We start from the raw sequence: 71808 nt of genomic DNA, 5'->3' as shown, positions 1-71808 counted from the left end.
ACAGGATGGCCATACTTGGCATGTGGTGCTCGATGTTAACGATGTTTTGAGTTCCCAAGGTCAGGGAGAGCAGGAACAAGATCAGTTACAGATTCCCAGGGAGATGGGGAGGGCCGAGGAAAACAACAAAAGGAAATGAAAAAGGGTGGAGAAGGTCAGCGGGCAATACAATACATACAATTAGAATCCAAAACAGAGCCAGGGAGGGATGATCTGGTACAGAGTAAAGAAAACATGGGCTTCTCATTAGAAAGAAGAAAACAATTGTCACTAAGAACAGAAATTATACTTGTACGTTGCAGCTTTAACCTCAGATGAGGGGAGTGACACATTCCTATCGGAATGATCATGTTTGGGACGATGTTTGAGCAGGTATTAGAGTCATGGTGACGAGTGAATTTGCCTCAAGGAGTGTCAAGGCTGGAAGGATATTCAGTGATCAAGAATGACTTTGGTCGGCAGCACAAGATAATACGAACTAAGTCAGGAAGCAGAGGGGACTAAAATTTGTATTATACAGGAGCAGATAGGCTGGCATGGATGGGAATGACACTGGGTATACTTGAAGGAACAGGGGTGCTATTTTCATACAACAGGGTTCTCGAGGTGACATTGGCTCTAATCCCAGAAGAAAAAATTCAACATCATTTTATCGGACCATTTATTAAGCAACCATTGGTTAACGGCAATTGAGGTAAAATTATGATTCACCTCTGAATATCGACTGGGGAAATGACAAAGGTATATCGGCTGGAGTGGTTACTCAAAGCAATTCAAATAAATTGGTTGGATCACTATCAATTGTAACGGGCAGAATGGATACAGGAGCGAGATAGATGATAAAGGGCATTGAGAGATGAGGACAAGGCCCTTCATCATTTTCATGACCTGTAGGAAGCCGATGACCCCATGTCTCTCAGAGATTAAAAACACACCAGAACCGAGATGCAGTGAGTGTCAGTACAGGAAGGAAGGTGTGGGTCTGGTACACGAGGAGGCGGGAGAATCTGTCACTTTGGTACCAGTTTATCGGCATGTGCAGGTGGTCATTAATTTGACTGAAATGACAGCTCCACAACAGTGCCCATCCGCTACAAAACAACTATGTGCCCACCTCCTTGATGAACGATCGAGCGGGAGTGAGCTTATGATCAACTAGAATAGAAAGAAAAGAGGACTGTTGGAGTTGGCCAGGGGGCAGGATATGCATCAGGAGTGGCAACTGTCAACACCTTGGACACAGCAGAATTAGAAAGTCAGACACAATCCCTTCAGAAGAAAATGCAGCTCATTACTGGGGAAGGTAACTTAGACCAGCCAGAGAGGTCATGATGGGTCACAAGTGACGCTGGTCTCGGTTGAATTTCTAAATCTTTTACAGGAATTATTGAGCCTATGGCCAATACTTCTGAGGAGGCCCACAAAGTCGAGGGGTGTGCCATATACACCCACTGGATGTTGACCAAGCTTGGGACTGATGTGCTACAACTGCATGATCACCATGTCCCAGACAGTGTCAGATAAACAATTAATAAAGTGGGTCGGACAAAATGAACCTCTGTCACCTCAGAAGTTTGAGCTTAACCAATTAGGCTTTGTGTACTCATGGCAGAGATAAAGGAAAGTATTATATTGGGGCAGTGTTTCATATTCCGCGACATGGAAATTAACTGAAATGTCTTTGCAAAGGGTCCATCCTGTGGGAAAGCATCAAGAAAGACCTTGGACATCTTAAAACGACCATTTCATGCCAAGGTCATGGGTGGTGTGAGAAAGGGGAAGACTTGTCAAAATTCCATTTCAAAAGAGTCTATTACAAATGGAGAAAATTCAATTCCCATGCTGTATGACTTTACCGTGAAGTTTCCACGTTCTCATCCTGGCCTCTTACCTGAAGCATGGTGACCTCCACGTTAAGTTCCCCACCAATCACCTCTATCTAATGAGACAGCAGCCAAGTGGTCCTTCGGGACAATGATAATGTTACCTTCGATTGGAGAACTTTCATGAATACATTACATGGTCAAACAGCATCAGCCTTGCTGCATGAAGGGGGCATTGTTCCTGCTCAAATTTATCATATTTTGAGAAGAGGACACAGACAGATTGGATAGAATGAAATCAGTAGATATAGAATATTTGGATTTTTAAAATGTTCTTGACAGGCTACAGGTCAGGCACCTTAATAAGAGTCCATACTGTTGGGGATAGCATATCAGCATGGATAGAGGATTGGAGAACTGATAGAAGACAAGGGGTGAACTAAAGGTGAAACTTTGAGGATGGCAATCTGTTTCTCATGTCATGTCACATGGGCCAGTGAAGGACTCAATTATTTGAATTGTTTTATTGACTTTGTTTAGGGAAGTGAGAGAGCATCAGTTGCAAACCTGGCTAGAAGTGAGAGGGCAATCAGTAGGGATAACACTTGGAGTTTGTAGAGCAATATAGATAGTTTTGGTGATTGGTCAAAAATCTGGTGTTACACTTTGGCAGAACGAATAGATAATCTGAACATTATTTAAGTGGAGAAAGACTGCAGAAAGCAACAGCACAGAGGGATTGGGGAGTCCACCTGCATGAATCTCAAAAAGCTTATCGACAAATTCATCAACTAACAGGAAAGGCAAAGGGAAGGTGATTCTTGATTTGAGAAGAAATAAAAATGTGCAACTCTTGCTAAATGATTACGAGGCCACATGTAGAATACTGTGAACAGTTTTGGTCACCTTATCTGAGATAATATATTGGCATCGGAAGCTGTCCACAGAAGGTTCATCAGGCTGATAAAGATGGAAGTATTTTCTCATGAGGACTTGAATTCAACAGGCTTCTACTCATTAGAATTTCAAGAATGAGTGAAGATCTTGTGAAAAATAAGAGATTATAAAGGGGGATTCTCAAGATCGATGCAGGTAGATTGTTTCCCCTTGTGGAATAGCATATTACCAGAGAACATGCTCTCAGTAACAAAGAAACACAGAAGCTGAGCAAATACTGGAAGGGATAAGCCTGTTGGGACCTTTGAACCTGCTCTGCCATTCGCTATGACTGTGGCTGATCATCCACTTCATCCCCTTTCCTGCTTTGTCTCTGAGATACCAAGGTGTAGAGCTGGATGAACACAGCAGGTCAAGCAGCATCAGAGCAGCCGAAGATGACGTTTCTGGCCTCGACCCTTTTTCAGAAATGGGGGAGGGGAAAGGGGATTCTGAAATAAATAGGTAGGAGGGGAGGCGGATAGAAGATGTATAAAGGAGAAGATAGGTGGAGACGAGATAGACAGGTCAAAGAGCTGGGGGTGGAACCAGTAGAGGTGAGTGTAGGTGGGGAGCTAGGGACGAATTATGTCAGTTCAGGGATGGACAGGTCAAGGGGGCAGGATGAGGTTCGAAGGTAGGAGATGGGGGTGCAGCTGGATGTGGAAAGAGGGGATAGGTGAGAGGAAGAACAGGTTAGGGAGGCTGGGACAAGCTGGGCTGGTTTTGAGATGCAGTGGAGGGAGGGGAGATTTTGAAGCTTGTGAAATCCACGTTGATACCATTGGGCTGCAGGTGCCCAAGTGGAATATGAGTTGCTGTTCCTGCAACCTTCGGGCGGCGTCATTGCAGGACTGCAGGAGGCCCAGGATGGACAGGTCATCTGAGGAATGGGAGGGGTAATTGAAATTGTTCGTGACTGGAAGGTGCAGTTGTTTAATGTGAACCGAGCATAGGTGCTCTGCAAAGTGGTCCCCAATATAGAGGCGGCCCCAATGGCTACAGCGGATGCAGTGTACCACATTGGCAGATATGCAGGTGAACATTTGCTTAATCTGGAAAGTCTTCTTGGGGCCTGGGGTGGGGATGAGGGAGGAGGTTTGGGGGCAGGTATAGCACTTCCTGCAGTTGCAGGGAAAAGTGGCAGGTCTGGTGGGGTTGGAGGGGAGTGTGGAGCGAACAAGGGAGTCACAAAGAGAGTGGCCCCTCCGGGAAGCAGATATGGGTGGGGAGGGAAAAATGTCTTTGGCGGTGGGGTCGGATGGCAGATGGCGAAAGTGTCGGAGGATGATGCGTTGGATCCAGAGGTTAGTGCAGTGATTATGAGGTGAAATGAAAGGTCATAGCGACAATCCAGCAAAGTGGATGTCAGTATCATCAGATCAGCCACAGTCACAGTGAATGGTGGAACCAAGTCACTTACTCTTATTATTTTAGTGGCTGATGAGAAATCAGTCTGATAGGAATCAGTTTGAGACAGATTGCCAGTTTCTGGACTCCATGGTCATTGGAAATATCCTTCCTGCATTTACTCTGCTCGGCCCTGTTACAATATTCTATGAGATTTCCTCTTTATTCTTCAAAACTATCTATATTCACTTGAGAAGTCACATGACACCAGGTTACAATCCAACAGGACTGAAATCTTAAGCGTTTAGAGCACTGCTCCTTTGTCAGGGGAAGTACACTGGAGAACCCTAATCACAAGCTTTTGTGGCGCTGGAAACCCTGTTAGACCTTAACCTGGTGCCTCGTGACCTCTGACTTTGTCAACCCCACTCCAACTCTAGCACCTCAGCACCAATTAATGTAGTTTTAACTGGTTCGTTCTCTTCTTTCCTCAACGCTACAAAGCTAGGAATCTGTCTGGTAAATCTTTTTGCTGCATTCCCTCCGTAGCCAATACACCCTTCCTCAGGAAAGGAGACACTGCCAGTGCACAGTATCCCAGGTGTGGCCGCTCTCAGGCCCTGTATATTTGCAGCAAGGCAGCTCTAATTCTGTCCTTTAACACTGAGGGACAACATACCATTTATTGTCTTCACTATCTGCTGCATCTTCGTGCAGACTTTCAGCAACTGATGTCAAAAGACCCAGGATTCATCACACCCGCCCTTGTTCTCCATTCTATTTCTATTCAGATAGAAACCTGCCTTCCTGTTTTTGCTTCCAGAGGGGATAACCTCATCTTGATCCACATCGTACAGCGCAAGTGCATACACTTCTGGTCACCACATTACCAAAAGAATGTGGATGCTTTGGAAAGGGAGCAGAGGAGGTTCACCAGGATGTTGACTGGTATGGAGGGCACTAGCTATGCAGAAAGCTTGAGTCGGATTATTTTCATTAGAAATATGGAGATTGAGTTGGGGGAGCCTCATTGGAGGTCCACAAAATCATGAGGCATGGACAGCAAGAAGCTTTCTTTCCCCCTTACCCACACCTCCAGAGTGGGGACTCAGTTACTCAGGGTCACGATTTCAAGGTGAAAGGGGAAAAGTTTAAAGGGAGATATACCTTGGAAGTTCTTTACGCAGAGGGTGGTGGGTGCCTGGAACACGTTGCCAGCGGAGGTGGTAGCAGCAGGCACGTTAACGTCATTTAAGATGTATCTAAGCAGATTGATGAATGGGCAGGGAGCAGAGGGATACAGATTCTTGCAAAATGGGGAAGAGGTTTGGATAGAGGACCTGGATCGGCAGAGGCTTCGAAGGCTGAAGGGCCTGTTCCTGTGCTGTAATTTTCTTTGTTCTTTTTGAACTGCCTTTACTGTTTATTTACCCACTCACTCAATTGGTCCAAATCACAACAAAGAAAATTATCCTCCACAACAGTGCACCCTCTGTAACTGTGATTCAGAGAAAGTGCAAACTCCCAATGCTGGAGAATCTGAGATAACAAGGTGTACAGCTGGATGAACACAGCAGACCAAGCACCATTTCATGTTTTCTGAAGAGGGGGTCGAGAACTGAAACACCAGCTTTCCTGCTCCCCTGCTGCTCACCCTTTAACTGTACCAGGTTTCGGAGTGGTAATGAGGAGATCTAGGGAGCATTGAATTTAAAAAGGGCATTACACCATATCTAACATGTAGTAACTGCTCTTGGAACAGTCATCTGCAGTGCACAGAGAACTTTACCCTGTACCTAACCTTGTAACTTGGCATTGCCTGGGAATGTTTGAATGGCACACTGTAGATGGAGCATTATCATAGAACAGCACAGTACAGGCCATACAGTACATACTGTCATCCATATACCTAACTAATAGCTGCTCAAGTGACCCTAATGAGGCCCACTCCACTGCCCTCTCTGGCAATGCATTCCACACTCCGACCACTGAGTAAAGAGCCTTCCTCTAACGTCTCCCCTCTTTCTACCTCCACTCACTTTAAAACTGCCCCCTCCTAATAGCTACCTCCAACTGAGGAGGGTGTCTTTGGCTACCTATTCTCTCTACCTCTGATCATTTTGTACACCTCTATCAAGTCACTTCTCTTTAGAATGAGAGAGGAGAGAAGCCCTAGCTCCCAACTTTTCCACACAAGTCCTTCCCTCCATTCCAGGCAACATCCTGCTAAATCTCCTCTGTACCTTTTCCAATGCTTCCACATCTTTCCTGTAATGAGGTGACCGGAACAACATTCCAGATGTGGCCAAACCAGGCTTTTGTACAGCTGGAGCGTAACTTCATGGCGATTGAATTCAAACCCTCTGTTAATGAAAGCTAATACCATACACCTCCTTAACAACTCTATCCACCAGGGTGGCAGCTTTCAGGGAATTGTGAACATGAACCCCAAGATCCTTCTGCTCCTCCACACAACCAAGAATCTTTCTGTTAACCCTGTATTCTGCTTTCAAGTTTGCCCTTCCAAAATGAATCACCTCACTTTTCAGGGTTAAACTCCATCTGCCAATTCTCAGCCCACCTCTGCATCCTATCAATGTCCCTTTGCAAACTCAAATATCCCTCCACACTGATCACCACGCAACCCACCTTCGTATCATCCATGAACTTGCTAATCCACCCTTCTACTTCATTGTCAAAATCATTTGCAAAAAATTACAAATAGAAGAAGACCCACAACAGAACCTTGTGGTACACCACCTGTAATTGAGCACCATGTTGAATATTTTCCTTTCACTACCACACTTGGCATTCAGAATGTCTCCCCAGGGTCAGCCCAATCTGCCACATTTCCCCCTATCCCATGCCTCCTTACTTCTGCAGACCCTACCATGGGGAACCTTATCAAAACGCCTTACTTAAATCCATGCATACAACATCCACTGCTCCATCTTCATCCATGTGTTTGGTCACCGCTTCAAAGAGGTCAATAAAGGTTTGTGAGGCATGATCTACCCCTCAAATCCATGCTGACTACCACAAATCAAACTGCACCTTTCCAAGTGATCATAAAGCCCTTTCCAATAATTTGCCCACCACTGATGTAAGACTAACTAGTCTGTAATTTCCAGGGTTATCCCTATTCCCTTTTTTGAAAAAAGGGAATGACGTTTGCCTCTCTCCAAAGTCCCAGCACTATACTCATGGGCAGTGAGCACGAGAAGATCACCAAAGGCCCAGTGATCTCTTCCCTCACTTCATACTGCAATCCTTGGATAAATCCCTTCAGGCACTGTCCTCCTCTGCAACTGGGTCCCTCAGTTGTGAGCATTGAAGCAAAGTATTCATTAAAAGGGCCTCTCCTATATCTCTAGGCTCCATGCACAAATTCCCTTTACAATCCTTGATCGGCCCTACCCTTTCTCTCGTCATTCTCTTATTCCTCATATCGTGTGTAGAAAACCTTGGAGTTTTCCTTGAACTTGTCTGCCGAGGTTTTCTCATGACCCTTGCAGCTCTCCTAAGCCCTTTCTTCAGCTCCTTTCTGGATAAACTGTATCCCGCTAGAGCCTTTTCCATTCCTGGTTTCTTAAACCTTAGGGAAGCCTCCTCCTTCCTCTTGACCAGTCGATCGACCTCTCGAGAACCGAGGCTCCCTCACTTGACCGCATCTTCCCTTGCCAGGGTAAGGTTTTTTTTGCCAGCGACAAACATATCGAGCACATGCAGTATGCATTCCTTCAACAATCTCCACATTTCAGTCGTGCTCTTTCCTGACAGCATCTGTTCCCAGACAAGGTGTAGAGCTGGATGAACACAGCAGGCCAAGCAGCAACGCTGATGTTCCGGGCCTCGACCTCCAAGCTCAAAACGTCAGCATTCCTGATCCGATGATGCTGCTTGACCAGCTGTGTTCATCCAGCTCTATACCTTATCTCAGAGTCTTCAGCATCTGCAGTTCCTACTACTCTGAAGCATCTGATCCCAGTTTGAGACCCAGTTCTTGCCAAACAGAATTATAATTACCCTTCCCCCGATTATAACCTTACCCTGCTATGGACAGATCCTTTTCCATGACTATTGGAGAAGTAATAGAGTTGTGCTCGCTACCGCCAAAATGCTCTCCGACCAACAGGTCTAACACTTGGCCCAGTTCATTGCCAAGCAGCAGATCCAAAAAGTGATCTCTCCTCATGTTGGTCTATCCACGTACTCTGTCAGGAATCCTTCCTGAACGCACTGGACAAAACTCACTCCGTCTAAACTATTAGAACTACAATGTTTACAACCAATATTTGGAAAGTTGAAGCTTCCCATGACTACGATCCTGTGACTTCTGCACCTTTCCAGTATCTGCGTCCCAATCCGCCCCTCCAGTTCTCTGCAACTATTAGGGGGTCTGAAAAAAAAACCTAACTGACTGCTCCTTTCTTGTTTCTGACCTCAACCCAAACTGACTCTGTCGATATACTCTCAAACTACCTTGCAGTAGCCGCTATACACTCGCCCTGACTAGCAATGCCATTCCCCTTTCACCACCCTCCCTCTTTCTTTTAAAGCATCTAAACCCCAGAAATTCCAACAGCCATTCCTCTCCGAGATTCCCAAGTTTCTGTAGTGGCCACAATATCATCGTTCCAAGTCGTGACCCTTGCTTGAAGTTCATCTGCCGTATTTCTGATACTTCTTGCATTGAAGTATGCACACCTCAAACCATCTGTGGCCACAATTACGCTCCATCAGCCACATGTCTTTATCAACAACCTCACGCCCGGTTGTGTCTGTTGGAAGGCTGAATACCTCATCCTCAATTACAAATCCAATTACCTACTCCCTGCCAATTTAGTTTAAACCATCCCATACAGCTCGAGCAAACTTCCCTCCCAGGATATTTGTGCCCTTCTGGTTAAGGTGCAACCCCTCCTGACTGTACAGGTCACACCTTCCCCAGAATATGCTCTAATTATCCACATAATGGAAGTCCTCCGTCCTACACCAGCCCTGTAGTCACGTGTTTAGCTGCACTCTCTCCCTCTTTCTTACAAGACTATCACTTGGCACTGGTAGTAATCCAGAGATAACTACCCTGTTTGTCCTGGACTTCAGCTTCCAACCTAACTCCCTGTCCTCGTTTTTCACAATCAGTCCTTTTTCTACCTACGTCATTGGTACCGATGTGTACCATGACTGCTGGTTGCTCACCTTCCCCCTTCAGGATCTTGTCTCAGATTGTGCCTTCATCATTGGCCCTGGCAGGCAACATACGCAGAGAGTTTACGCAGAGAGTTGTGAGAGCATGGAATGCGTTGCCAGCAGCAGTTGTGGAAGCAAGGTCATTGGGGTCATTTAAGAGACTGCTGGACATGCATATGGTCACAGAAATTTGAGGGTGCATCCATGAGGATCAATGGTCGGCACAACATTGTGGGCTGAAGGGCCTGTTCTGTGCTGTACTGTTCTATGTTCTATGTTCTATACCATCCACTCATCTCATTCCCATCCATGGAACATCTGTCTGTGCCTCTTACGGTCGCATCCCCCACTACAACTGCTCTCCTATTCTCCCCCTTCCCTTCCGTGCCACAGGCCAGCCTCAGTGCCAGAGACCAGTCCGCTACAGGCTTCCCCTGTTAGGGGATAGCCCCCACCCCCAAACAGTATCCAAAACTGTTTACTTATTATTGAAGTGAACAGCCACAGGGGATGCCTGCACTGTCTGCCTATCCCCCTTCCCCTTCCTGACAGGCACCCAGCTACCTTTTCCCTGTACCTCGGGTGTGACCACCTCCTTATAACTCCTCTGTATCACCCCCTCAGACTCCCAAATCATCCAGAGTTCATCCGGCTCCAGAACACTAACACTGGTTATGAGGAGCTGGAGTTGAGTGCACCTCTCGCAGGTGAGGTCAGAGCGGACACGAGCAGACACCCTTACCTCCCACATCCTGCAAGAGGAGTATGCAATTTCCCTAGCTTCCATTCCCTCTACTCTAGATTTCCAGAAGAATTTTAAAAAAGCCTAACCTTACCCACCCTCCACACAGACACTTTTGGTTCGAGGAGGTTGGGTAGGAGACACTACATGTGGTGTTTTGGGTTTAGCCAATGCCCGAATATAATCACAGATAATGGGAACTGCAGATGCTGGCGAATCCAAGATAATAAGCCCGAATATATCGGTTTGTTCCTGGCTCGCAGTTTCTCCACACACCCACCGCTGAAAACAAGAGGGCTGCTGTTGCACAAGGTAAGTTTTCATACTCCAGAGTGGGGGAAAAACATGCAAAAACAAAACTTACCTTCCCATCAGTGCTCTGGCTCACGCTGCTGCTGAAAACTGCTGGGAAGTTAACAATGTAGCTTTACAATCAGTTTGAAGAATTAGAGGGAGGATAACTCTGGAGCTAACAGCGCTGTCTTCGTGCTTACATCATTTTTAGTGTGGTTCTAATTAAAAAGATCCCTGATATCCCATGAACTTCCATCACCCGCTCCATCCCAGGCCTGCTCCCAGCTTATTTCGCCCAAGCCTTGCACCCACTCTCCCTTCATCTTGTGGGCACTAAACAGCTGGCCGCACACCTTCCCTTCCTGGCTTCCGCATTCATTACATTTTCTCTCATCTCAGATATTGTTCTCCAATGTCCCCAACACCATCAAGCCTGAGCCTCCAACTCAACTCGTGATCCTTCCCTCCTAACTACCTTTCCACAGCAGTGAAATGTTTCATCAAGACAATGGAATTGGGAACCTCTTTCCCTGGAATTTGAACTGCTTTGTCAGATTTGTCTCCCTGAACCACGAACTGCACAACCACCGTCAGCAACATGGGACAAACACTTCCCTCCCACATGCCCTGACCACACTCAGCTCGGCCCCTGTCTCAGGCATCAGGCTGTACAGCTGATGTCCTGCACTGATAACACTATTGAGATGATTGCAGACATTTAACTCAAGGGATTGAAGACAAAGCATTATCCAACCCAACAAGTTGTGCAAAAAACAAAAGGGGAATCTGATATGGACAAAACCCACCAAATGTCAACTCCATTTTCCAAAGGGAGTATATTGGCACTAAAAAGGTGGTTCAGTCAACACAGTTATATTGAGCAGCATGGCTTTTTGGCCCTTGATTAACTGGATAATTAAGGACCATTTGAGGTGCTAAAGCTAGCACCCAATGTCATGGACACAGGGACACATGGCAAAAACCATTCAGTCACGCAGTGAGGACAAGCTTTCACTCCAGTGACCATACACAGCCCTCAAAATGGGAGGAATATGCATTTGGCCAGAAGGCATTTTCCACTGATGCACCTGTTGGTTTGAAGAGCATCAGATATCTGTATGCTCAATTACACATTACACGATGGCATTCATGAGAACTAACTGACTCTCAGCATTTCCTAATAAAGTTAGGATCATTCATGTCATGGAATTCCAACTCATGTTGGCCAAGTCAACTACACCCTTCGTTACCACAAGATGCATTGCAGACAGTTCCAGACAAGCACAACACAGATGTGGCAGGGACCTCTCAACCACATCCCATTTTCAACGTCACGGTGGAATGGAGAAGCAGCAAGGGAGCCGGTCAGGCCCTGCTCAACAAGTCTTGGGATTAGGAAGCCTCATGGCAAACTCACGGTTCACCAAGTATTTCAGGAGTTAACATTGACAGATTGGCATTCCTTATGGAAGTGTTTATTCATGTAATTATGGGGGCTAGTGCCATGTGCCCTTCTCATATTTGGGCACACCAGTCACAACGGTTAACACAAGCTTTCCCAAAATACTGAACTGGTGCAAATAACAGGTGGTTGACAAATTTGTTTGCAGTTGGATATAAAACTTGAAGCTTCACACAAAGGTGAAAGAAAGCATGATCACCAGTGGATATATTAGACTTAACTGTGGGAGTCAACACAAAGCCAAAATCAGAAATTGAAAATCATCCATAATGATAGACACTAATAAATTCCATGAAGACTGAAAGACAAAAACAAAAACCAGGTCTGAACAGACGATTCAAAGCATTAATGCTTGACTGGTCATTTTGTTAGTTGACTGGAGTTTGCTTGTGTTTCCTGTACAGGAACAAGGCCATCAAGGAAGCAGAGATCAGGGAGACAGCCGTCACTGTCAGGGACACCATCAGGACCAGCTCAGACTGCACACCTACACAACGAGGAGAAACCAATGGTTACTGAGAGAAACTGGGACAAAGAGAAGAACTAGCAGTCAGGCAACTCACCGCCTGGAGACATATCCTGCATCCTTTGCTCACCCTCAGTCAGGGGCTCAGTTGCCAGGCTGGTCAGCTCAGGATCCAGAATGAGCAGGGGGCCAAGTGAGGCCTCACCCTCCCACTTCACTCTGTAGGATCAAGCATTCTGGTCAGTGTCCAGAAAAAAAAATACAGCCCCAGCAGATAGGGTCAGTGACCTACCAGCTTCAGGTCCCAGGTCCCTCCTTCCTCTGGAGGGAAAGATGATCTCCCCTGTGTGACCACAGTTCCCCACATGGCAACAGGCACAGGTGTCACTGTTGATTCCTCCCGTGGGGTCCAGCTAAACAGGAGAAACAGCCCATTAACAACATGGTGCATCACCTGTTCCCCAACAACATTACCAAGGGACAGGGAGTGGGGGTGGAAAAACACACAGATCTTGTGAAGCTTCTGGAAAGTACAAGCTTTGTTCCTGGAATCTGCTTGATCCACTGCAGTAACTTTCAGGTGACAGGTGATGAAAATCTGAGGGACACATTCAGCACAAGTCAGTGTTTAGTCACTCCCACCCTGTGGGGAGAAGCCAATCAGCAGCTTCCTCTTACCACGGAACACTCAGCTCCATAGAAGCGGAAGGCATCCAGGTCAAAACTGAGCTTATCCGGCTCCCGCTGGTCTCTCGGCATTACAAAGATTGAAAAGGAGTCTTCAGCTTGGCTGTCCACGAGGCAACCCCAAGTGAACAAAGGGCCATGAAGTGAATCCATTGAGATGGGAGCAGCTGGAGAAAGCAGAGATCTCCTTACCCATGGTAGTCAATGATGCTGTATCTGGGGCTGGAGTCCTTGTCTGGGCTCAGTGTAGCTACACAGCGGTCAATGCACAGCTTCAGGGGCACGTGGTTGTCCATTGAAACAGATGCCTCAATGTGAATGAGGTCTCCCAGTGACTAGACAATGGAAGTTAACTCAAACCCAGCCACCTGAAGCACAAGAGGACAAGGGTTGGAGACAGGGGGTGCAACCCCCGGTGAGTGACACCAAGATATCCCTCCCCAGCCAGCCATCACATACCATTCATTCGACGCAGGGAGAATGACAGATGCCCTTCTGCAGACCTGGTGGAGCTGAATGTGATCCAGATCGGCTTGATGGGGTTACTGCTCACATTGCCCTTCCTGGGGAGAGACAGGGCAATCATTTCAGGACAATGTCATAACAGCTGTGGTCAGGGAATAATTTTGACAAAATCAAATGAAGACTCACTTGAAATAACAACACGCAATGGGAATAACAGCTCCATTGGTTCTCAATGACAGACCCAGGATATCTTGGGATGTGCATGAGGTGGGTGGTGTAGATTAGGAAATCTCCAGTTATCGGAAAGACACCATATCAAACAAATGAGGAATTGATCTGAAGTTAGAAGGGTCAACAAAGGGCTCACAATAACTTCATCACATTGGACACATTCTTTTGTGACACTGACAGTGTCATAGCCAAGATATTGTTTCCTCCCTGCAATGCTGGGATAACTTAGGTCACAGGTCAAGGGTCACTCACAGAGGATGAATGTAACAAGGAACTCCAACTCATTGGAATGGAGTTGGAAACACTAAACACAATGGGTCAAACACCAAATGGTTAGAGAGCTCAAGTTGAGAGATAGGAAAGTGTCCATTCAAGAGAGGAATGAGGATAAGAATGAAAGAGATCATGGAGACACGGGCATCGGGTTCCCAGTGACAGTAAGAAATGCAGCAGTGAAAGTGAACAGTGGTAGTTTAGAATAGTGAATGCAAACAGTTTCCATTTCACAAGTAGGGCAGGAATACCCAAAACAGGGACAGTCCACACTATGAAGCAAACCAATAATCAACAAGTTGATCCACTATCAGGTGCTGGAAAGGACGGTTGAGGACCAGAATGAAAGAGAACGCCACATTCAAAAACATCTGAGCAAGGGGAATGAGCTCAAAGCAGACATAACAGGAATCAGAGAAGGCTCTAAAACATTTGGTGTAGACAGCCGTAAAACTAAAGCCTCAATCATTATCTAGGACTAGCTCGTGGGTAGGTAAAACCAGAGAGCATTCCTAATATCAATGATATCTCAGACAGCATTAGATAAAAACAGTGCACAGCCCAAGCTTCCAGCAGTTATGGAGGACTCTATCTGCAGCCTGCTGCCACACTCATACAGCCCACAGTCAAAGAGAACAGTGTAGTTCTCAGGGTAGATCCAGGTTGGCCGACAACCTGCTGCCCCGAGGGTCGGGTCAGCAGCTTTAATCAGGTGCCTGGTTCCAAATAAATCCAACTGGGCCCTGACCAGCAGCTTGTGCTCTCCACACTGCACCATCACAGTCTGCAGTGGAAACACACACCCGCCCTCAGACATTCTGAAACTGGAACCAATGGGACCCCCATGAGGAGGGACTCTCTCAGGTACAGGGGTGGCTCTCACTATTCTCCATGGTTACCTCTGGCTCAGAAACTCCTGCCAAGTTTCAAAGTGACAAACAGCTCCAACTAACACTAGCACAGGAAACAAACCCCTCACTACAAAATCCCCCATGATCACAAACAACACAAGCATCCCTTCCAGCCCCCACCCAGCTCCTTTTATACACACAACCTGCACTCACCTGACACCAATCAGACCAGAAGCAGAAACGTTAAGCCAATGAACCAGACCCAGTCTCTACAATTTTCACCAATAACTGCTCATGGGCTTCTTACCAGGAGGGCCTGTTCCATTTGGACCATCAGGAATGGCCGTGAGTTGCTATGCTGTCACCTGACTACATTCAGCTCCACATGTTCTCACAGTGAATGTGCTCCTGAGGACAATCATCAAACATGGATCATTGATTCAGGAGGGTGATTGGTGAGTCTGACAGTGAGCCATACAGAGAGATCGTCTCTGGAAGAGACTTCGACTGGACAACTGAATCTGATGAAGAGTCTAGGCCCGAAACGTCAGCTTTTGTGCTCCTGAGATGCTGCTGGGCCTGCTGTGTTCATCCAGCCTCACATTTTATTATCTAGGATTGTACCTGTCCTGGGAATATTTGACAGGGACAGTGAAGCGGGAGCTGTACTCTTAATTTAAAGAAGCGGAGTTGTACTTGTCCTGGGAGTGTTTGGTGAAGATACTGTGGAAGGCACTTTACATTTTATTTAACCCCACGTTGTTCAGGGAGGGTTTGACACAGCACAAGGGAACATTACTCTGTATATAATCACTCACTGTACATGCCCTAAGACTATTTTCCGTGGAGAGTGTAGAACGAGCATGACTCTGCAGCTAAATCTGAGCTTTCTCTGTGGATTTGATTGGGATAAAATCAAGTGATTTGGCACACTCTTTAGATGTTGTGAATCCTTCAAATGTAGTTTCCTTTTGGTTAAAATTTTGGATGGAATGTGCTCCTCGTCACTCCATTCACTCCGCTCAAAGCTGCACTGTTGTTCTGTTACTTGCCTGTTTAGTTTTATTGGCTACGGTGTGGTTATGTGGAGTCCTGGAGAGGCCAACATTTTAATAGCCATCTCCCAGCTTTCCTTGAGAAGGTGGGAATCCTCCTCTTAAAACTGTCAGCCAAGGGCAGGAGAGAAAGGGAAGGGTCAAGGGGACAAGCTGCTGACATTGCTGCCTGGGAGATGCTGGCCATAATCTGCAGAAATGTGGAGACGGGGGGGTACCAGTCACTAAGACTAGATTTCTGATGTTAACACAACGCTGAATGATTGGAATGCTGACAAGAAGTTAAGGCAGAGAAGGTAGAGAGGGAAAGATTGTGAGGAGGGGGACTGCCTCAGTGACAGAGTAACCAAGCTGCAGGGACAGAAGAACATGGGACTTGGTACGGACGAACCACGACCAGGTGCAGTGTGAGAAACTGCTCACAAGAAGAATAAGTGAGAGGGAAAAGGCTCAAACAGTTAAAGCTGAAATGGAAAAATGGAAAGAAAACATAATGATTTAAAAGCTGCAATGAACTTGGTCCAGAGAGATGTTCAGGAAATGAGAAGTGCTGCAGATCACACTAAGTGTCAGAGACAGAGAGAAAGGCTGCAGGGTCAGCTCGCTGCACACAGAGACATAATGTGTGTCCTTGTGTCTGTGAGAAGTGGGGGAGGCAGTGAAGGGGATGTGGGTTGGGATGATTTAACAGACGGAGCTGCTGGACATGGTCATGATGAAGGGGAACCTCCTCCAGAGCATCCACTGCCAGCTTATGACCCAGTTTGAGAGATTCCATTGGTTCCCGTCGTAATGGGCCACCCCACCGCCCCCCCGACCAGCCCAGAAACCACTAGAAGGGGATTGGAGGACGATGGTCAGGTGGCAGAGGTAGGAGGGCTGTTTATTATACCCCATTGGGGGTGCAGCAGTTGAGGGACATTGTGAACGATATTTGGAAGTGAGCGCCTCGGGCAGTCTTAGGGATCTGTTCCGAACGGTCAGGATAACACTGAGGAAAGGATATCATGAATAATATGCCGGCACCCACATCTACACTCTGTCTTACCATAAGAGCAGAAAGTTAGTCGAGGCACAACTCAGGCTTTAAAAGACCAGGAGTTAAATATCACAGGCACTAACAGAGGGGACCCAGTGGAGACGCTGACAAACAGTTAGCAAAGGAAAGGCGAACAGCCCACTGCATTTACTGCACGCCTTTGGGCAGTGTTTCAGCGGGTATATGGTACAGCCTCGGATAGGAACAATCTCGAGGCAGTGGGTGGGAATCTGAGGGAGTGAATGTTGGTGTTACATGGCACTGAGGAGACCAGGAAGGCATTGGTGCAGTTTGATCCGACTGAGGAACTGCACACTGAGGCCTGGGTCATGAGGAAGATTGTTCGAGCATGGGAAAAAGAAAGGACAGAACTTTTCAAGGCCTCTGGGGTACAGGATGACACCTGTTAAAGATCAGGCAACAATAGACAATAGACAATAGGTGCAGGAGTAGGCCATTCAGCCCTTCAAGCCAGCACCACCATTCATTATGATCATGGCTGATCATCCACAATCAGTTACCTGTTCCTGCCTTATCCCCGTAACCCTCGGTTCCGCTATCTTTAAGTGCTCGATCTATCTCTTTCTTGAAACTATCCAGAGACTTGGCCTCCACTGCCTTCTGGGGCAGAGCATTCCATATATCCACCACTCTCTGGGTGAAGAGGTTTTTCCTGAACTCTGTTCTAATTGGCCTACCCATTATTTTTAAACAGTGTCCTCTGGTTCTGGACGCCCCCATCAACGGAAACATGTTTCCTGCCTCCAGAGTGTCCAATCCCTTAATAATCTTGTACGTCTCAATCAGATCCCCTCACATCCTTCTAAACTCAAGTGTATACAAGCCAAGTTGCTCCAATCTTTCATCATATGATAGTCCCGCCATTCCGGGAATTGACCTCGTGAACCTCCGCTGCACTCCCTCAATAGCCAGAATGTCCTTCCTCAAATTTGGAGACCAAAACTGCACACAATACTCGAGGTCTCACCAGAGCCCTGTACAGCTGCAGAAGGACCTCTTTGCTCCTACACTCAATTCCTCTTGTTACGAAGGCCAGCATGCCATTAGCTTTCTTCACTGCCTGCTGTACCTGCATGCTTGCTTTCATTGACTGATGTACAAGAACACCTAGATCTCGTTGTGCTTCCCCTTTACCTAACTTGACTCCATTTAGATAGTAATCTGCCTTCCTGTTCTTGCCACCAAAGTGGATAACCACACATTTATCTACATTAAACTGCATCTGCCATGCATCCGTCCACTCACCTAGCCTGTCCAAGTCACCCTGTATTCTCATGACATCTTCCTCACATTTCACCCTGCCACTCAGCTTTGTGTCATCAGCAAATTTGCTAATATTACTGTTAATACCTTCACCTATATCATTAATGTATATTGTAAACAGCTGTGGTCACAGCACCGAAGCTCGTGGAACGCCACTGGTCACTGCCTGCCATTCCAAAAGGGACCCGTTCATCATTACTCTTTGCTTCCTGTCAGCCAGCCAATTTTCAATCCAAGCCAGTATTATTCTGCCAATACCATGTGCCCTAATTTTGCTCACTAATCTCCTACGTGGGACTTTATCAAAGCCTTTCTGAAAGCCCAAGTATACGACATCCACTGGCTCTCCCTTGTCCATCTTCATAGTTACATCCTCAAAAAATTCCAGAACATTAGTCAAGCGCGATTTCCCCTTTGTAAATCGATGCTGGCTCTGACCTATCCTGTTACTGCTATCCAAATGATTTGTAATTTCATCTTTTATAATTGACTCCAGCATCTTTCCCACCACTGACGTCAGGCTAACCGGTCTATAATTCCCTGTTTTTTCCCTCCCTCCTTTCTTGAAAAGTGGGACAACATTAGCCACCCTCCAATCCGTAGGAACTGATCCTGAATCTATAGAACATTGGAAAATAATGACCAATGCGTCCACGATTTGTAGAGCCACCTCCTTAAGTACCCTCGGATGCAGACCATCAGCTCCCGGGGACTTATCAGCCTTCAGACCTAACAATCTATCCAACACCATTTCCTGCTTAATATAAATTCCTTTCAGTTCATCCATTACCCTTGGTCCTTCAACCACTATAACATCTGGGAGATTGCTTGTGTCTTCCCTGGTGAAGACAGATCCAAAGTACCTATTCAACTCTTCTGCCATTTCCTTGTTCCCCATCATAAATTCACCCGTTTCTGTCTTCAAGGGCCCAATTTTAGTCTTAACCAGTTTTTTTGCTTTTCACATCCCTAAAAAAGCTTTTATTATCCTCCTTTGTACTTTTTTGGCCAGTGTGCCTTCGTACCTCATTTTTTTCTCTGTGCATTGCCTTTTTAGTTATCCTCTGTTGCTCTTTAAAACTTTCCCAGTCCTCCGGCTTCCCGTTCAGCTTTGCTATGTTATACTTCTTTTCTATCCTTATACAGTCCTTAACTTCCCTCGTCAGCCACGGCCGGCCCTGCCTCCCCTTCGGATCTTTCTTCCTCTTTGGAATGAACTGATCCTGCACCTTCTGCATTATATCCAGAAATACCTGCCATTGTTGTTCCACTGCCATCCCTGCTAGGGTAGTGAGCCATTGAACTTTGGCCAGCTCCTCCCTCATAGCTCCATAGTTCCCTTGATTCAACTGCAATACTGACACTTCTGATTCTCCCTTCTCCCTCTCAAACTGCAGATTAAAACTTATCATATTATGCTCACTACCTCCTAATGGCTCCTTTACTTTCAGGTCCCTGATCAAATCCGGTTCATTGCACAACACCAGATCCAGAATTGCCTCTTCCCTGGTAGCTGTTCCAAGAATCCATCTCTGAGGCACTCCACAAACTCCCTTCCTTGGGGTCCAGTACCATCCTGATTTTCCCAGTCTACCTGCATGTTGAAATCTCCCATTACAACTGTAGTGATACCTTTGAGACAGGCTAATTACAACTCCTGATTCAACTCACACCCTACATCCAGGCTACTGTTTGGGGGCCTGTGGATAACTCCCATTAGGGTCTTTCTACCCTTAGAATTCCTCAGCTCTATCCAACTGACTCTACATCTCCTGATTCTATGTCCCCCCTCGCAAGGGACTGAATATCATTCCTCACCAACAGGGCAACCCCACCCCCTCTGTCCGTCAGTCTGTCCTTTCGAGAGCACGTATCGCCTTGAATATTCATTTCCCAGGCCCTGTCCACTTGAAGCCACGTCTCAGTTATCCCCACAACATCGCACCTGCCAATTTCCAACTGAGCCTCAAGCTCATCCACCTTATTTCTTATGCTTCGTGCATTCAGATGTAATATTTTTAATTTGTTACTCCCTTCACCCTTCTTATCAATCCCAACAATCTGGAGAACTGAAGGGGGAAGATCTACTGGGAGGACTCACCCTTCAGACTATTCAGTGTGGGAAGAGGGAAAGGTGGAGGGAATGTCTTGTGGACTGGGAGAACTGACGGCGGGGTGTCTAGGTGCTACAATTGTGGCCAGGAGGGGCATTTTGTTGGAAAATGCCTGAATATGAGACGTGAAAATGTGGGTTCAGGGTGTTGGTGCCTACCTGTAGACGGACCTAGTGGGCCTAACCCTCAATGTGATGTCACGGAGACACTACCGTCTATGGGGATGGATTCTGAACTGCAAGGAGAGTCACAGGCCTCTCTGTTATGGATGTGATGTGCGGTGGGCCAAAACAGGGAGACCCAGAGTGAACAGAGGGGTCGGAGGCTGCTGTATTACATTCCTTTGGGACACTGAGTGATCCCGAACCACCGTCAATACCATGCAGTTCAATGACCCACGTTGGCAAATTCAAACTTCAACCATTTTAAATAGATTTACGGGACATTTACAAGAGGGACATGTTGGTGCTCAGTGTGGGAGATGTAGCATTAGATCATTCAGTATTTCTTCTTAATTAGCCCAGTGAACAAGAACATGTTTTGGGGAGCGATTCCATGGTAAAAGCAGGACACTGTTTCGATCCTGCAGTTCCCAGTATCACTGTTTCGATACTGTTTACTGCATGATTTGGTAAATACCTGTCGGTACGAGCAGCGTAAACAGCACACTCATTGCTGATGGGGAATTTCAGCACAGGATTGGACAGAGATAACAAAGTGTGGATAAAGCCAGAAGAGGTGAATGACGATCATGAAGTGTCACTGCTCATTGTCCCGCAATCTGCAGTATGAGCCCGACATAAACATGACTGTGGGAAGATGGCTGGGAGTGCGTGTACACAGGGCCCAGACCCCAATCCACAGGAGCAGTATGGTATTCCGAAACAGGCACAGGAAGAGGTAGGGAAGGTGATACTGAGTCTGACACAAGGGATAGTTAGACCGGGAGCTTCCGCTAATACCTCACCGACTTGGCTGATGAGGAAACCGAATGGAAGCTTACTGAACATGAAACAACACCCCATTAACCACCCCCACGATCGCGATTACCCAGAAGCAGGTGTCAAGGACTGGTTCACGCTTTTGGACATAAGCAACAGGTTTTGGTCCATGCCACTGGAAAAGGGGTAACCATACCAGCTCTCTGATAAGGGTCTAGGCCTGAAACGTCAGCTTTTGTGCTCCTGAGATGCTGCTTGGCCTGCAACGTTCATCCAGCTCCACACTTTGTTATCTTGGAGTCTCTAGCATCTGCAGTTCCCCTCATCTCTGACCCCAGTACCAATACAAGTATGTGTTTATTCTCCAAGGCCAGAAATATATATGGACCGCCCTGACACAGGGATTTCATCATTCTTCATTCACATTCCACCAGCATCCAAACGAAGTGGTAAAGGGATTTCAAAACCTCACTGTTTAGTTCAGTCAGTCAGAATAGAATCGCAAGGAGGACATGTTGTTACATGGAAGGGATATCACTGTGAATGGAGTAAAAGCCATTACTGTGTCAGCAGATAACTTAGTGTACCAGGGAGAGAAACAGGTGTCAAATGTTGATAGAAATGCACCTTTGGGACCATTACCCATCAAAACAAAAAGAAGGGTGTAAGAGAGGATCTGAAAGCAGGCAGGTACAGGAAAGGAAGATTCCCATGTGAAAATTTTGTGGATGGCTCTTCATCAGTACAGGACGAGAAGAGGAGAGCTGGGGTTAGGACATACGTCGAGGATGGGAACAGACAGGAAAGATACAGTGCGGCTCTTCAATTACCTCAGACCATGAGTGCACAGGCAGCAGAGTTCGTGGCCGTAACATATGTGGTTGGTCACCAGGAACTCCTTCCACCCGGATCAGTGATGTACTCTGACAGCCTGTCAGTTTGTAACATCCTCACGGAATATTTGCTCCCATGGAAGATGGCAGGGTCAGTCTCAGCAGATGGGAAGCCCCTTTGATCAGCTGCACTGTTACAATATATCCTTGAGGAAGCACAAGGGACAGAATGTGGGATCAGGAAGGTAAAAGCTCATTCCCAGGGGCAACCAGAAGGTGATGATTTAGCGAAACAAGGTGCTGTAAATGGGCAGGAACGGTGACCACCAACTGAAGAAATCGGGGACCGGGAAGAGAAACCGGTCGAGGTAATGGATTTAACAGAGAAACAAAAGAAAGACAGGAAATTGAAAAAACAAACCGATGGAATAGAATCAGACACATATAAAGCAGACAAGGACATTTATGTTCAGGATAGAGCAGTTTTACATCAGAAAAATTTGTGGTTCTGGTGTGTGGCAATGGTACGACATCAAAGGTCAGGAACACTGCGGCAAGTTACTCACTTCCTGACTCTTCAAACCCTGCCCACAATCAAAAAGGTACAAGTCAGGCTTGTGATAAACTCCTCCCCAGTTACCGAGATCGATGCAGCCTTCTGAGGATCGACACCATCCAGGGCAAAGTAACCTGTTTGAATTCATGCAACAGTGAAGGGAGTCAAACACAGCTAACTATAGATTGGTTAGCATAATTTCTCTGACGAGAAAAATATTAGACACTCTGCCAAAGGGAGTCAATTCAATTCCCACACTGTCCGAGGTTACCATGAAGTTTCCACGTTCTCATCCCGGCCTCTTACCTGAGGCATGGTGACCTCCAGGTTAAGTTCCCCACCAATCACCTCTACCTAATGAGACAGCAGCCGTGCAGTTCTTTGGGACAATGACAATGTCACCTTCAGTTGGAGAACTTTCAGGAATACATTATATGGTCAAACTGGGTCAGCCTGGCTGCATGAAGGGGGCATTGCTCCTGCTCAAATTTATCACATCTTGAGAAGAGGACACAGACAGATTGTATGAAGTGATATCAGTAGATATTGTACATTTGGATTTTTAAGAAGGTTTTTTGACCAGCGACACATCAGTCACCTTAAGAGTCCATACTGTTAGGGATAGCAATATCAGCATGGACAGAGGATTGGAGAACTGAGAGAAGACAAGGGGTTAACTCAAGGTGAAACCTTCAGGGTGGAAATCTGTTTGTGTCGTGCCACATGGGTCAGTGCTGGGTTCACAATTGTTTCAATTAGACGTTATTGACTTGGTTTTGGGAAGCGAAAGTATTCTAGCCCAGTTTGGAGATGATGCAAGACCAAGTGGGAGGGTAAAGGGTCAGGATAACACATGGGTATTGTCGAGCAATAGGGATAGGTTTGGTGAGTGATCAAAAGTCTGGGGTTATATTTTGGGAGAAGGAATAGACAATCTGGATATTATTTGAGTGGAGAACGACTGCAGAAAGCTCCTACACCAAGGGATTGGAGAAGCTTGCTGCATGAATCACAGAAAGCTTTCATACATCAAGTAACTGGAAAGGCAAAGGGCATGTTATTCTTTGTTTGAACAGAAATAAAAATTTGCAACTCTTGCTGAAAGAGTATGAGGCCACACACAGAATACTGAACAGTTTTGGTTTCTTTATCTGTAAAATGATATATTGGCATTGGAAGCTGTCCAGAGAAAGTTCACCAGGCTGATAAATATGGAAGTATTTTCTCATGAAGAGTTCAATAGGCTTTCACTTATTAGAATTTAGAGAATGAATGAAGATCTTATTGAAAAATAACTATTAGGGAGATTATCATCAAGATAGCTGCAGGAAGGTTGTTCACCCTTATGTAACAGCCTAATCGCAGAGAACATACGCTCAGCAACAAAGAAACACAGAACCTTAGCAAATAGGGGAAGGGACAGTCGTTTTGGACCTTTGAACGTGCTCTGCCATTCACTATGATTGTGGCTGATCATCCAATTCATCCCTGTACCCATTTTCTCTCTGTACCGTTCAACTTAAGGGAATTACAGTGAAATGGGGAGTGATTGAGGAAATTGGAACTTGTCTGACACAACATCAGGAATGACAGTAAGGAAGCAGAGGCAGAGATTTCAGGATGTAATTCATGACCCGCAGGAATAATACATCCCAGTAAAGAGGAAAAAATTCTAAGATAACAAGGTGTAGAGCTGGATGAACACAGCAGGCCAAGCAACATCACAGGAGGAAGTCTGATGTTTTGGGCCTAGACCCTTCAGAAGAAGGCGGACGGGAAGGGGTTTCTGAAATGTATTGGACGGGGGAGGAAGTTGGATAGAGGAGAAGATAGGTAGAGTGGAGACAGACAGGTCAAAAAAAGAGGTGGGGATGGAGCCAGTAAAGGTGAGTGCAGGTGGGGAGTGAGGGCAGGGATAAGTCCGGACAGACAGGTCATGGGAGTGGGACGAAGCTGGTAGGTAGGAGATGGGGGTGCAGCGTGAGGTGGCAAAGAGAGTTTTGGTGGGTGGAAGGATAGGTTAGGGAGATGGGATGAGCTGGGCTGGTTTTGGGATGCAGTCGTGGGGCGGGGGGAGGTTTTGAAGCTTGTGAAATCAACCTTGCTACCATTGGGCTGCACTGTTCCCAAGTGGAATGAGGTGCTGTTCCTGCACCCTTCAGGTGGCATCATTGTGGCACTGCAGGAGGCCCTGAGTGGACATGCAATCTGAGGAATGGGAGTGGGAGTTGAAATGGTTCACAATGGGGAGGTGCAGTTGTTTAGCGTGAACCAAGTGTAGATGTTCTGCAAAGCGGTCCCCAAGCCTCCACTTGGTTTCCCGGATGTAGAGGCCACATCAGGAACAGCGGATGCAATATAGCACATTTGCAGATGGGCAGTGAACATCTGCTTGATGTGGAAAGTCTTATTGGGGCCTGGGATCAGGGTGTGTGGGGAGGGAAAGGGGCAGGTGTTGCACTTCCTATAACCGCAGGAAATGCAGAGGGTGGTGGGGCTGGAGGGAGTGTGGAGTGGACAAGGGTGTCAGAGAGGGTGGTCCCTCTGGAAAGTAGACAAGGGTGGTGACAGAAAAGTGTCTTGGGTGGTAGGGTCAGATTGCAGATGGCCAAAAAGTGTCAGAAGATGATGGGTTGGATTTGGAGGTTGGTGGGGTGGTGTGTGAGGACCAGGGAGATTCTGTTTTAGTTCTTATTGAGGGGTGGGTGTGAGGGGGAAATGTGGGAGACATAGCCAAGGGTGTTCTTGACTGAGCAGGGGGTGGTTGGGGAAGTTGTGGTCCTTAAAACATGGACATCTGAGATTATATAGTGGAATGCCTCATCCTGGAAGCAGATGTGCCACAGGTAAAAGAATTGGGAATAGGGATGGCTTTTTTTGCAGGAGTTTGGGTGGGACGAGGCGTATTCTAGGTAGCTGTGGGACTCGATGGGCTTGAAATGGATATTGGTTTCTCGCTGGTTGCCAGAGATGGAAACAGAGAGGTATTGGAGATGGCCCAGATGAAGTTAAGGTTGGGGTGGAAGGTGTTGAAGTGGATGAACTGTTTGAGCTAGTCATGGGAACATGAGGCAGCACCAAAACAGTCAACGTAACAGGAAGAAGTGGGGTTTAGGACCAGCGTAGCTACGGAAGAGGGATTGTTACCTGTAACCTGCAGAGAGACAGGTATAGCTTGGGCCCATGCGGGTACCCATGGCCACCCCCTCTTCCGTATCTGCTCCGAGCATGAGACAGTCCACTCCCGTACTTCTCGATGTCCAATTTTAAAGGACGCCCACTCCCAACACCACCCCCCATCCAAGGTGTCAAAAAACCAAACCTGAATAACCCAGGAAAGTTGGTGTCAAGTTTTGCATTTAAAAAAAACCATTTCAGGGGATTAAAAACAGTGGTAAATTCAAACTTGAGCAAAGAACAACTAAAAGCATAGTTGAAACAAAGAAAAATTAACTACCAAGTGTAATTTAGCAAACAAATGGAAAGACCATTCTCTTTGCATGTGATTGTTAAAACATAAAATGAAGATACGCCACTGATAACAGACCTGGAAGGTTCATTATGAGGAGCCAGGAGATGGCAAAATAGTTACAGATATTTTGCATCAGTGTTTCTAGTGGAAGGTACATTGCACATTCCACAAATACTAAGGAACGTGGGAGAGGATTTCAGCCCCTTCAACATCACTATGTATCATTATACAAATTAGTGACTGAAATATCCCCTGGAGCTGCTCATTTGCATCCGAGGATCCTAAACGATTGAGCTACAGGGACAATGGATGTGAGAGTTGACATTTTTCAAAAATCCTTACCTTCTAGCAAGTCAGCAAAAGATGGGAAAATTGGCAATGTGACACCCCTTTTGAGAGCATTAGGAGAGGCTGGTAAAACTGTTTTAAGAGGGGAACTTGAAAGGCATAGCTAGCTTTGTTTCTAAGATTATTTGAGGAGAACTGTCTCAACTCGGCTGGGGAAATGAGAGGGTGGAGAGTCATGCATGTAATATCGGTGAGGTAAATTTCAAATGAGATGTGATGTGCAAGTTTATATGCTCAGAGTGGGAGGAGTCAATGAGCTGCAGTGGTAGAAAAAGGTGCATTTAAGCAGCTGTTAGACAAACACTAATCTACAATGAATCAATGATTGTCATAGACCAAATGCAGGCAGAAGGAATTAGTTTAATCTGGCGTCATGTTTGTCACAACATTGGCAAACAGCCTGCTGTGGTTCTGTACTCAGTTCTGCATTGTGTACGTCTAAAAGCAAGTAGTCAGGGGCTAATTAACACAGCACATTGCTGGAAGTGCATTGCAATCATTTGACCATTACTGGAAGAACATTTTCAGAATCTTCATCGCAAGCCAACAGGCAGCATAGCTTTGTGAGAGCCGATTTTAAGTTTGAGGGAGTCTGAAGCGGGGTTGAAAGGCAGGTGAAACATTGTGTGTTGTATTCAAGTGTCCAGAAGGTTCTGGACAACAACAACTCACAAAAGGTAAAAGTCATAAGACTAAGATGGAGAGAACTTGTTCCCTCAGAGGGTACGATGTCCTTCGATCTCCTTGCCATAGTGAGCTGTGTGGGCAGAGTCCTTGTCTATAGTCCAAGGTTGAACTATATAGATTGTTGGCCAGGAGTGGGAAAGAAGGGGTTGAGGAAGATCTTGGAAAGTGGATGTCACGAACACCAGATCAGCCAGAGTCCTACTTAATGGTGGAGCAAGATTGAGGGCCCTAACAACTTACTCTTGTTACTGTTTCTTACCGTCTGGCAGTCCATGATTTCTGCAATCTGGTCCCTAAGTCGGTGATTCCAGTTTCTGGACTCCATGGTCATTGGGAAATATCCTTCCTGCATTTTCTGTGCCTGGTCCTATTACAATATTGCAGGGTTCTATGAGATTGCCCCTTTATTCTTCAAATCTATCTATTTTGACTTGAGAAGTCACACGATACATGACACCAGGTGACAGTCCAACAGGACTGAAAGCTTCAGCTGTTGGAGCGCTGCTCCTTTTATCAGGGGAAGGACACTGGAGAATGCAGCACCACAAAGTGTCATTGGAAAAGCCTGTCAGACTGTAACCTGGCACCTCGTGACCTCTGACTTTGTCAACCCCACTCCAACACTAGCACCTCAGCACCAGTTAATCTAGTTCTAACTAGTTTGTTCGCTTCTCTCCTCAACACTGCAAAGCTCAGAATCCGTCTGGTAAATCTTTTGCTGCATTACCCCCATAGCCAGTACCCCCTTCCTCAAGAAAGGAGAACAAGACCCACGCACGGTACTCCAGGGGTGGCCATTCAGGCCCTGTATATTTGCAGCAAGGCAGCTCTAATTCCGTCCTTAAACACGGAGGGACAACATACCATTTACTGTCCTCACCACCTGCTGCATCTCCATACAGACTTTCTGCAACTGGTGCCAAAAGACACAGGATTCATCACACCCACCCTTGTTCTCCATTCTATTCAGATAGAAACCCATGGTCCTGTTTTTGCTGCGAGTGGATGAGCTTATCTTGATCCACATTGAACTAGCTTTACCATTTGTTTACACACCCATTCAACTTCTCCAAATCACAAACAATGTTATTATCCTCCTCAATATTTCACCTGGTGTAACTGTAGCTGGTTTGGGAAGAAGTTAATAGGGAGGCAGTCAAGGGAGCAGCTTGAAACAGCATCACACCATATCTAACATGCAGTACCTGCTCTTGAACCCTTGTCTGAACAGGGCACATGGAACTGCACTCTGTACCTAACATGGTCATGTGCATTTCTTGGGGATGTTGGAATTTAGTACTGTAGCTGGAGTGCTAGTTTGTGGAGAGAAAAGTACCTTTACATTTAGAGGAATGAGGGAGGATAACTCTGGAGCTAACAGTGCTGTCCTTCTACAGAAGAAGGATTGTTAATTGAGGTTTCCCCTCCACTCAGGCATTGCTCTCCAAGGTTCCCAACACCAAATCTGAAAACCCACCTTGACCCCAGACTCTCTCCTCCTACTGGTGACCTTTCCACAGGAATGAAAGCTTTCATCTCAAACCCATGGAATTTGGTACCCAGCTTTCTCGGATTGTGAACTACTTGAAAGTCAGATTTGTAAGCCTGAGATCACTAACTCCACAACTACCCTCAGCCACATCAGACAAACACTTGCTCACCACATGCCCTGACCACAACATGTATACTCCAGTCAGACATCAGGCTGCGCAACTGAAATAGAGAACACTATTGAGGCCTGCAGAACTTGTTCCAGTCCCTGCACTAAGAATCATTTCCCAACCCCTCACATCATGCTGCCAAGAGTGAGAAAGCCATAGGGACAAAACCCACCAAGTGTCAAACTTCCTATTCCAAGAGAGGAAGTCAAGGGAGGGTGGGAAGGTCAGTTATGTTACACTGAAATGGTGTTGTGGCCACTGATTTAATCTTGTTAATGAATATTTGAGGTACAAAACATAGCACTCCATGTCATAGCTACAGTGACAGGACAAGGCTGCTCAGTCTCCTGCTGAGCATGAGCTGTCATTTCATTTAACATACAGCCCTGAGAAAAGGGGAGTCAGATGCATTTAGCGAGAAGGCTTTTTCCACCGAGGCCCTGACTGGTGTCTGAAGAACATCAGATAACTGCATTCTCACCTACACATCACGTTGTGTTCTGAGAACTGACCTCCTCAGCATTTCCTACCAAGGTTTGGAATTCAGTGAAATGAATTCCCACTCGTGTTCAGAGTCAGCTACACCCTCCCTCACCATAAGAGGCACAGCAGACAGTTTCAGATGAACACCAGGGAAGAAATGTGGCATAGTCACCCTGCCTTCACACCCACCAGCACTGCCTGAGGACAACGTCAGGTTTGAATTGACAAAAAGCAAGAGAGCAGGTTGGGCTCTGCTCAAGAAATCTTGGGATGAGGAAAGGTAGACCCACGTGGCAACATGACAGTTCAGCATATTTCAGGGTTAAACACAGATGTCTGTCTAACAATTGTTTATTGATGTACTCAGGGGGCAAGTGCCATGTGCCCTTCTCAAATTTGGGCAGAGTCACAGTTAACACAAGCTTTCTCCAAATACTGAAAGGTCCAAATAACGCATGGTTTGCAAGTTGGAGGTTGAAGATCAAAAATTCTGAAGCTTAGAAGAGGTGACAGAGAGCTCAATCTCCAGGCGGTTACAAGAGAGGCCTAACTGTGGGAGTCAATGCCAAATGAGGACGAGAAATCCTCCTTGGAAATACTAGAAAATTCCACGAAGGTAGAAAAATAAAAACTAGGCCTGGACAGGAAACTCAACAAATCACTGCTTTATTGGTCATTTAATGAGGTGACAGGAGTTTGCTTGTGTTTCCTGTACAGGAACAAGGCCATCAACGAAGCAGAGATCAGGGAGACAGCCGTCACTGTCAGTGACACCATCACAACCAGCTCAGACTGCAGACCTACACAACAAGGAGAAACCAATGGTTACTGAGGGAAACTGGGACAAAGAAACTAGCACAAAGAAACTAGCAGTCAGACAGCTCACCGCCTGGAGACATATCCTGCATCCTTTGCTCAACCTCAGTCAGGGGCTCAGTTGCCAGGCTGGTCAGCTCAGGATCCAGAACGAGCAGGGGGCCAACTGAGGCCTCACCCTCCCACTTCAATCCAGCTTCACTCCCTGCAGGAAGCAACAGTACGGTCAGGATCAGGGAAGGAGGGTATAGTCCCCAGAGTGGGGCCGTTACCTACCAGCTTCAGCTCCAACATCTCTCCTTCCTCTGGACGGGAACACGATCTCCCCTGTGCTACCACAGTTCCCGACATGGCAACAGGCACAAACGTCACTGGTCGACTCTTCCAGTGGGGTCCAGCTAAATAGGAGAAACAGCCCATTCAACCACACGGTGCATCACCTCTCCAACAACATCACTAAGGGGCATGGAGTGGGGGACACTCACATCTTGTGCAGCTTCTGGAAAGTGCAAGCTTTGTTCCTGGAATCTCCCTGATCCACTGCAGCAACTCTCAGGTGACAGGTGATGAAAATCTGAGGGACACATTCAGCACATGTCAGTGTTTAGCCACTCCCACCCTGTGGGGAGAAGCCAGTCAGCAGCTTGCTCTTACCAAGGAACGCTCATCTCCATAGAAGCGGAAGGCATCCAGGTCAAACCTGAGCTTGTCCGGCTCCCGCTGGTCTCTCAGCAACACAAAGGTCGAAAAGGAGTCCTCAGCTTGGCTGTCCACGAGGCAACTGCAGGTGAACAAAGGGCCATGAAGTGAATGGAGTGAAGCCATTGAGATGGAAGCAGCTGGAGAAAGCAGAGAGCTCCTTACCCATTGTAGTCAATGATGCTGTATCTGGGGCTGGAGTCCTTGCCTGGGCTCAGTGTAGCCACACAGCGGTCAATGTACAGCTTCAGGGGCACGTGGTTGTCCATTGAAACAGACGCCTCAATGTGAATGAGTTCTCCCAGGGAGTAGACAGTGGAAGTGCGCTCTGTAAGCCAGTCACCTGAAGTACAAGAGGACAAGGGTTGGAGAGACAGTGGGTGCAACCCCCAGTGAGTGACACCAGGAGATCCCTCCCCAGCCAGCCATCACATACCATTCATTAGACGCAGGGAGAACGACAGATGCCCTTCTCTAGACCTGGTGGAGCTGAATGGGATCCAAGTGGGCTTGATGGGGTTACTGCTCACATTGCCCTTCCTGGGTAGAGACAGGGCAGCCATTTTACAACACAAAGACAACCACTGTGGCTGAAAATAAATGTTGATCAATCAAATGAAGACTCTCACCTGAAATAACGACACACAATGGGAATGACAGCCCCATTGGTTCGCACAATGACAGACCCAGGATAGTTTGGGATGTGGGTCAGGTGGGTGGTGTAGATCAGGAAATCTCCAGTCATCTGAAAGATACCAGGCTAAGGAATTAGGAACTGATCTGAACTGAGAAGGGGCAGGACAGGGCTCACAATGGCTTCATCCCATTGGATGCATTCTTTAAGGACCCAGACAAGCAAAGCTACAAGCAACTCCAAATAACTCGAATTCTCTATGAGAGAGACTAAACAGACTTGTAAAGAACCAAGATTTGTGGGACAGGGGTAGAAAGATCTGAGGCATAAGCATGAGTGTTCAGGGGCAATAAGTCAATGAAAAGTGGCCTAGAAGGGGTTAACACTCGGAAGGTGTTCCTGTTAGGCGGCGAGACTAGGACCTGTGGGCACAGCCTGAAAATTAGAGGGGGTAAAGTTGAAAATGAAACAAGACAACATTTCTTCAGCCAGAAAGTGGTGGGCTTGTGGAATTCATTGCCATGGAGTGCAGTCGAGGCCAGGACATGGCAGATCTCAGAAGGAATCAGGGGCTACAGGGAGAGAGAGCAGGGAAGTGGAGTTGAAGTGCCCACCAGCCATGATTTAAATGGCAGAGTAGACTTGATGGGCCTAATGGCCTCACTTCCACTCCCATGTCTTATGGGACTATGGCTGTCTGGAATACAGAAACAGAAGTTACTACTTTAGAAATATTACACAAATTCTAATCAGTCAACAGTTTGGAGCTCAAATCAATACAGCATCTTGCTGTCAGTAGAGCATGGTTGAGAACTGAATTGAAAATACCACATCCAAACAAATCTGACTGAGAACAAGCTGGAAGTACACAAAGAAACAGAACATTTCAAAACATCTAGAACAGACAGAAATTCAAGCAGAGGCCAAGCACAGCCTAAGGCCAGATTGTGGATTAATACAGCTAGAGACCATTCATGTCACCGCAGCCAGGGTTACACAAGTTGAACAACACCCAGACCAAGCTACCAGCAGGTATAACAAAGTGTGGGGCTGGATGGACACAGCAGGATCTTAGGGCCCCAAAAGCTGACTTGGCTGAAAAGGCCAAGACTCTTCATCAGAAGAGGGGATTGGGAGGCAATTCTGAAATAAGTGGGGAGAAGCAGGGAGACAGACTAAAGATGGATAGAGGAGAAGAGCAGAGTATGGGTGGGGAGGTAGGAAGGGGATAAGTCAGTCTGGGGAGGATGGACAGATCAAGGGGGTGGGATAAGGTTAGTAGGTAGGAAGTGAAGAAGGTGCAGCTTGAAGTGGGAAGGTAGGAGGGGGGAAGAACAAGTCAGGCAGGCAAGTACAGCGGACTCATTACCTGCAGTCTGCTGCCACACTCATGCAGCCCGTAATCGAAGAGGACGGTGTGGTTCTCAGGGTAGATCCTGGTTGGCCGACAACCCACTGTCCCCAGTGTCAGGTCAGCAGCTTTAATTGGGTGCCTGGTTCCAAATAAATCCAACTGGGCCCTGACCAGCAGCTTGTGCTCTCCACACTGCACCATCACAGTCTGCAGTGGAGACACACTCCCACCCTCAGACATTCTGAAACTGGAACCAATGGGACCCCCATGAGGAGGGACTCTCTCAGGTACAGGAGTGGCTCTCACTATTCTCCATGGATACCTCTGGCTCAGAAACTGTTGCCAAGTTTCAGAGCAACAAACAGCTCCAACTAACACCAACAGAAGGAACAAACCCCTCACTACAAAATCCCCCATGATCCCAAACAACACAAGCATCCCTTCCAGCCCCCACCCAGCTCCATTTGTACACACAACCTGCACCCACCTGACACCAATCAGGCCAGAGGCAGCAACATTGAACCAATGAACCAGCCCCAGTCTCTGCAATTTCCACCAATGACTAAACTCTGGCATTGATCACCAGGAGGGCGTGTTCCATTTGGACCATTAGGAATGGCTGGGAGTTGCTGTGCTGTCACCTGACTGCATTCAGCTCCACAATTTCTCATGGTGACGGGGCTCCTGAGGACAATCATCAAACATGGATCATTGGTTCAGGCGGGTGTTGGTGGGTTTAACCTTTCCTGACCTCGAGTGTCTGACAGTGAGCCATACAGAGAAGTGTCCCTGGATGGGGATTGGACTGGACAAAAGAAGTGTTCTTCAGGTTTGTCTCATGTTCCATGCTCTATCCTAACCCAGCGACCACCGCTCCCCCGGTCAACTCCCAACCCACTGCATCCCAGGAATGTTTAATTGAGGCAGTGTAAAGGGAACCTTTCTTTCAGTTTAAAAGAAAGAGTAAGTTTATTCACTATCTTGCTCCATACTATTACCTGTCCTGGTACCGTTTGAAGGTCACCTGTATTCGGTATCAAACCGTGCGCTGTCCCTTTCCTTGGAGTGTCAATGCGGGCAGTGTAGATACAGCTTTACGCTTTATCTGCAGCTGTCCAGGGAGAGTTTGATACATCGTAAGGGAACATTACTCTGTATATAATTCCACAATGTACCTGTCCTGGGAGTGTTCTATGTGGAGAGAGCAGAATGCGCTTTACTCTGCAGCTAAACCTCAGCAATCCCTGCCACTGTGGATTCAATTGGGATGAAATCAAATGCGTTGGCATCCACCAGCAGTGGTGAATCCTGTCTTCACTTTTCCTTCAAATGTATTTTCACCTTGGCTTCAATTTTAGATGGAAATTACCCATTGTCGTTCCATTCACTCCCCTCAAGGGTCCTCCCTTGTTTTGTTACTTGCCCGCTTAGTTTTATTGGTAATGGATGTGTCGTCCTGGAAAGGCCAACTTTTTAATATCCGTCTTCCAACTGTCCTTGAGAAGGCAACGTTCAGTCCACATCTTCACACCGTTAGCCAGAGGCTGCAGAGGGGACAGGGAGAGGGAGGGGGAATAGGAATGGAAAGACAGGAGAAGGGGACAAGCTGCTGACATCGCTGCCTGGGAGATGCTGACCAGAAGCTGCAGGAAGAAAGGTGCAGACGGGGGGTACCAGACACTGAGACTAGATGGCTGATGTTAACACAATGCTGAATGGATGGAAGGCTGACAGCAAGTTAAGGCAGAGAAGGTAGAGAGGGAAAGACTAGAGAAAGAGGACAAGAGACTCTGTGAGGAGGGAGCCTGCCTCAGTGACAGAGTAACCAATCTGCAGGGACAGAAGAATATGGGACTTGGTACAGATGAACCAGGACCAGGTGCAATGTGAGAAACTGCTCACAAGGAGAATAAGTGAGAGGGAAAATTCCAAACAGTTAAAGCTGAAATGGAAACATGGAAGGAAAACGCAATGATTTAAAAGCTGCAATGAACTTGATCCAGAGAGATGTTCAGGAAATGAGGAGGAGTGCTGCAGATCTCACAAAATGTCAGAGACAGAGAGAAAGGCTGCAGGGTCAGCTCGCTGCACACAGAGACATAATGTGTGTCTTTGTGTCTGTGAGAAGTTGGGGAGGCAGTGATGGGGATGTGGGTTGGGATGATTTTTTTTTTATTTGAAGAAATATACTTTATTCATAACAGGTACAAAAATAAAACATATTTATACACCTAGCCAGTCATGCAAGCCGCTCCGGGTTACCCACGGGGTATATAGACCAACTAAAGGCAAAAAATAAAGAAGGCAAAAAAAACAAAGCAAAGAAAACACCCCGGCAGTCGTCTCCCCGCACAGTCCCCGTTGGCCCCCTGACCAGTTGGGGAAGGCGCCAGCTGGGCCCAGTTACCAGATAGGGTTCTTTTTTTCGATTCTGGACGAGGGGTTTCATACGGTGGTCTTTCCCCACCGCGCCTTGGCGGCGGCTGTCCCAAGCTTCAGCGTGTCCCTCAGCACGTAGTCCTGGACCTTGGAGTGCGCCAGTCTGCAACACTCGGTCGGGGTGAGTTCTTTCAGCTGGCAGACCAGCAAGTTGCGGGCAGACCAAAGAGCGTCTTTCACCGCATTGATAGTCCTCCAGGCGCAGTTGATGTTGGTCTCGGTGTGCGTCCCCGGAAACAGCCCGTAGAGCACAGAGTCCCGCGTCACGGAGCTGCTCGGGACGAACCTCGACAAATACCACTGCATCCCCCTCCAGACCTCCTGCGCATAGGCACACTCCAGAAGGAGGTGATCGACAGTCTCCTCCCCGCTCCGCAGCCACCTCGAGGGCAGCGTGCGGTGGCGCAGAGATTCCGGGCATGCATAAAGGAGCTCACTAGCAGAGCCCCTCTCACCGCCAGCCAAGCAATGTCCTTGTGCTTGTTTGAAAGTTCTGGCGATGAGGCATTCTGCCAAACGACTTTGGCAGTCTGCGTGGGGAACCACACGACGGGATCCACCCTCTCCTTTTCCCGAAGGGTCCCGAGGATACTACGTGCTGACCACTGCCTGACGGCCTTGTGGTCAAAGGTGTTTCCTTTCAAAAATTTCTCCACGAAGGACAGGTGGTACGGAACGGTCCAACTACTCGGAGCGTTCCGCGGCAACGAGGCCAGGCCCATCCTTCGCAACACCGGGGACAGGTAGAACCTCAGTAAGTAGTGACACTTGGTGTTTGCGTACTGAGGATCTACACACAGCTTGACGCAGCCGCACACAAAGGTAGCCGTCAGGGCGAGGGTGGCGTTCGGTACGCCCTTTCCCCCATTTCCCAGGTCTTTGTACACGGTGTCCCTGCGGACCCGGTCCATCCTCGACCCCCAAATGAAGTGGAAGATGGCCCGGGTGACCGCAGCGGCGCAGGTACGGGGAATAGGCCAGGCCTGCACAACATACAACAGGACCGAAAGCCCCTCGCACCTGACAACCAGGTTCTTACCCGCGATGGAGAGGGACCGGAGCGTCCACCTGCCCAGCTTCTCCTTCAATTTGGTGATACGCTCCTCCCAAGTCTTAGTGCACGCCCCAGCTCCACCAAACCAAACACTGAGCACCTTCAGGTAGTCTGTCCTGACGGTGAAGGGGATGAAGGAGCGGTCGTCCCAGTTCCCGAAGAACATGACCTCGCTCTTACCCCTATTGACTTTGGCACCCGAGGCCAGTTCAAACTGGCTGCAAATGTCCAATAGTCTACTCACCGACCGACGATGGGTGCAGAAGACGGCGACATCGTCCAAGTACAGGGAGGTCTTGACCTGAAGGCCTCCGCTGCCTGGGATAGTCACGCCCCTCAGGCTCACGTCCTTCCTGATGGAGGCAGCAAAGGGCTCCACACACCACACGAACAAGGCAGGAGAGCGCGGGCAGCCCTGCCTGACTCCAGATCTAACAGGAAAACTGTCTGATTCCCACCCGTTGATCGAGACTGCACGAACGATAATGGCGTAGAGCAGCCGGATCCAATTACGGATGCCCTCCCCGAACCCCAATTTGGAGAGGACGTCTCTCATGTAAGCATGAGAGTCCCTGTCGAAGGCCTTCTCCTGGTCCAGGCTGACGAGGCAGGTGTCCACCCGCCTGTCCTGTACGTAGGCGATCGTATCCCTGATGAGCACGAGACTCTCAGCGATCTTCCTGCCCAGCACAGCACAGGTTTGGTCAGGGTGAATCACCGACTCCAGGACAGACCTGACCCGGTTGGCTATGACCTTGGCCAAGATTTTGTCGTCCATGTTCAATAGTGAAATGGGACGCCAATTCTTAATTTCTTCCCTCTCCCCCTTCCTCTTGTAAATGAGGGTGATGATGCCCTTCCTCATGGACTTGCACATTTCCCCTGCCCGAAGCGCACTATTGTACACCTCCAGCAGGTCCTGGCCGACCAGGTCCCACAGAGCGGAATACAGCTCGACCGGTAAGCTGTCGCTTCCGGGAGTCCTATTCCTCTCAAAGGACTTGAGGGCTCTGGTCAGCTCGTCCAGGGATATCGGCCGGTCCAGCCACTCCCTCGTGCCGTCGTCTAAGACCTCCGTGATAGACGACAGGAACGACTCGGAGGCCGTGCTGTCCGCGGGCTTCGTGTCGTACAGTCCAGCATAGAAGGACCTGCTGATCGTCAAAATGTCGGGCCGAGACGACGTCGCCGAGCTGTCGTCCTCCTTCAGCCGGCTAAGCACAGAGCTCTCTTTGTGCACCTTCTGAAAGAAGAAACGCGAGCACGTCTCGTACTGGTCCACGGAACGGACCCTGGACCGGAAGATTATCCTGGAGGCCTCTGCGGTGAAGAGCGAGGCTTGCTGGCCCCTTACCTCGCGGAGGTCCTCCGTGACATCGACCCCCATCAACTGCAGAAGGAGCAGGTTGTGCACCCTTTTCTGGAGTCGCGACAGCTTTCCCCGCCTCTCTCTCGCCTTCCGAACACCCTGGAGGACAAAGGACGTCTTGATGTTCTCCTTCACCGTCTCCCACCAGTCGCCTGGAGACTCAAAGAGGGGTTTCACGGTTCTCCAACCGGCGTACTCCCTCTTAAGCTCCTCGGCGTTCTCTGGGGTCAACAGAGTCGTGTTGAGCTTCCACGTCCCCTTGCTGGCCAGCTGGTCGTCCTGTGAGTGACAGTCGGCCAGCAGGAGGCAGTGGTCAGATAAGAACACCGGCTCGACGCTGGTGGACCTGACCGAGATCGCCCTTGACACAAACAGGAAGTCTATCCTTGAACGGGTAGACCCGTCTGGCCGCGACCAGGTGTACCTCCGCTGCGCTACGTCTGCAGGGGTGCTGAAGACGTCGAGCAGCTTGGCGTCCTCCACCGTGTCCATCAGGAATCTGGACGTGACGTCCAGTTGACTCCCCCCACCCGCTGTCCCCGTGCCGGAACTTCCATCTGCATCGATGATGCAATTGAAGTCTTCAATGTGGACACACATCTTGCGGTGGACTTGACACTGCGCACATTAATGCTCGCAACTCGTACCCCCATTGTGGGCAGTGACCGCAGTACCCTCCCCAAGTCCAAGGTCCAGCCCCTCCGTCTGTCCCTTCATGCCCATTGCCCGGGCTAACTGCTGGACGCTTTCTGGGCTCAGGAAACCGTCCGTGCTGCCTTTCGGGTGGCATCCCCCCGTCAGGGGTGCGGATGCAGGAGGCTCCCCTCTGGGTCTGGCTGGGGACGCGCTGTGTCCTCCTTCTCGCCTGGAAGTTCCGGGGGGCCCTCCAGTGCCCCAGCGGCACTTGACTTGGTGTCGGAGGGAGCCTCAGGACGCCTCCCGTCACCTGGAAGCGGGATGCTGCTTTCGTTCTCAATCGAGATCTTTAACTTCTGCTTCGTGCGGGCCCTCTCCGAATCCCCCTCGTCAGCGGAGCTCTTTCGCCCCCCTGTAGCTGCTTCTTCCTGCCTGATGTTTGTGGTTCGTGGGCCCGTCGACGCACCTTCCTCCTCGCTTTCCGGACCGTCGTCCACTCCCCTGGGTCGCCTGTCGCCGCCTCCATCGACTGCGGGTTGTCGGTGGGGAGCGGAGCCTGCAGGGGCGCTTTGCTGGCCTCGGGCCCATCCTACGGGGCTGGGCCCTCCTGCACAGCCGGGCCCTCCTGCACATTGGTGGGGTCCTTGCTGGGCCCTAGTGCCTTCCTCTCCTCCGGTGGGGCTGGCCCCGCAATGCCCCTGTCAGTGACCTGGGCGTAGGTGGTCCCCCGCTGCGGGCATGCCCTATAGAGGTGGCCCGCTTCCCCGCAAAGGTTGCGGCTTTTCTCTTGTGGGCAATCCTTTGCAAGGTGTCCCTCCTCCCTGCAGTTCCTGCAGATGGTGGCTTTGCAGTCGGCCGCCACGTGGCCTGACCTACCACAGGCATGGCAGACTTGAGGTTGCCCTGCATAGGTCAGGTAGCCCTTGCTCCCGCCGATTGCGAAGCTGGACGGTGGGTGTACGACATTCCCGTTCGCGCCTGTCCTCAGCATCACCTTGACCTGCCTCTTACTGGTCCAGATGCCAAAGGGGTCCATGATGTCAGTTAGGTCCCCTTCCACCTTCACGTACCTTCCAAGGAAGGTCAGGACATCAACCGCTGGCACATGCGGGTTGTACATGTGTACAGTCACCATACGGCTCCTCTGCGCTGGCATCACAAACAGCGGGACAGCGGTCGATACAGAGAGGGGGCCCTCCCCTCCTTTCTCCTTGAAAACCTCCAGGAAGTGCTCGCAAAGCTTGGCACTCCTGAAGGTCACATCATAAAAACCTCCTCCGGGGAAATCCTGCAGGCAGTAAATGTCCGCAGCAGCGAACCCACAACAGCCCAACAGGACCCTCTTCACGAAGAAGGAGCGGTCCACAGGTGCACCTTCATCCACCTTCTTTACGGAAACACGGATGGTGTTCCGGACCCCCTGACCTGGGGCACGAGCACTTGCCACAGCCATCGTTGCTGGTTGGCTGCTCCCCTGAACCAGCGTTAGGCCAAAGCCAGCATTAAGACCACTGGTTGCAAGGGTGCACAGCCAACCCGACGTCCTCCTTTCACCTCCAAGACAGCACTCTCCTCCTCTCGGTCCACAAGAGAGTGGGTCTTTATTTTGTTCCAGATGGAAGCTGGTTCACTGAGCTTGAAGGTTTGTCCCCAGATGTTTCAGAACCATTCTAGGTAACATCAACAGTGAGCCTCCGATGAAATGCTGGTGTTATGTCCCACTTTCTATTTATCTGGTTAGGTTTCCTTGGGTCGGTGATGTCATTTCCTGTACTTGTCCTCAGGGGATGGTAGATTGGCTCCAGCTCAATGTGTTTGTTGATGGAGTTCCGGTTGCAATGCCATGCTTCTCGGAATTCACGTGCGTGTCTATGTTTGGCTTGTCCTCGGATGGATGTGTTATCCCAATCAAAGCGGTGTCCTTCCTCATCTGTATGTAAGGATACGAGTGATAGTGGGTCATGTGGTTTTGTGGCTAGTTGATGTTCATGTATCCTGGTGTGGACCTTTCTGCCAGTTTGTCCAATATAGTGTTTGTCACAGTTCTTGCAAGGTATTTTGTAGATGACTTTCATTTTGTTTGTTGTCTGTATAGGGTCTTTTAAGTTCATTAGCTGTGAAGTTAGTGCTAATGAACTTAAAAGACCCTATACAGACAACAAACAAAACGAAAGTCATCTCCAAAACACCTTGCAAGAACTGTGACAAACACTACATTGGACAAACTGGCAGAAAGCTCTACACCAGGATACATGAACATCAACTGGCCACAAAACCACATGACCCACTATCACTCGTATCCTTACATACAGATGAGGAAGGACACCGCTTTGATTGGGACAACACATCCATCCTAGGACAAGCCAAACAGAGACACGCACGAGAATTCCTAGAAGCGTGGCATTCCAACCGGAACTCCATCAACAAACACATTGAGCTGGAGCCAATCTACCATCCCCTGAGAACAAGAACAGAAAATGACATCTGCAATGCAGGAAATGACATCACCAACCTAAGGAAACCTAACAGATAAATAGAAAGCGGGCCGTAACACCAGAGCTTCGTCGGAGGCTCGCTGATGATGTTACCTAGAATGATGACGAAACGTTTGGGAACAAACTGGCAAGCTCAGAGAACCAGCTTACATCTGGAACAAAGTAACGACCCACTCTCTTGTGGGCCGAGAGGAGGAGAGTGCTGTCTTGGAGGTGAAAGGAGGACGTCGGGTTGGCTGTCCACCCTTGCAACCAGTGGTCTTAATGCTGGCTTCAGCCTAACGTTGGTTCAGGGGAGCAGCCAACCTGCAACGATGGCTGCGGCAAGTGCTCGTGCCCCAGGTCAGGGGGTCCGGAACACCATCCGTGTTTCCGTAAAGAAGGTGGATGAAGGTGCACCTGTGGACCGCACCTTCTTCGTGAAGAGGGTCCTGTTGGGCTGTTGTGGGTTCGCTGCTGCGGACATTTACTGCCTGCAGGATTTCCCCGGAGGAGGTTTTTATGACGTGACCTTCAGGAGTTCAAAGCTTTGCGAGCGCTTCCTGGAGGTTTTCAAGGAGAAAGGAGGTGAGGGCCCCCTCTCTGTATTGACCGCTGTCCCACTGTTTGTGATGCCAGCGCAGAGGAGCCGTATGGTGACTGTACACATGTACAACCCGCATGTGCCAGCAGTTGATGTCCTGACCTTCCTCGGAAGGTACGTGAAGGTGGAAGGTGACCGAACTGACATCGTGGACCCCTTTGGCATCTGGACGAGTAAGAGGCAGGTCAAGGTGACGCTGAGTTAGGGTGCAGACGGGAATGTCACACACCCACTGTCCAGCTTCGCGATCAGCGGGAGCAGGGGCTACCTGACCTATGCAGGGCAACCTAAAGTCTGCCATGCCTGTGGTAGGTCAGGTCACATGGCGGCCGACTGCAAAGCCACCATCTGCAGGAACTGCAGGGAGGAGGGACACCTTGCAAAGGATTGCCCACGAGAGAGAAGCTGCAATATTTGCGGGGAAGCGGTCCACTTCTATAAGGCATGCCCGCGGCGGGTTACCACCTACGCCCAGGTCGCCGGCAGGGGAAATGCGGGGCCAGCCCCCCGGAGGAGAGGAAGGCACCAGGGCCCAGCAAGGACCCCACTAATGTGCAGGAGGGCCAGGCCATACAGGAGGGCCGAGCCCTGCAGGATGGGCCCGAGGCCAGCAAAGCACCCCTGCAGGTTCCGATCCCCCCCGACAACCCGGAGCCAATGGAGGCGGCGGCAGGCGACCCAGGGGAGTGGACAACAGTCCGGAAAGCGAGGAGGAAGGTGCGTCAACGGGCCCACGAACCGCAACCATCAGGCGGGAAGAGGCAGCTGCAGGGGGGCTATAAGAGCTCCTCTGACGAGGAGGATTCGGAGAGGGCCCACCTGAAGCAGAAGTTAAAGGTCTCGAGGGTGAAGGAAAGCAGCACCCCGCTTCCAGGTGACATGAGGAGTCCTGAGGCTCCCTCCGACACCAAGTCAAGTGCCGCTGAGCACTGGAGGGCCCCCAGGAACTTCCAGGCGGGAAGGATAAAACAGCGCGTCCCCAGCCTGATCCGGAGCTGGACCCTCCTGCCTCCGCACCCATGGCGGGGGGATGCCAACCGGAAGGCAGCACGGACGGTTTCCTGAGCCCAGAGAGCGTCCAGCAGTTAGCCCGGGCAATGGGCATGAAGGGACAGATGGAGGGGCTGGACCTTGGACTTGGGGAGGGTACTGTGGTCACTGCCTTCAATGGGGGTAAGAGTTGCGAGCATTCATGTGCGCAGCGTCAAGTCAACCGCGAAATGTGTGTACACGTTGGCCTACCTCACCACCATCAAGGCGGACCTCCTGTTTCTGCAGGAGTGCGGGATACCGCACCTCGGCAGGCACGGGAAATGGTCCGGAGCCTGGACCTGTGGGCCTTCGATCTGGTCGGGGGGTAACGACTGTCGCTCCTCGAGCGTGGCTATTCTGCTGCGGGGCGCGACTTCACCATCTCTCAAGTTCAGGAGGTGGTGGGGGGGCGCCTCCTAGTGGCTGACATCACCTACAGAAATGCTCCCCTGAGGCTGGTCAACGTTTACGCCCCAGTGGTACGGCGTGAGCGGTTGGCCGTCCTGCAGCGGCTTCCACCCCCGCTGGCTACGTCCAGGCCGGTCATCCTAGGCGGAGACTTCAACTGCATCATCGATGCAGATGGAAGATCCGGCGTGGGGACAGCGGGTGGGGGGAGTCAACTGGACGTCACGCCCAGATTCCTGATGGGCATGGCGAAGGACGCCAAGCTGCTCGACGTCTTCAGCACCCCTGCAGACGGAGCGCAGCAGAGGTACACCTGGTCGCGGCCAGACGGGTCTATCCGCTCAAGGATAGACTTGCTGTTTGTGTCACGGACGTTCTCGCTGAGGTCCACCGGCGTCGAGCCGGTGTTCTTCTCTGACCACTGCCTCCTGCTGGCCGACTGTCACTTACAGGACGACCAGCCGGTCGGCAAGGGGACGTGGAAGCTCAACACGACTCTGTTGACCCCAGAGAACGTTGAGGAGCTTAAGAGGGAGTTAAGAGCTTAAGCCGGTTGGAGAACCGTGAAACCCCTCTTTGAGTCTCCAGGCGACTGGTGGGAGACGGTGAAGGAGAACATCAAGAGGTTCTTTGTCCTCAAGCGTGTTTGGAAGGCAAGAGAGAGGCGGGCAAAGCTGTCGCGACTCCAGAAAAGGGTGCAGAACCTGCTCCTTCTGCAGTTGATGGGGGTCGATGTCACGGAGGACCCCCGCGAGGTGAGGGGCCAGCAAGCCTCGCTCTTCACCGCGGAGGCCTCCAGGATAATCTTCCGGTCCAGTGTCCGCTCCGTGGAGCAGGACGAGACGTGCTCGCGTTTCTTCTTTCAGAAGGTACACAAAGAGAGCTCTGTGCTTAGCCGGCTGAAGGAGGACGACGGCCCGGTGACGTCGTCGCGGCCTGACATTTTGAGGATCAGCAGATCCTTCTATACCGGACTGTACGACACGAAGCCCACGGACAGCACGGCCTCCGAGTCGTTCCTGTCGTCTATCACGGAGGTCTTAGATGACGGCACGAGGGAGTGGCTGGTCCGGCCGATACCCCCGGACGAGCTGGCCAGAGCCCTCAAGTCCTTGCAGAGGAATAGGACTCCCGGAAGCGACGGCTCACCGGTCGAGCTGTATTCCGCTCTGTGGGTCCTGGTCGGCCAGGACCTGCTGGAGGTGTACAATAGTGCGCTTCGGGCAGGGGAAATGTGCAAGTCCATGAGGAAGGGCATCATCACCCTCATTTACAAGAGGAAGGGGGAGAGGGAAGAAATTAAGAATTGGCGTCCCATTTCACTTTTGAACGTGGACTACAAAATCCTGGCCAAGGTCATTGCCAACCAGGTCAGGTCTGTCCTGGAGTCAGTGATTCACCGTGACCAAACCTGTGCTGTGCCGGGCAGGAAGATTGCTGAGAGCCTCACGCTCATCAGGGATACGATCGCCTACGTACAGGACAGGCGGGTGGACACCTGCCTCGTCAGCCTGGACCAGGAGAAGGCCTTCGACAGGGTCTCTCATGCTTACATGAGGGACGTCCTCTCCAAATTGGGGTTCGGGGAGGGCATCCGCAATTGGATCCGGCTGCTCTACGCCAACATCGTTAGCGCAGTCTCGATCAAGAGTGGGAATCAGACAGTTTTCCTGTTAGATCTGGAGTCAGGCAGGGCTGCCCACTCTCTCCTGCCTTGTTCGTGTGCTGTGTGGAGCCCTTCGCCGCCTCCATCAGGAAGGACGTGAGCCTGAAGGGCGTGACTATCCCAGGCAGCGGAGGCCTTCAGGTCATGACCTCCCTGTACTTGGACGATGTCGCCGTCTTCTGCACCGATCGTCGGTCGGTGAGTAGACTGTTGGACAGCTGCAGCCAGTTTGAACTGGCCTCGGGTGCCAAACTCAATAGGGGTGAGAGCGAGGCCATGTTCTTCGGGAACTGGTACGACCGCTCCTTCATCCCCTTCGCCGTCAGCACAGACTACCTGAAGGTGCTGGGTGTTTGGTTTGGGGAGTTGGGGCATGCACTAAGACTTCGGAGGAGCATATCGCCAAATTGAAGCAGAAGCTGGGCAGGTGGACGCTCCGGTCCCTCTCCATCGCGGGTAAGAATCTGGTTGTCAGGTGCGAGGGGCTTTCGGTACTGTTGTATGTGGTGCAGGCCTGGCCTATTCCCCGGACCTGCGCCGCTGCGGTCACCCGGGCAATCTTCCACTTCATTTGGGGGTCGAGGATGGACCGGAACCGCAGGGACACCATGTACAAAGACCTGGGAAATGGGGGAAAGGGCGTACTGAACGCCACCCTCGCCCTGACGGCTACCTTTGTGTGCGGCTGCATCAAGCTGTGTGTAGATCCTCAGTCCGCAAACACCAAGTGTCACTACTTACTGAGGTTCTACCTGTCCCCGGTGTTGCGAAGGATGGGCCTGGCCTCGTTGCCGCGGAACGCTCCGAGTAGTTGGACCGTTCCGTACCACCTGTCCTTCGTGGAGAAATTTTTGAAAGGAAACACCTTTGACCACAAGGCCGTCAGGCAGTGGTCAGCACGTAGTATCCTCGGGACCCTTCGAGAAAAGGAGAGGGTGGATCCCGTCGTGTGGTTCCCCACGCAGACTGCCAAAGTCATTTGGCAGAATGCCTCATCGCCAGAACTTTCAAACAAGCACAAGGACATTGCTTTGTTGGCGGTGATAGGGGCTCTGCTAGTGAGCTCCTTTATGCATGCCCGCAAGCTCTGCACCACCGCACGCCGCTCTCGAGGTGGCTGCGGGGGGGACGAGACTGTCGATCACCTCCTTCTGGAGTGTGCCTATGCGCAGGAGGTCTGGAGGGGGATGCAGTGGTATTTGTCGAGGTTCGTCCCGAGCAGCTCCGTGACGCGGGACTCTGTGCTCTACGGGCTGTTTCCGGGGACGCACACCGAGACCAACATCAACTGCGCCTGGAGGACTATCAATGCGGTGAAAGACGCTCTTTGGTCTGCCCGCAACTTGCTGGTCTGCCAGCTGAAAGAACTGACCCCGACCGAGTGTTGCAGACTGGCGCACTCCAAGGTCCAGGACTACGTGCTGAGGGACGCGCTAAAGCTTGGGGCAGCCGCCGCCAAGGCGCGGTGGGGAAAGACCACCGTATGAAACCCCTCGTCCAGAAAAGGGAAAAGAACCCTATCTGGTAACTGGGCCCAGCTGGCGCCTTCCCCAACTGGTCAGGGGGCCAACTGGGTCTGTGCGGGGTGACGACTGCTGGGGCGGTTTCTTTGCTTTGTTTTTTTTTCTCTGTTTTGTTTTTTTTTCCTTTCGTTGGTGTATGTACCCCCGGGTAACCCGGAGCGGCTTGCATGACTGGCTAGGTGTATAAATGTTTTATTTTTTGTACATTCTCTGAATAAAGTATATTTCTTCAAAACAAAAAAAAGTGACGAAACGTCTGAAAATGAACCTTCCAGCTCAACGAGCAAACTCACATCCAGATGGTAAAGGGCATTGAGAGACGTGGACAGGTGCTTCTGCTCACGGCTGGGGCCCTTCATAATTTTCAGGGCCCGAAGGAAGCCAATGACCCTGTGTCTCCCAGAGATTAAACCACACCAGAACCGAGATGCAGTGAGTTACAGCACAGGATGGAAGGTGTGGGCCCGATACGAGGGGAGACATGAGAATCTGTCACATTGGTACCTGGATATCGACATGCGCAGGCAGTCTTTAATTTGACTGAAACAAATACTCCCGAATGGTGCCCACCTCCTGAATGAACAATTGAGCAGGAGTGAGCTTATGATCAACGAGAATAGAAAGGAAAAAAAGACTGTTGGAGTTGGCCAGGGGCAGGATATGCATCAGGAGAGGCAACTGTCAACACCTTGGACACAGCAGAATTACAAAGTCGGATACAATCCCTTCAGCAGAAAATGCAGCTCATTACCGGGGAAAGTAACTTCATCCAGATTCAGACCAACGAGAGAGGTCAGGATCAGTCACAAGTGACCCTGGACTCGGTTGAATGTCTAAAACTTTTACACCCATCGGCCGATGGCGAATACTTTTGAGGAGGCCCACAAGCCCGAGGGGTGTGCCATATACACCAGCTGGACATTGACTAAGCTTGGGGCTGATGTGCGACAACTACATGGTCACAATATCCCAGACAGATGAACAATTAATAAAATGGGATGGGGAAAGTGAAACTCGGCGTTACCTCAGAAGTTTGGCCCTTACCAATAGGGTGTTGTGTACTTGTGACAGAGATAAAGGGACGTATTATGTTAGGGCAGTGATTCATATGCCCCGACTTGAAAATAAACTGAAATGTCCTTTAAAAAGAGTCCATTATTTCGGAAAGCATCAAAGTACTTGGATATCTTTAAAATAAACGACCATTTCAAGCCAAGGTAATGGATGGTGTTGAGAAAGTGTGAGACTTCTCAAAATGTCACCGACGAGAGGATCACTGGGCCTGCCCTGACGAGATAATGAGACAAAGATCTCCAGAGTGCGCTTGCAGCACCTATGAATATTGTTCATTGTCTATTCTCCTGGTGAATAACCCGTCCTTGTTACAATGTGCCCTTGTGGGGTAAACAGACTGCACAGCCACACCAACAATGAATCATACCCAGGGACGGAGACAATTCCCTTTGGAAGCGCACAATGTGGCTATTAATAATGTGATCTCTGATTTGAAGACTGGTGAGCAGGTGCTGCCCCAGCCACTAACTGGTGCAGTGATAAGGGAAAACCTCACGCTCCATCATACAGATACAGAGCAGGACCGACAGAGGTTTGTTCCCCCAGAATTACAACCCATTCCACACCTGACAGCAGATTGGACACGTATAGTGAGGGGAGGCGAGAGAGATAATTCATCAGTGGATGAAACATCTTAAAATAATGAGAACTCATGTGGATAAGGAAATCTGTAACCCAGATTGTAAGACAGCTTCTGGATTGGGGATCCAATGTCCAAATACATCCATGGATCAGAATTCTATTACACATTGCTATTGTGGTGATCCTGGGTGCGTTAATAATTGCCATATTTAATAAATGCCAGCTTAGAAGGTGGAGAGAGGAAATCAAGCCAAGAGTGGACATTGAGGCTATAATGTTACACAAGAAGTGCTGCAAAACGGCAGTGTGACTAAATTATTTGCTTGTTGTTGCTCCTCCTAAGATTTTGTTTGTTCTGTAACATCATTGTCCAAAATATGTTATTCATATTTTCATATATCAACATTTATATGCACTCTCATTTCTGTACCTTATTGTAATGGTATAATAATGTCAATGTGAAAAATCCATGGGGGAGTCACTGACGGTTCCAGTAGCAATTCATAGAAAGGGGCAGAAAATGATCCTAAGATTAGTATCTGGGGTAAACTGCTCACAATTTATATAAGTAACTGAGATGGAGGGATGATAGGTACGGTCAGCAAATTTGTAGATGACACAAAGGTAAGTCATTAGGTTGTGAATAATTCATGAGGAGGCGACAGAGGCTCACATGCATGCAGTGGGAGCAAAGATCAGGCGAATAGACGACAATGTGAGAAAGTGTGATATTATCCTCTTTAGCAGAAAGAATAAAAAATAAACATTTTATCTCAAAAGTAGAGAGATTATGATTCACCAGTGACCAGAAACTGAACTGGGCAAGCCCCTTAAATATTCTGATTACAAGAGCAGCTCAAAGGTCAGGAATACCGTGGCAAGTTACTCACTTCCTGACTCTTCAAACCCTGCCCACTATCAAAAAGGTACAAGTCAGGGCAGTGATAAACTCCTCCTCAGTTACCTAGATCGATGAAGCCTTATGAGGATCGACACCATCCAGGACAAAGTAACCTGTTTGAATTCATGCAATAGTGAAGGGAGTCAAACACAGCTAACTATAGATCGGTTAGCATAATTTCTACGATGAGAAAAATATTACGAGTCTCTGCCAAAGGGAGTCAATTCAATTCGCGCACTGTCTGAGGTTACCATGAAGTTTCCACGTTCTCATCCTGGCCTCTTAACCTGGAGGTCACCATGCCTCACCAATCACCTCTATCTAATGAGACAGCAGCCATGCAGTTCTTTGGGACAATGACAATGTCACCTTCAATTGGAGAACTTTCAGGAATACATTATATGGGCAAACAGGGTCAGCCTGGCTGCGTGAAGGGGGCATTGTTCCTGCTCAAATTTATCGTATTTTGAGAAGAGGATACAGTCAGACTGGATGAAGTGAAATCAGTCGATATAGCATATATTGGGATTTTTAGAAGGTTGTGACAAGCTACATGTCAGGCAACTTAATAAGAGTCTATACTGTTGGGGATAGCACATCAGCATGGATAGAGGATCGGAGAACTGATAGAAGACAAGGGGTGAACTAAAGGGAAACTTTCAGGATGGAAATCTGTTTCTCGTGTCGTGTCACATGGGTCAGTGCTGGGTTCACAATTATTTAAATTAGACATTATTGACCTGGTTTTGGAAAGTGAAAGTATTTTAGCCCAGTTTGGAGATGACGCAGAAATAAGTGGGAAGGTAATCGGTTGGGATCATGCATGGGAATCGTCGAGCAATATAGATACGTTAGGTGAGCGATCAAAAGCCTGCGGTTATATTTTCGGAGAAGGAATAGACAATCTGAATATTGTTTGAGTGGAGAAAGACTGCAGAAAGTTACTACACCAAGGGATTTGGGAAACCTCCTTCATGAATCACAGAAAGCTTTCAGCCATCAAGTAACTGGAAAGGCAAAGGAAATGTTATTCTTCGTTTGAACAGATAAAAATTTGCAACTCTTGCTGAAAGAGTACGAAGTCACACGTAAAATACTGAACAGTTTTGGTCTCATTATCTGAGGAATGATATGTTGGCTTTGGAAGTTGTCCAGAGAAAGTTCACCAGGCTGATAAATATGAAAGCATTTTCTCATGAAGAGTTGAGTTCAATAGGCTTCCACTCATTTGAATTTAGAGAATGAAGAACTTAATGAAAAATAAGAGACTATTAGGAAAATTATCAAGATAGCTGCAGGAAGGTTGTTCACCCTTATGTCATAGCCTAATAGCAGAGAACACACTCAGCAGCAAAGAAACACAGAAACATAGCAAGTAGGAAAAGTGGTAGTCCTTTTGGACCTTTGAACTTGCTCTGCCATTCACTATGATTGTGGCTGATCATCCAATTCATCCCTGTCCCCATTTTCTCTCTGTACCGTTTAACAGAAATAAAGGGAATTACAGTGAAATGGGGACAGATTGAGGAAAGTGGAACTTGTCTGACAGAATAGCAGGAATGACAGTAAGAAAGCAGAGGCAGAGATTTCAGAATGTAATTCATGGCCCGCAGTAATACTACATCCCAGTAAAGAGGAAAAATTCTGTGATCACAAGGTGTAGAACTGGATGAACACAGCAGGCCAAGCAACATCAGAGGAGGAGGAAGGCTGACTTTTCAGGCTTACACCCTTCTTCAGAAAAGGTGGAAGGGAAGGGGTTTCTGAAATATATAGGGAGAGAAGGGATGAAGAGAAGATGGACAGAGGAGAAGATAGGTAGAGGGAGACAGACAGGTCAAAGAGACAGGAATGGAGCCAGGAAAGGAGAGCGTAGGTGGTGAGTTAGGGCAGGGATAGGTCAGGATAGACAGGTCAAGTGGGTGGGATGAGGCTGGTAGGGAGGAGATAGGGGTGCAGCTTGAGGTGGGAAGAGAGTTTTGGTGGGCGGAAGGATAGGTGAGGGAGACGAGACAAGCTGGGCTGGTTTTGGGATGCAGTAGGGGGAAATGGGAGATTTTGAAGCTTGTAAAGTCAACTTTGATACCATTGGGCTGCACTGTTCCCAAGCGGTATATGAGTTGCTGTTCCTGCAACCTTCAGGTGGCATCATTTTGGCACTGCAGGAGGCCCAAGGTGGACATGTTGTCTGAGGTAATGGGAGGGAGAGTTGAAGTGATTTGCGACTTGGAGGCGCAGTTGTTTCGTGCGAACCGAGCGTAGGTGTTCTGCAAAGTGCTCCCCAAGCCGCTGCTTTGTTTCCCCATACAGAGGGGGCCACATCAGGAACAGCGGATGCAATATACCACATTTGCAGATGGGCAGTCAACATCTGCTCAATGTGGAAAGTCTTCTTGGGGCCTGGGATGGGGGTGAGCGGGGAGGTGAAGGGGCTGGTGTAGCACTTTCCCCTGCAGCCGCAGGAAGTGCTGAGGGTGGTGGGGCAAGGGAGCGCGGAGCCGACAAGGGTGTCACAGAGAGAGTGGTCCCTCTAGAAAGTAGACGGGGCGGTGATGGAAAAGCGTCTTTGGTGGTGGGGTCGGATTGCAGATGGCAGAAGTGTCAGGGGATGATGTGTTGGATCTGAAGGTTGGTGGGGTGGTATGTGAGGATGAGGGAGGTTCTGTTTTGGTTCTTGTTGTGGGGAGGGGGTGTGAGGGAAGTGTGGGAGACACGGTAGAGGGTGTTCTCCACCACTGAGCGGGGGTGGGGGTCGGCAAAGTTGTGGTCCTTAAAAAATGTGGACGTCTGAGATGTCTGGGAGTGGAATGCCTCATCCTGGGAACCAGGTCTCCATACCTGTGCTGCAGGTCCATGAATTGGGAATAGGGAGTAGCATTTTTGCTGGAGGGAGGACGGACGTTTATTCTAGGTAGCTGTGGGAGTCGATGCGCTTGAAATTGATATTGGTTTCTTGGTGGATTGCAGAGATGGAAGCAGAGAGGTACAGGAAGGAGAGAGAGGGATTAGAGATGGTCCAGATGAACTTAAGGTTGGGGTGGAAGGTGTTGGTGGTGAAGTGGATGAACTGTTTGAGCTCCTCATGGGAGCACGCGACGGTACCGAAACACAGTCCATGTAACAGAGGAAGAAGTGGGGATTTGGGCCAGTTTAGCTACGGAACAGGGATTGTACTACATAACCTACAAAGAGACAGGCATAGCTTGGGCCCATGCTGGTACCCATGGCCACCCCATCTTCCATATCCGCTCTCAGGTTGAGGCATTCCACTCCCGTACACCTCAGCCGTCCTCGATTTTCAAGGATGGCATCTCCCCCTCACCAGTAGTCGAGAAACCAAAGTTGATCAACCAAGGAAGTTGAGGAAGGGTGAGGTATCAAGTTGTGGGCAAAAGCATTTTGGAGATTAAAAATCAGTGATAAATTCAAATGAGTAAAGGAGGACTAAAAGCACATTAAAAAGACAACAGAAAAATAACCTGCAAAGGAGGAATTTAGCAAGCAGTTCAAAGAGAAAATAAAATTCTCTTTGCACGTAATTTTTTTAAAATCAAGTGAAGATACACCACTGATAACGAACCTTCCAGGTCTGTTACGGGGAGCCAGGAGATGGCAGAATAGTTATACAGATATTTGGCATCAGTGTTTCTAGTGGCAGGTACATTGCACATTCCACAAATACTAAGGAACGTGGGACAGGACTTAAGTCCCATCACCATCACGAAGGTCGTATTATACAAACTAATGGCTGAATTATCCCCTGGAGCTGCTGATTTGCATCTGAAGATCCTAAAAGATTCAGCTACAAGGTCATTGGGAATATCCTTGCTGCATTTACTCTGCCTGGTCCTATTACAATATTGCAGGGTTCTATGAGATTTCCCCTTTATTCTTCACATCTATCTGTATCACTTGAGAAGTCACATGATACATGACACCAGGTTACAGTCCAACAGGACACAAAGCTTCAGCTGTTGGAGCGCTGCTCCTTTGTCAGGGCAAGTACACTGGAGAACGCAGCACCACAAAGTGGTTCATTGAAAAAAGCTTGATGGACCGTAACCTGGTGCCTAGTGACCTGACTTTGTCAGCCCCACTCCAACACGAGCACCTCAGCACCAATTAATCTAGTTCTAGCTGGTTCATTCTCTTTCCTCAACTCTGCAGAGCTAGGAATCTTGTGGTAAATCTTTTGGCTGCCTTCCCCGCCATTGCCAGTACACCTTTCCTCAGGAAAGGAGACAATACCTGTGCACAGTACTCCACAGATGACCACGCAGGCCCTGTATATTTGCAACAAGGCAGCTCTAATTCTGTCATTAAACACTGAGGGACCACATACCATTGATTGTCTTCACCTGCTGAATCTTGATGCAGACTTGCAGCAACTGGTGTCAAAAGACACAGGATTCATCACGCCCACCCTTGTTCTCCATTCTATTTCTATTCAGATAGAAACCTGCCTTCCTGTTTTTGCTTCCAAAGTGGATAACCTCATCTCTATCCACGTTGTACTCGCTTTACTATTTACCCACTTATTCTAGTTGTCCAAATCACAAGGAAGAGTGTTATTATCCTCCTTAATAGTTCACCTTGCTAAACTGCTTCCCAAACTAGCAATATAGTTAATAGGGAGACAGTCAAGGGAGCAGTTTGAAACAGCATTATACCAGATGAACACATGCAGTACCTGCTCTTGAACCCTTGTCTGAACAGGGAACGTGGAACTGCACTCTGTACCTAACCTAGTTAGGTGCATTTCCTGGGGATGTTGGAATTCAGTACTGTAGATGGAGCTCAAGTCTGGACAGAAAGGTACCTTCACATTTAAAAAAAGCTTAGACAAAGGATAACTCTGGAGCTAACAGTGCAGTCCCTCTACGCAGAAGACTCAGTGTGGTGCCAGTTAAAGAGGTCCTCCCCATTTTATCATCTCCCTACACACCCCCCGCACCCGCAACTTTTTTGGGCCCACATCTTGCATCCATCCTCCCTTCATTAAAACCGCTGGCCACAACTTCCCCTTCCTGATCTCCATGTTCATTGATGTTCCCCTCATCTCAGGAAATCGCTCTCCAATGTCCCCCAACAACAGATCTGTGGAGCCACCTTGCCCCCAGACCCTCCCCTCTTACTGAGGACCTTGCCACAGGAATCAAAGCTCTCAGCTCAAACCCATGGAATCTGGTACTCAGGCTTTCGTGGAATTTGAACCGCTTCCCTAAAGGAAACAGATTTGTAACCCTCAAATCACTAACAGCCCTCACCCACATCAGACAGACACTTGCTTAACACATGCCCTGACCACAGCTGGCATACTCCGGTCAGACATCAGGCTGCACAACTGAAATACAAAGACAACAACAGTATTGAGGCCTGTAGACCTTGTTTCAGTGCCTTCCGTAAAATGCACTTTCCCAACCCCTCAGATCATGCTGCCAAGAGTCAGAATGCAACATGGATTAAACCCACCAAGTGTCAAACTTCCTCTTCCAAAAGAGAGGCTACCAGGTGAGGGCGGTTAGGTCAGTTATATTAACAGAATGGTGTTTTGGCCACAATTTATCTACTTAGTTGCTGAATATTTCAGGTACAAAACATAGCACTCCATGTCATGGCTACAGTGACACAGGACAACTTGCTCAGTCTCCCACTGACTATGAGCAGTCATTCCATTTAACATCGAGCCCTGAGCAAAAGGGGAGTTAGACGCATTTGGCCAGAAAGCTTTTTCCACTGAGTCTTCAGACACCAGTCAGGGCAGATCAGATACCTGTATTCTCAGCTACACATCACATTGCGTTCATGAGAACTGACCTCCTCAGCATTTCCTACCGAAGTTGAGAATTCGTTTCTCTGAATGCCAACTTGTGTTCACAGTCAGCTACACCCTCCTTTACCACAAGAGGCACAGCAGGCAGTTTCAGATGACCACCAGGGGAGAAGTGTGGCATAGTCACAAAGCCTTCATACCCACCAGCCCTGCCAGGTGACATCAGGGTTCGATTGAGAATAAGCAAGTGCGAGCAGGTTGTGCTCTGCTCAGGAAATCTTGGAAGAAAGATGGGCCCCTCAGGGCAACCTGACAGTTCAGCCTATTTCAGGGTTAAACACAGATGTTTCCCTCAGACAATTGTTTATTGATGTACTCAAGGGCCAAGTGCCATGTGCCCTCCTCAAATTTGGGCATAGTCATAGTTAACACAAGCTTTCCCTAAATACTGAAAAGGGACCAAATACCAGGTGGTTTACAAGTTATTGTTTGCAGTTACAGTTTGATGTAAGCCTTGAAAATAATTCCTCCAAAGCTTAACACAAGAGGTTAAAAGAAAGCTCAATCTCCAGGGGATACAAGAGAAACCTAACTGTGGGAGTCAATGCCAAAATCAGAACTAGAAATCCTCTGTGAATACTAAAAAATTCCGTGAGGATGGAAAAATAAAAAACAAGGTCTGAACAGACAATTCAAAGAATCACTGCTTTATTGGTCATTTCATGAGGTGAAAGGAGTTTGCTTGTGTTTCCTGTAAATGAACAAGGCCATCAACGAAGCAGAGATCAGGGAGACAGCCGTCACTGTCAGGGACAACATCACAACCAGCTCAGACTGCAGACCTACACAACAAGGAGAAACCAATGGTTACTGAGGGAAACTGGGACAAAGAGGGAAACTAGCAGTCAGGCAACTCACCGCCTGGAGACATCTCCTGCATCCTTTGCTCAACCTCAGTCAGGGGCTCAGTTGCCAGGCTGGTCAGCTCAGGATCCAGAATGAGCAGGGGGCCAACTGAGGCCTCACCCTCCCACCTCAATCCAGCTTCACTCTCTGCAGGAACAAACAGTACGGTCAGGGTCAGGGAAAATGGGATATAGCCCCCAGTGGGTCAGTGACCTACCAGCTTCAAGTCCAAGGTCTCTCCTGCCTCTGGAGGGAAACGCGATCTCCCTTGTGCTACCACAGTTCCCCACATGGCAACAGGCACAAATGTCACTGGTCGATTCCCCCAGTGGGGTCCAGCTAAACGAGAAACAGCCCATCAACCACATGGTGCATCACATCTCTGCAACATCATGAAGGGACAGGGAGTGGGTGACACTCACATCTTGTGCAGCTTCTGGAAAGTACAAGCTTTGTTCCTGGAATCTCCCTGACCCACTGCAGCAACTCTCAGGTGACAGGTGATGAAAATCTGAGGGACACATTCAGCACAAGTCAGTGTTTGGCTTCTGCCCATTGAGTTGAGTGACTAATCAGCAGCTTGCTCTTACCAAGGAACGCTCATCTCCATAGAAGCGGAAGGCATCCAGGTCAAACCTGAGCTTGTCCGGCTCCCGCCGGTCTCCCGGCAACACAAAGGTTGAAAGGGAGTCCTCAGCTTTGCTGTCCACGAGGCAACTGCAGGTGAACAAAGGTACATGAAGTGAATGGAGTGAAGTCATCGAGATGGAAGCAGCTGGAGAAAGCCGAGAGCTCCTTACCCATTGTAGTCAATGATGCTGTATCTGGGGCTGGAGTCCTTGCCTGGGCTCAGTGTAGCTACACAGCGGTCAATGTACAGCTTCATGGGCATGTGGTTGTCCATTGAAACAGATGCCTCAATGTGAATGAGGTCTCCCAGGGAGTAGACAGTGGAAGTGCGCTCTGTAAGCCAGTCACCTGAAGTACAAGAGGACAAGGGTTGGAGAAAGTGGGTACAACCCCCAGTGAGTGACACCAGGAGATCCCTCCCCAGCCAGCCATCACATACCATTCATTAGACGCAGGGAGAAGGACAGGTGCCCTTCTGCAGACCTGGTGGAGCTGAATGGGATCCAGGTGGGCTTGATGGAGTTACTGCTCACATTGCCCTTCCTGGGGGAAGGGCGACAAGGTAACCATTTTAGGACAAGGTCAGGTAACAACTGTGCTTGGGAATAATATTGATCAAGCGAGTAAAGATTCTCACCTGAAATACCGACACACAATGGGAATGACAGCTCCGTTAGTTCTCACAATGACAGACCCAGGATAGTTTGGGATGTGTGACAAGTGGGTGGTGTAGATCAGAAAATCTCCCATCATCTGAAAGACACCAGGTTAAGGAATGAGCAATGATCTGAAATGAGGAGGGTCAACACAGGGCTCACAATGACATCATCTCTTTTGGGACCCAAGTGCCAAGATGTAGTTTCCTCCTAGCACTGCTGGAGTGCTAGTCACAGGTCAGGAGTCAGTCGTCAGTCATACAGGATCAATGTAACAAGGAACTCCAAATCATTGGAATGCTCTAACAGAGGCTGAACACTCTGGTCAAAGCACTGATTTATTCTGGAGTGAAATCATGATGAGAGACAGGAACATGGGCATTCAGGATGAATGGGGTGCAGTTAAAAGAGAGATCATGAAGAGACAGGCATTTGGGTCCTACCAAGTTAGGACAGAAAAAAGGAAGTGAAGGCACGCATTGGCCGTCTGGAAAAATGGAAGTTGTTCTGTGTCCATATTCCAATCAGTGCATTCATTCCAACATCAGGGACAGTCAACAGTGCAGCACTCAATTCCATGATCATTATTTCAACCCATCTTAGACTCAAGAAAGAACTATTGGGAACTGTATTGAAAGAACTCAACATTCACATGTGTCTTACTGAGGGGAATGAGCTAGAAGCAAAGAGGAAACAGAAGATGGCAGAACACCAAAAATGGACAGCAGCAAAAACCCAATTCCAGTCAGAATATAAGGATAGCTTACAGGTTCTTAAAGTAGGAGACCACTCAAGACCAATTATATCCAAGCAGTGGTTACAGTGAGCATCAGCAACCAGCCCAAACTTTCAAGTATGGGAGGACTCATTACCTGCAGCCTGCTGCCACACTCATGCAGCCCATAGTCAAAGAGAACAGTGTGGTTCTCAGGGTAAATCCTGGTCGGCCGACAACCTGCTGTCCCCAGGGTCAGGTCAGCAGCTTTAATCAGGTGCCTTGTTCCAAATAAATCCAACTGGGCCCTGACCAACAGCTTGTGCTCTCCACACTGCACCATCACAGTCTGCAGTGGAGACACACTCCCACCCTCAGACATTCTGAAACTGGAACCAGTGGGATCCCCATGAGGAGGGACTCTCTCAGGTACAGGAGTGGCTCTCACTATTCTCCATGGATACCTCTGGCTCAGAAACTGTTGCCAAGTTTCAGAGCAACAAACAGCTCCAACTAACACCAGCACTGGAAAAAAACCCCTCACTACAAAATCCCCCATGATCCCAAACAACTCAAGCATCCCTTCCAGCCCCCACCCAGCTCCTTTTATACACACAACCTGCACTCACCTGACACCAATCAGACCAGAAGCAGCAACATTGAACCAATGAACCAGCCCCAGTCACTACAATTTCCAGCACTGACTAAACTCATGGATTTCTGACCAGGAGGGCCTGTTCCATTTGGACCAATAGGAATGCCTGGGAGTTGCTGTGCTGTCACCTGACTGCATTCAGCTCCACAAGTCCTCATGGTGTGGCCCCCTGAGTAAAATCATTAAACATGGATCATTTCAACATTTCTCTGATCTCAGGTGTCTGACAGTGAGAAATACAGAAAGATTGTCTCTGGATGGTGTTTGGAAACTGGGTTTGGCTAGAACAAAAGGAACATTCCTTATATTTTCCTCATGCTGTGCGCCTCCCTGTGTCTGTTTATTTGAGACTGCATGGAGGAGCTTTACTTTGAATTTAAAGAGAGAGTGGCTATCGCACCTCATGCTATTACCTGCCTTGGTCGATTTGGATGCTGACGGTGTAGAGGTAGTTTTAATCTGTATCTAACCCTGTGCTGTCCTCTTCCTTGGAGTGTCAGTGAGGACAGTGTAGAGACAGCTTTACTCTGGATCTTATCCCGCAATGTTCCTGACTATCTATAACAGAGAATGTTTTGAAGCATTGTTTTCTGTTTGAAACAGTAGGGGGAACATTTTCCTGCATCTAACTCTGGGCGGTACACGTCCTGGGAATGTTTGATCAGAACAGTGTGGTGGCAGCTGCACTTTCAGATGAAAGGAGCAGACAAACTTTCACTTTCAGTTTATAGGTGTAGAAGGAGCTGCAATCTTTAACTAATCATGTGCAGTCCCTGACCAAGAACTGTTTCTCAGGACCGTGTACTGTAGCTTTCCTTCCAGTTTAAAAAGTTAGAGGGAGATTTACTTCCAGCCTGCTAAAATAGCGCACTGTGGAAGGAACTTTACCTTGTATCAAGCCCTGAGTTGTACCCGCCTCTTAAATGCCCCTAATGAGACCGGCTCCACTACCCTCTCCGGCAATGCACTCCACGTCTCTACCACTCCCTGAGGAAAGGACCTACCTCTGACGTCTCCTTTGTATCTACCTCCGCGCACTTTAAAACTATGCCCATCATAGTCGCTACTCTGTCTGTCCACTCCATCTGAACCTCTGATAATTTTGTACACTTCTATCAAGTCACTTCTCATCCTTTGTCGTTCAAAAGAAAAAAAACCTACCTCTCTCATCCTTTCGTTGTAAGACCTTCCCTCCATTCCAGGCAACATCCTGGTAATTCTCCTCTGCACCTTTTCCAACACCCCCATTCTTCCCTGTAATGAGGTGACCAGAACTGGACACAATACTCCAGATGTGGGCAAACCAGGCTTTTGTGTAGCTGGAGCATAACTTCACAGCTCTTGAACTCAGTCCCTCCATGAATGAAAGCTAACACAACATAGGCCCTCTCAACAACTCTATCCAACTGGGTGGCAGCTTTCAGGGAACTGTGGACATGAATCCCAAGATCTCTCAGCTCCTCCACACTGCCAAGAATCTTCCTGTTTACCCTGTATTCTGCTTTCAAATTTCTCCTTCCAAAACGAATTACCCCACACTTTTCAGGGAAAATCTCCATCTGCCACTTCTCAGCCCAGCTCTGCATCCTATCAATGTCCCTTTGTAACCTAGAACAGCCCACCGCACTATCCACAACTTGACCGATCTTCATATCATCCACAAACTTACTAATCCACACTTGCACTCCGACATCCAAATCATTTACAAAAATCACAAACAGAAGCGGATCCAGAACAGACCCTTGTGGTACGCCACTTGTAACTGAGCACCATTTTGAATATTTTACGACAACTACCATCTTTTATCTTCTCAGGTTCAGCCAATTCTGAATCCAATCTTCCAAATTTCCCGCATCCCATGCCTCCTTACTTTTTGCATGTGCCTACCACGGGCAACCTTATCAAATGCCTTACTTAAATCCATGTATACCACATCCACTGCTCTGCCTTCTCTACACGTTTGGTCACCTCTTCAAAGATTTGAGTAAGGTTTGTGAGGCATGCTGAATATCATAAATCTATCTGTGTCTATAGAAGCGATCATAAATCCTATCTCTCAGAGCCCTTTCCAATAGGTTGCCCACCACTGAAGTCAGACTAACTGGCCTGTAAATTCTGGGGTTATCTCTATTCCCTTTTTTGAAATGGAAATGGCATTTGCCTCTCTCCAATCTGCCAGCACTAAACCCATGGACAGTGAGGACAAAAAGATTATCACCAAGGGGTCTGTGATCTCTTCCCTCACTTCCCATAGAAGTCATCTTCCTCACGAACATCCACCTCCTCTAGCCTTCCAGCCTGTTTCACACTGTCCTCTCCTACAAATAGTTCCCTCTCAGTTGTGAACACCAAAGAAAAGTATTCATTAAGAACCTCTCCTATTTATGGGGACACAAAGGGTAGACAGTACACTGGATGAGGTGTAGGAAGTGTCCGGGTGTCCTGGAATGAAAGGTGATGGTGAACACTATGTTACGAATTGTCTGATCTGCACACAGCATAACATTATGAAAGGGGCTCACTGACATAGTGGACCAATAGAAGGGCCAAGGAGTAATCTACAAATAGACTATACAGGACCCCGAAACCCAAACTCCAGGAGGATACAAATATGCCCTGGTCATTGTGGATACCTTCACTAAATGGGTTGAAATTTTCCCGACAACAAAAAACACAGCGTTGAATGCAGTGAATATTTTGTTGCAATGTCTATTTACTCATTTGGGTATACCCCAAAATATAGAATCAGACCAGGGACAAATTTTACGCCCAAGTCATGCAAAATGTAACAACTCTTTACTTTTGGATCAAACAGAGATTCCGCACGCCCTGTAGACCACAGTCGAGTGGAATTGTGGTCAAGACTGAATCGGACACTGAAAACCATCATCGCCAAAATAGTGCAGCAGCAGCAGCAGCAGCAGCAGCAGCACAAGACACCCTGGCAGGTTGTTCTGCCTCATGTGTTAATGATACTGAGGAACAGTGTGGCTTCATCTACATCCTTCACTCCTTACAAGCTAATGACAGGAAGGGACATGAGAGGAATGGAGAAGTTGGTCGGTTTGGACTCGATTGAACTCGAGGTAGACAATACTTTTCAGACAAATAGGTACAACAGTTGGTAGAAATGGTAAAAGAAGCAAATGATGTAGCAGCCCACCAGCAAGGGAAGAAGAAGCAGCAAAGTAAGGCCTAGTTTGACACAAAAGCCAGCGTGATAGAATTGAGGCTTGGATAAAGAGTCATGATAAGAGTATACCAGCCCAGTGCATTCTTCAGCCCAAAGCTCACTCGTCCCTGTGAGCAAGCAGATAGAGCTATCACATCCATATGCAAGGCATTAGCAGTTGCCAGGTTAGTGCTGAAGCCAGTAGGTGGGGGTAACAGGATGGCCATACTTGGCACGTGGTGCTCGATGTTAACGATGTTTTGAGTTCCCAAGGTCAGGGAGAGCAGGAACAAGATCAGTTTATGATTCCCAGGGAGATGGGGAGGGCCGAGGAAAACAACAAAAGGAAATGAAAAAGGGTGGAGAAGGTCAGCGGGCAATACAATACATACAATTAGAATCCAAAACAGAGCCAGGGAGGGATGATCTGGTACAGAGTAAAGAAAACATGGGCTTCTCATTAGAAAGAAGAAAACAATTGTCACTAAGAACAGAAATTATACTTGTACGTTGCAGCTTTAACCTCAGATGAGGGGAGTGACACATTCCTATCGGAATGATCATGTTTGGGACGATGTTTGAGCAGGTATTAGAGTCATGGTGACGAGTGAATTTGCCTCAAGGAGTGTCAAGGCTGGAAGGATATTCAGTGATCAAGAATGACTTTGGTCGGCAGCACAAGATAATACGAACTAAGTCAGGAAGCAGAGGGGACGAAAATTTGTATTATACAGGAGCAGATAGGCTGGCATGGATGGGAATGACACTGGGTATACTTGAAGGAACAGGGGTGCTATTTTCATACAACAGGGTTCTCGAGGTGACAATGGCTCTAATCCCAGAAGAAAAATTTCAACATCATTTTATCGGACCATTTATTAAGCAACCATTGGTTAACGGCAATTGAGGTAAAATTATGATTCACCTCTGAATATCGACTGGGGAAATGACAAAGGTATATCGGCTGGAGTGGTTACTCAAAGCAATTCAAATAAATTGGTTGGATCACTATCAATTGTAATGGGCAGAATGGATACAGGAGCGAGATAGATGATAAAGGGCATTGAGAGATGAGGACAAGGCCCTTCATCATTTTCATGACCTGTAGGAAGCCGATGACCCCATGTCTCTCAGAGATTAAAAACACACCAGAACCGAGATGCAGTGAGTGTCAGTACAGGATGGAAGGTGTGGGTCTGGTACACGAGGAGGCGGGAGAATCTGTCACTTTGGTGCCAGTTTATCGGCATGTGCAGGTGGTCGTTAATTTGACTGAAATGACTGATCCACAACAGTGCCCATCCGCTACAAAACAACTATGTGCCCACCTCCTTGATGAACGATCGAGCGGGAGTGAGCTTATGATCAACTAGAATAGAAAGAAAAGAGGACTGTTGGAGTTGGCCAGGGGGCAGGATATGCATCAGGAGTGGCAACTGTCAACACCTTGGACACAGCAGAATTAGAAAGTCAGACACAATCCCTTCAGAAGAAAATGCAGCTCATTACTGGGGAAGGTAACTTAGACCAGCCAGAGAGGTCATGATAGGTCACAAGTGACGCTGGTCTCGGTTGAATTTCTAAATCTTTTACAGGAATTATTGAGCCTATGGCCAATACTTCTGAGGAGGCCCACAAAGTCGAGGGGTGTGCCATATACACCCACTGGATGTTGACCAAGCTTGGGACTGATGTGCTACAACTGCATGATCACCATGTCCCAGACAGTGTCAGATAAACAATTAATAAAGTGGGTCGGACAAAATGAACCTCTGTCACCTCAGAAGTTTGAGCTTAACCAATTAGGCTTTGTGTACTCATGGCAGAGATAAAGGAAAGTATTATATTGGGGCAGTGTTTCATATCCCGCGACATGGAAATTAACTGAAATGTCTTTACAAAGGGTCCATCCTGTGGGAAAGCATCAAGAAAGACCTTGGACATCTTAAAACGACCATTTCATGCCAAGGTCATGGGTGGTGTGAGAAAGGGGAAGACTTGTCAAAATTCCATTTCAAAAGAGTCTATTACAAATGGAGAAAATTCAATTCCCATGCTGTATGACTTTACCGTGAAGTTTCCACGTTCTCATCCTGGCCTCTTACCTGAAGCATGGTGACCTCCACGTTAAGTTCCCCACCAATCACCTCTATCTAATGAGACAGCAGCCAAGTGGTCCTTCGGGACAATGATAATGTTACCTTCGATTGGAGAACTTTCATGAATACATTACATGGTCAAACAGCATCAGCCTTGCTGCATGAAGGGGGCATTGTTCCTGCTCAAATTTATCATATTTTGAGAAGAGGACACAGACAGATTGGATAGAATGAAATCAGTAGATATAGAATATTTGGATTTTTAAAATGTTCTTGACAGGCTACAGGTCAGGCACCTTAATAAGAGTCCATACTGTTGGGGATAGCATATCAGCATGGATAGAGGATTGGAGAACTGATAGAAGACAAGGGGTGAACTAAAGGTGAAACTTTGAGGATGGCAATCTGTTTCTCATGTCATGTCACATGGGCCAGTGAAGGACTCAATTATTTGAATTGTTTTATTGACTTTGTTTAGGGAAGTGAGAGAGCATCAGTTGCAAACCTGGCTAGAAGTGAGAGGGCAATCAGTAGGGATAACACTTGGAGTTTGTAGAGCAATATAGATAGTTTTGGTGATTGGTCAAAAATCTGGTGTTACACTTTGGCAGAACGAATAGATAATCTGAACATTATTTAAGTGGAGAAAGACTGCAGAAAGCAACAGCACAGAGGGATTGGGGAGTCCACCTGCATGAATCTCAAAAAGCTTATCGACAAATTCATCAACTAACAGGAAAGGCAAAGGGAAGGTGATTCTTGATTTGAGAAGAAATAAAAATGTGCAACTCTTGCTAAATGATTACGAGGCCACATGTAGAATACTGTGAACAGTTTTGGTCACCTTATCTGAGATAATATATTGGCATCGGAAGCTGTCCACAGAAGGTTCATCAGGCTGATAAAGATGGAAGTATTTTCTCATGAGGACTTGAATTCAACAGGCTTCTACTCATTAGAATTTCAAGAATGAGTGAAGATCTTGTGAAAAATAAGAGATTATAAAGGGGGATTCTCAAGATCGATGCAGGTAGATTGTTTCCCCTTGTGGAATAGCATATTACCAGAGAACATGCTCTCAGTAACAAAGAAACACAGAAGCTGAGCAAATACTGGAAGGGATAAGCCTGTTGGGACCTTTGAACCTGCTCTGCCATTCGCTATGATTGTGGCTGATCATCCACTTCATCCCCTTTCCTGCTTTGTCTCTGAGATACCAAGGTGTAGAGCTGGATGAACACAGCAGGTCAAGCAGCATCAGAGCAGCCGAAGATGACGTTTCTGGCCTCGACCCTTTTTCAGAAATGGGGGAGGGGAAAGGGGATTCTGAAATAAATAGGTAGGAGGGGAGGCGGATAGAAGATGTATAAAGGAGAAGATAGGTGGAGACGAGATAGACAGGTCAAAGAGCTGGGGGTGGAACCAGTAGAGGTGAGTGTAGGTGGGGAGCTAGGGACGAATTATGTCAGTTCAGGGATGGACAGGTCAAGGGGGCAGGATGAGGTTCGAAGGTAGGAGATGGGGGTGCAGCTGGATGTGGAAAGAGGGGATAGGTGAGAGGAAGAACAGGTTAGGGAGGCTGGGACAAGCTGGGCTGGTTTTGAGATGCAGTGGAGGGAGGGGAGATTTTGAAGCTTGTGAAATCCACGTTGATACCATTGGGCTGCAGGTGCCCAAGTGGAATATGAGTTGCTGTTCCTGCAACCTTCGGGCGGCGTCATTGCAGGACTGCAGGAGGCCCAGGATGGACAGGTCATCTGAGGAATGGGAGGGGTAATTGAAATTGTTCGTGACTGGAAGGTGCAGTTGTTTAATGTGAACCGAGCATAGGTGCTCTGCAAAGTGGTCCCCAATATAGAGGCGGCCCCAATGGCTACAGCGGATGCAGTGTACCACATTGGCAGATATGCAGGTGAACATCTGCTTAATCTGGAAAGTCTTCTTGGGGCCTGGGGTGGGGATGAGGGAGGAGGTTTGGGGGCAGGTATAGCACTTCCTGCAGTTGCAGGGAAAAGTGGCAGGTCTGGTGGGGTTGGAGGGGAGTGTGGAGCGAACAAGGGAGTCACAAAGAGAGTGGCCCCTCCGGGAAGCAGATATGGGTGGGGAGGGAAAAATGTCTTTGGCGGTGGGGTCGGATGGCAGATGGCGAAAGTGTCGGAGGATGATGCGTTGGATCCAGAGGTTAGTGCAGTGATTATGAGGTGAAATGAAAGGTCATAGCGACAATCCAGCAAAGTGGATGTCAGTATCATCAGATCAGCCACAGTCACAGTGAATGGTGGAACCAAGTCACTTACTCTTATTATTTTAGTGGCTGATGAGAAATCAGTCTGATAGGAATCAGTTTGAGACAGATTGCCAGTTTCTGGACTCCATGGTCATTGGAAATATCCTTCCTGCATTTACTCTGCTCGGCCCTGTTACAATATTCTATGAGATTTCCCCTTTATTCTTCAAAGCTATCTATATTCACTTGAGAAGTCACATGACACCAGGTTACAATCCAACAGGACTGAAATCTTAAGCGTTTAGAGCACTGCTCCTTTGTCAGGGGAAGTACACTGGAGAACCCTAATCACAAGCTTTTGTGGCGCTGGAAACCCTGTTAGACCTTAACCTGGTGCCTCGTGACCTCTGACTTTGTCAACCCCACTCCAACTCTAGCACCTCAGCACCAATTAATGTAGTTTTAACTGGTTCGTTCTCTTCTTTCCTCAACGCTACAAAGCTAGGAATCTGTCTGGTAAATCTTTTTGCTGCATTCCCTCCGTAGCCAATACACCCTTCCTCAGGAAAGGAGACACTGCCAGTGCACAGTATCCCAGGTGTGGCCGCTCTCAGGCCCTGTATATTTGCAGCAAGGCAGCTCTAATTCTGTCCTTTAACACTGAGGGACAACATACCATTTATTGTCTTCACTATCTGCTGCATCTTCGTGCAGACTTTCAGCAACTGATGTCAAAAGACCCAGGATTCATCACACCCGCCCTTGTTCTCCATTCTATTTCTATTCAGATAGAAACCTGCCTTCCTGTTTTTGCTTCCAGAGGGGATAACCTCATCTTGATCCACATCGTACAGCGCAAGTGCATACACTTCTGGTCACCACATTACCAAAAGAATGTGGATGCTTTGGAAAGGGAGCAGAGGAGGTTCACCAGGATGTTGACTGGTATGGAGGGCACTAGCTATGCAGAAAGCTTGAGTCGGATTATTTTCATTAGAAATATGGAGATTGAGTTGGGGGAGCCTCATTGGAGGTCCACAAAATCATGAGGCATGGACAGCAAGAAGCTTTCTTTCCCCCTTACCCACACCTCCAGAGTGGGGACTCAGTTACTCAGGGTCACAATTTCAAGGTGAAAGGGGAAAAGTTTAAAGGGAGATATACCTTGGAAGTTCTTTACGCAGAGGGTGGTGGGTGCCTGGAACACGTTGCCAGCGGAGGTGGTAGCAGCAGGCACGTTAACGTCATTTAAGATGTATCTAAGCAGATTGATGAATGGGCAGGGAGCAGAGGGATACAGATTCTTGCAAAATGGGGAAGAGGTTTGGATAGAGGACCTGGATCGGCAGAGGCTTCGAAGGCTGAAGGGCCTGTTCCTGTGCTGTAATTTTCTTTGTTCTTTTTGAACTGCCTTTACTGTTTATTTACCCACTCACTCAATTGGTCCAAATCACAACAAAGAAAATTATCCTCCACAACAGTGCACCCTCTGTAACTGTGATTCAGAGAAAGTGCAAACTCCCAATGCTGGAGAATCTGAGATAACAAGGTGTACAGCTGGATGAACACAGCAGACCAAGCACCATTTCATGTTTTCTGAAGAGGGGGTCGAGAACTGAAACACCAGCTTTCCTGCTCCCCTGCTGCTCACCCTTTAACTGTACCAGGTTTCGGAGTGGTAATGAGGAGATCTAGGGAGCATTGAATTTAAAAAGGGCATTACACCATATCTAACATGTAGTAACTGCTCTTGGAACAGTCATCTGCAGTGCACAGAGAACTTTACCCTGTACCTAACCTTGTAACTTGGCATTGCCTGGGAATGTTTGAATGGCACACTGTAGATGGAGCATTATCATAGAACAGCACAGTACAGGCCATACAGTACATACTGTCATCCATATACCTAACTAATAGCTGCTCAAGTGACCCTAATGAGGCCCACTCCACTGCCCTCTCTGGCAATGCATTCCACGCTCCGACCACTGAGTAAAGAGCCTTCCTCTAACGTCTCCCCTCTTTCTACCTCCACTCACTTTAAAACTGCCCCCTCCTAATAGCTACCTCCAACTGAGGAGGGTGTCTTTGGCTACCTATTCTCTCTACCTCTGATCATTTTGTACACCTCTATCAAGTCACTTCTCTTTAGAATGAGAGAGGAGAGAAGCCCTAGCTCCCAACTTTTCCACACAAGTCCTTCCCTCCATTCCAGGCAACATCCTGCTAAATCTCCTCTGTACCTTTTCCAATGCTTCCACATCTTTCCTGTAATGAGGTGACCGGAACAACATTCCAGATGTGGCCAAACCAGGCTTTTGTACAGCTGGAGCGTAACTTCATGGCGATTAAATTCAAACCCTCTGTTAATGAAAGCTAATACCATACACCTCCTTAACAACTCTATCCACCAGGGTGGCAGCTTTCAGGGAATTGTGAACATGAACCCCAAGATCCTTCTGCTCCTCCACACAACCAAGAATCTTTCTGTTAACCCTGTATTCTGCTTTCAAGTTTGCCCTTCCAAAATGAATCACCTCACTTTTCAGGGTTAAACTCCATCTGCCAATTCTCAGCCCACCTCTGCATCCTATCAATGTCCCTTTGCAAACTCGAATATCCCTCCACACTGATCACCACGCAACCCACCTTCGTATCATCCATGAACTTTCTAATCCACCCTTCTACTTCATTGTCAAAATCATTTGCAAAAAATTACAAATAGAAGAAGACCCACAACAGAACCTTGTGGTACACCACCTGTAATTGAGCACCATGTTGAATATTTTCCTTTCACTACCACACTTGGCATTCAGAATGTCTCCCCAGGGTCAGCCCAATCTGCCACATTTCCCCCTATCCCATGCCTCCTTACTTCTGCAGACCCTACCATGGGGAACCTTATCAAAACGCCTTACTTAAATCCATGCATACAACATCCACTGCTCCATCTTCATCCATGTGTTTGGTCACCGCTTCAAAGAGGTCAATAAAGGTTTGTGAGGCATGATCTACCCCTCAAATCCATGCTGACTACCACAAATCAAACTGCACCTTTCCAAGTGATCATAAAGCCCTTTCCAATAATTTGCCCACCACTGATGTAAGACTAACTAGTCTGTAATTTCCAGGGTTATCCCTATTCCCTTTTTTGAAAAAAGGGAATGACGTTTGCCTCTCTCCAAAGTCCCAGCACTATACTCATGGGCAGTGAGCACGAGAAGATCACCAAAGGCCCAGTGATCTCTTCCCTCACTTCATACTGCAATCCTTGGATAAATCCCTTCAGGCACTGTCCTCCTCTGCAACTGGGTCCCTCAGTTGTGAGCATTGAAGCAAAGTATTCATTAAAAGGGCCTCTCCTATATCTCTAGGCTCCATGCACAAATTCCCTTTACAATCCTTGATCGGCCCTACCCTTTCTCTCGTCATTCTCTTATTCCTCATATCGTGTGTAGAAAACCTTGGAGTTTTCCTTGAACTTGTCTGCCGAGGTTTTCTCATGACCCTTGCAGCTCTCCTAAGCCCTTTCTTCAGCTCCTTTCTGGATAAACTGTATCCCGCTAGAGCCTTTTCCATTCCTGGTTTCTTAAACCTTAGGGAAGCCTCCTCCTTCCTCTTGACCAGTCGATCGACCTCTCGAGAACCGAGGCTCCCTCACTTGACCGCATCTTCCCTTGCCAGGGTAAGGTTTTTTTTGCCAGCGACAAACATATCGAGCACGTGCAGTATGCATTCCTTCAACAATCTCCACATTTCAGTCGTGCTCTTTCCTGACAGCATCTGTTCCCAGACAAGGTGTAGAGCTGGATGAACACAGCAGGCCAAGCAGCAACGCTGATGTTCCGGGCCTCGACCTCCAAGCTCAAAACGTCAGCATTCCTGATCCGATGATGCTGCTTGACCAGCTGTGTTCATCCAGCTCTATACCTTATCTCAGAGTCTTCAGCATCTGCAGTTCCTACTACTCTGAAGCATCTGATCCCAGTTTGAGACCCAGTTCTTGCCAAACAGAATTATAATTACCCTTCCCCCGATTATAACCTTACCCTGCTATGGACAGATCCTTTTCCATGACTATTGGAGAAGTAATAGAGTTGTGCTCGCTACCGCCAAAATGCTCTCCGACCAACAGGTCTAACACTTGGCCCAGTTCATTGCCAAGCAGCAGATCCAAAAAGTGATCTCTCCTCATGTTGGTCTATCCACGTACTCTGTCAGGAATCCTTCCTGAACGCACTGGACAAAACTCACTCCGTCTAAACTATTACAACCAATATTTGGAAAGTTGAAGCTTCCCATGACTACGATCCTGTGACTTCTGCACCTTTCCAGTATCTGCGTCCCAATCCGCCCCTCCAGTTCTCTGCAACTATTAGGGGGTCTGAAAAAAAAAACCTAACTGACTGCTCCTTTCTTGTTTCTGACCTCAACCCAAACTGACTCTGTCGATATACTCTCAAACTACCTTGCAGTAGCCGCTATACACTCGCCCTGACTAGCAATGCCATTCCCCTTTCACCACCCTCCCTCTTTCTTTTAAAGCATCTAAACCCCAGAAATTCCAACAGCCATTCCTCTCCGAGATTCCCAAGTTTCTGTAGTGGCCACAATATCATCGTTCCAAGTCGTGACCCTTGCTTGAAGTTCATCTGCCGTATTTCTGATACTTCTTGCATTGAAGTATGCACACCTCAAACCATCTGTGGCCACAATTACGCTCCATCAGCCACATGTCTTTATCAACAACCTCACGCCCGGTTGTGTCTGTTGGAAGGCTGAATACCTCATCCTCAATTACAAATCCAATTACCTACTCCCTGCCAATTTAGTTTAAACCATCCCATACAGCTCGAGCAAACTTCCCTCCCAGGATATTTGTGCCCTTCTGGTTAAGGTGCAACCCCTCCTGACTGTACAGGTCACACCTTCCCCAGAATATGCTCTAATTATCCACATAATGGAAGTCCTCCGTCCTACACCAGCCCTGTAGTCACGTGTTTAGCTGCACTCTCTCCCTCTTTCTTACAAGACTATCACTTGGCACTGGTAGTAATCCAGAGATAACTACCCTGTTTGTCCTGGACTTCAGCTTCCAACCTAACTCCCTGTCCTCGTTTTTCACAATCAGTCCTTTTTCTACCTACGTCATTGGTACCGATGTGTACCATGACTGCTGGTTGCTCACCTTCCCCCTTCAGGATCTTGTCTCAGATTGTGCCTTCATCATTGGCCCTGGCAGGCAACATACGCAGAGAGTTTACGCAGAGAGTTGTGAGAGCATGGAATGCGTTGCCAGCAGCAGTTGTGGAAGCAAGGTCATTGGGGTCATTTAAGAGACTGCTGGACATGCATATGGTCACAGAAATTTGAGGGTGCATCCATGAGGATCAATGGTCGGCACAACATTGTGGGCTGAAGGGCCTGTTCTGTGCTGTACTGTTCTATGTTCTATGTTCTATGTTCTATACCATCCACTCATCTCATTCCCATCCATGGAACATCTGTCTGTGCCTCTTACGGTCGCATCCCCCACTACAACTGCTCTCCTATTCTCCCCCTTCCCTTCCGTGCCACAGGCCAGCCTCAGTGCCAGAGACCAGTCCGCTGCAGGCTTCCCCTGTTAGGGGATAGCCCCCACCCCCAAACAGTATCCAAAACTGTTTACTTATTATTGAAGTGAACAGCCACAGGGGATGCCTGCACTGTCTGCCTATCCCCCTTCCCCTTCCTGACAGGCACCCAGCTACCTTTTCCCTGTACCTCGGGTGTGACCACCTCCTTATAACTCCTCTGTATCACCCCCTCAGACTCCCAAATCATCCAGAGTTCATCCGGCTCCAGAACACTAACACTGGTTATGAGGAGCTGGAGTTGAGTGCACCTCTCGCAGGTGAGGTCAGAGCGGACACGAGCAGACACCCTTACCTCCCACATCCTGCAAGAGGAGTATGCAATTTCCCTAGCTTCCATTCCCTCTACTCTAGATTTCCAGAAGAATTTTAAAAAAGCCTAACCTTACCCACCCTCCACACAGACACTTTTGGTTCGAGGAGGTTGGGTAGGAGACACTACATGTGGTGTTTTGGGTTTAGCCAATGCCCGAATATAATCACAGATAATGGGAACTGCAGATGCTGGCGAATCCAAGATAATAAGCCCGAATATATCGGTTTGTTCCTGGCTCGCAGTTTCTCCACACACCCACCGCTGAAAACAAGAGGGCTGCTGCTGCACAAGGTAAGTTTTCATACTCCAGAGTGGGGGAAAAACATGCAAAAACAAAACTTACCTTCCCATCAGTGCTCTGGCTCACGCTGCTGCTGAAAACTGCTGGGAAGTTAACAATGTAGCTTTACAATCAGTTTGAAGAATTAGAGGGAGGATAACTCTGGAGCTAACAGCGCTGTCTTCGTGCTTACATCATTTTTAGTGTGGTTCTAATTAAAAAGATCCCTGATATCCCA

The 71808-nt window shown here is 48.2% G+C and overlaps 2 protein-coding genes across 2 annotated transcripts; both read right to left on the bottom strand.

The window, feature by feature from the left end:
* Positions 1-29912: 29912 nt before the first annotated feature.
* Positions 29913-48812, bottom strand: LOC132206305 (zona pellucida sperm-binding protein 3-like). The gene is made up of 11 exons (XM_059639897.1): positions 48763-48812; positions 46248-46344; positions 32765-32956; positions 31391-31506; positions 31198-31301; positions 30927-31104; positions 30717-30843; positions 30548-30636; positions 30339-30460; positions 30133-30267; positions 29913-30046 (listed from the first exon to the last, which is right to left on the bottom strand). Exons 1-11 carry the CDS (start codon positions 48810-48812, stop codon positions 29913-29915), a joined length of 1344 nt encoding a protein of 447 aa, XP_059495880.1.
* A 6192-nt stretch (positions 48813-55004) lies between these two features.
* Positions 55005-57534, bottom strand: LOC132206304 (zona pellucida sperm-binding protein 3-like). Its single transcript, XM_059639896.1, has 8 exons — positions 57349-57534; positions 56458-56573; positions 56260-56363; positions 55991-56168; positions 55781-55907; positions 55613-55701; positions 55408-55529; positions 55005-55126 (listed from the first exon to the last, which is right to left on the bottom strand). Exons 1-8 carry the CDS (start codon positions 57532-57534, stop codon positions 55005-55007), a joined length of 1044 nt encoding a protein of 347 aa, XP_059495879.1.
* Between the last annotated feature and the right edge of the window lie 14274 nt (positions 57535-71808).

Source organism: Stegostoma tigrinum, chromosome 35 (genome assembly GCF_030684315.1).
Source record: "Stegostoma tigrinum isolate sSteTig4 chromosome 35, sSteTig4.hap1, whole genome shotgun sequence".
Classification (NCBI taxonomy): Eukaryota; Metazoa; Chordata; class Chondrichthyes; order Orectolobiformes; family Stegostomatidae; genus Stegostoma; species Stegostoma tigrinum.
The sequence above is the reverse complement of the archived record's forward strand: the minus strand, read 5'-3'. Positions and strand labels throughout refer to the sequence as shown.

Coding starts and splice junctions, on each gene's coding strand:
- LOC132206304 (XM_059639896.1), bottom strand. CDS start 57,534: ATGGTGCAGTGTGGAGAGCACAAGCTGTTGGTCAGGGCCCAGTTGGAT. Junction 55,702..55,780: donor ATGGAGATGAGCGTTCCTTG/GTAAGAGCAAGC, acceptor TGTGTCCCTCAG/ATTTTCATCACCTGTCACCT. Junction 55,530..55,612: donor TTCCAGAAGCTGCACAAGAT/GTGAGTGTCACC, acceptor TTTCTCGTTTAG/CTGGACCCCACTGGGGGAAT.
- LOC132206305 (XM_059639897.1), bottom strand. CDS start 48,812: ATGGTGACCTCCAGGTTAAGAGGCCAGGATGAGAACGTGGAAACTTCA. Junction 30,637..30,716: donor ATGGAGATGAGCGTTCCTTG/GTAAGAGCAAGC, acceptor TGTGTCCCTCAG/ATTTTCATCACCTGTCACCT. Junction 30,268..30,338: donor AGATGTTGGAGCTGAAGCTG/GTAGGTAACGGC, acceptor TGCTTCCTGCAG/GGAGTGAAGCTGGATTGAAG.